The sequence below is a fragment of the Marmota flaviventris genome, chromosome 3 (assembly GCF_047511675.1).
Source record: "Marmota flaviventris isolate mMarFla1 chromosome 3, mMarFla1.hap1, whole genome shotgun sequence".
NCBI classification, from domain to species: domain Eukaryota; kingdom Metazoa; phylum Chordata; class Mammalia; order Rodentia; family Sciuridae; genus Marmota; species Marmota flaviventris.
Window position 1 is genome coordinate 96306507 of NC_092500.1, and position 51696 is coordinate 96358202.

A 51696-nucleotide genomic window follows, 5' to 3' on the forward strand; every position below is an offset into this window, starting at 1 on the left:
TATGTGTGTATATGTATGATTTTTAATTTTTTTTCTGGAAGAAATTTTTAATCAATTTTAATGGTCCTAAAAATATTAAGAAACACCTATCCAGAGATATTTTTCCTTCCTTCTTCCAGCATCAACAGCACTTTTCATGCACTGGGACAACCTGCACTGTAGGAGACAGGCTCTGTCACCCATCATGACATGCCCACACCTTCCCCAGCACCTCTCATCCAGCTGTGCTGAACATCTGCTGACATCATGCTAAACGCTGAGGGTTAGGAAGTGAAAAATGAATTCCCTGCCCTTGTGGAGCTCACAGTCTAGTGAGAAGAATGTGGTTAAACCCACAACTAGAACATTCTGTGAAAAATGGTCTGATGGAATGTGTGACGGAAATATTGACGAAGCCTGGGCAGTCAGGCCACCCTGTCAGCAATGATGGATGCACTGGGTCTTGAGGAATCAGGAGGAGGGAGCCAGATAGCAGAGGAAGGAAGGACCATCAGGAAAAAGGAATAGCATGTGGGCAAGCACTCCCCAAAGCATAGAGTAAATATGTTTTAAGTCAAGGATAGAGTGGGCTTGGGGAGAAAAGGCAGTGTGACAGCCATGTTGAAGACTCTGAATTTTATCCTGAACAGCATGAAGAAGCCAACAAAGGATTTAAAGCAGGGGAATGGCACGATCGTATTTTCCTTTTTGGAAAATCAGTTTTGCAATCGAGTGGTAAATGAATTAAAGCAGTGAATTACAAGAGCGTGTCATCTATGTTAAATAAATGCTTTTAAATGTCTTAACTAAGATCATAGCAAAGGGAATGGAAAGAAAAGGAACACGTAGAAATACTTGGGAATTCAAATCAATGAGATAAGGTTACTCACTAGATGGGAAGAATGAGGGAAAAGGAAGAATCATGAGTGACAGTTGGGTCTCTGGTGGCCTGTGCATCAGAGTGGTTAGTTCCTCAGAAAGGAGAGACGAAAGAAAGGGGAGGGAGAAGCCTAGTAGATTCAGGGTTCCTATGGGCCCAATTTGAGTCAAAAATGCAGATTCTAGATCCATTACAAGAAAGGTAGTCATTAATTCTATGAGTTTTAATTAAGTTACTCGTGCAGAATACAGAGATAAGATGAGCAGAAGGCCAAGAAAAATAGAGATGAAGGGAAAAAAGAAAGAAAGTATAGGCTAAGAACATTCCTTGGATTTGAGAAAGTGACTGTCTATTGATCCCTGTGAGAGAAATCACTCTGGAGACATGAAGGCAGAAGCACATAAGCTGGGTAAGTCAGAGGAGAGGGGGTCAGAAGGGAACCAGGAGCCCAGTGTCCTTCAATAGGGCAGGAGGAGTTTTCTCTGCCCAACTGTCCTCCAGTCACATCTTCCCAGGCACATGAAGTTCTAGGGCTCAGGGCCAAAGGACATACCCACCTGGAGCCTGCCCCTCCTTCCGGACTCCATTCTGACACTCCAGGACCCAAACGCCATGCACCTTGCTCACTCTTAGGCCCCTTCCCTGAGCGTGGCACACAGAAAGCACATCACAGCTCAGGTGTGTGTCTTCCTAGTCCAAGGGACAGTGGAGGAATAGTCCTCTGCAAGATGAGGAAAGGTGAAGACAAGCCTTGGAGGTGTGCACTGAGTCCCTTGTGATGAGGAATGGATCAGAGAAGCGAAGACTAAGGACGGCAGGCTATGAGCCAGAGGCCCAGTACCAACTCTCCCCTGAAAAACCACACACTTCCCCAGAACTCCATGGACGCTGAGCATTTTAAATTGGATCCTGATCTTCTAGATATATTCAGTCATATGGTGTGCACACCTCTCTGTTCTTACTCTGGGCCCCACAAATGTCAGGATAGGATCTGGTGGAGGCAGAAATAATAAGCCACATGTTCAAGAAGTTGGCCTACGAAGAGATGGCAAGAGGTAAAATATTAGAGTGAAAAAGAGTGGGCTAGCATGTTTATTTATTTTCTTTTGTTTAGGTATGGATGGCTGAAATGAACTTTAACTGAACAATTAATAATTGTCTGCATTTACCTTTTATCTCCCTAGAGGTTTTGACAAGTATTAAATACAATGAGAAATGCAGAATTTGAATTACTCAGGGGACAGAAGTTAGTAGAGTCTGTTCTGGTGTGCCATATTGAAGTGAATCTCATAGGCTGGTTTATGGAAAGAAGTCTGGATTTAAATATTACTGCCAGAATGGTTTTAACATTTCTTAAGAACAAGATAACTAAATGTCAGATTAATTAGTATAATTCATTTCACTCATAAAGCCAGTACAGACTTGATTTTTGCAATGCTAGCTAACTCAAGGACTATTGCAAAATCGTACCTAAATACTCAAAACAAATTTAATCTTGATTCACCTTAAAAATGATAAATACAGCCAGGTGTGGTGGCCCATGCCTGAAACCTCAGCAAGTGGGGAGACTGAGACTCAACAACTTAGTGAGACCCTCAGCAATTTAGCAAGACCTTGTCTTAAAATTAAAAATAAAAAGGACTGGGGCTATGGCTCCGTGGTAAAGCAACCTGGGTTCAATCCCCAGTACAAAAAGAAAAAATGAATATAAATATATACGTGCTCTATGTCAGCATTTTGTAAGATAGAGAAATGGTGAAATCAAATTTAAAACAGTAAGATTTCATAATGCCCAAAATTCTGTAAATTACAATGCTAAAGAGTTGGAATCATTCAAAAATTCCTAAGTAAGCTGAATTTAAGTTAAGTGTGAATTTATGCTAATACAGCAGGAGAACCAAAACCGACTCTTAATCATAAGATTAAGGGAGTGAAATAAGCAGTCCCAGCTCAGAACGCCCACTTTGCAAAAATACAAAAGTACGCATCTACCCATCCAGACAGGGTCATGCTGGGCACCACACAGCATGGTAAATGTGAGAAAGGTCAGGAGAAGTCATCCCTTGCCCTAAGTGGCCCTGACTTCCAAATGCACTCTCCATCCTGCCCTCCATCAGATGCACCCCACTTCCCATGAAGGGTTTTAAGGAGCAGAAGAAGGCTCCAGAATTTAAACAAGTTATAGCCCATTGAAAATAACTTTAGTAATCAATTAATCAAGTTTCCTAGCTAAATGACCAAAGTCTTTTTAGGCCAGATCACAAGGATAATAGCCTGAAATTTTCCTGTGGAAAATATGCCCTGAGTTCCAATAGTTTTGGGGGACCAACTAATCCCTAAATCTGGAAGAGACCAACAATCCATTCTTTCTCACCCTCTTGTTCAACTTATCTCCTGATATCATGAAGTCCCTCATTTGCATATATGTACGGTCATTCTTGAATCTGGGCTCACTTTGTAGACTCTGGTAGAGGGGCAGCTCACCAGCAGATCCAGTATGAACCTATCCTAAGAATGCGTGCATTGACATTTTAGGCTAGCCCCTGGTCCTCCCAGCCTGACAGCCACCACACCCATCCCAACATCAGGCTGGAGAGACTGTAGATAAAGGCAGGGAGGCTGTTGGAATATTTTTTTTACCAGTGAGGATGTGGAATAAGAGAGTAGAATCGGGGACAAGGAAACATTGGCAAGTGAGAGATGCAGGCAAGGTCAAATCCACATGAGTTGTCAGCTGATTGCTCCTAAGGCACGAGACAGGGTCATGAGAAAGGGCTGAGGATCTGAAAATCCTCCAGGCAGTGGTGCCCCATCTCTTCCACACCCCTGCAGAGCTCCTTCCATTCCCTCTGGATATGAAACTGATCCTCAGACTAGACTGTGAGCTGCAGGGAGACAGGAAACGAGTCTGGCGCATCTCCTATGCCCGCAGCACCTAGGAGGAGCATGTATACCCAGCAGTTATCAGTGCATGTCTTAATGTCACCCTCTGCCCCAGGAGCAGCCCCATGTGGCTCCTTTAGGAAAAGAAGACCAGGTGGGAAACCACCTTCCCTTGGGCTCTGTGTATCCCGATGCTGTGTATAAAGGGACTTGTGACCCACTCTGGACTGAAGATGAATCTTTAAAATGACTGGCTCCTCTCGGAATGCACTGCAAAATTCCCAAGCAATGGACACCCTAGTCCATTTCCCTCTGTTCCCCAGAACCCAGACCTTTTTAAAAATGTATTTAAATATTTTCTGCTGGGGTATTTTATCTATATTTTGGTGTATTCTGGCTATTTCTGAGAAAACAGATTTTTCTTTTCTTTATGAATCCTATTCAATATTGCCACCTTTCTCTTTCAAGGGCTTGCTGAGACTCTTTTTTTCCTTTCTTTCTGTGCCTAAAGGCCAGTGGGGTTCTGAAAAGGGACAGCAGTGGCTGAATCCAAGCCATTGTCTTCTAACCATTCGGCAGTTGGCGTTTATCACCTTGATGGATGAGCAAGTTATATGCCTGTGAGCCCCATTCTTGAGTGGCAACAGAGAGCACTCTAGTTTGTCTTCTCTGTCCTCATGTTTGGACCAATTTCTCCTGAGTATTTACTTAACCACTTAACCATTCTATTTGATTCTACCTAAGAGATTTAACACATATTTATTAAGCTGCTCTACACAAGGGACTCTGACAATTTCCTGTCCTTTCACAGCTCACCTTGCAGGATAACCAGGTCTTGCTGTTTCACTACCTAGAAGACCGCGGTTCAACTGTAAACATAAGGCTTTCCACTGTCTCAACTTCTTTCAAGTCTTTTTAAAAAATGTTTAGTGAGCTGGTACATTATTCATGATAAGAATGCTCCTTCATATCATAATAGTTATTTGTGTCAACCTCTCTGGGTCACATTACCCAGAAATTGGCCAAACATTATTGTGAGATGTCTCTGAAAGTGTTTTTGGAGATTATCATGTAAATCAGTGAACTTTGAATAAAGCAGATTGCCTTCCATAATGGGAGTGGGCCACATCCAATCAGTTGAAGTCTTGAGTAGAACAAAAGACTGGCCTCCCCTAGTAAAAGGGAATGCTCAGCTGACAGCCTTCCAGTTGGAACCACTGCCATGTCTCTTGCTTGGGTCTTTAGCCTAACAGACCACCCTGCTGATTTGGGGCTTGCCTGCCTCCCATAACCCCATGACCCAAGTCCTTAAAATAAATCTCTTTGTAAGCTGGGCATGGTAGCAGCACTCTGTAATTCCAGCAATTTGGGAGACGGAGGCGGGAAGACCACAAGTTTGAGGCCAGCCTTAATAACTTAGCAAGACCCTATCTCATAATAAAAAATAAAAGGGACTGGGAATATGGCTCAGTGGGAAAATGCCTCTGGGTTCAACCAATCCCAGGGCAGGCATTGGGGGTCCCACTTTCTCTACATATCTTGTTGGTTCTATGTCTCTGGAAATCCTGACAACTACATCCCCCAACCAGTATGCAGAGGTTTTCTTGTTGTTGTTGTTGTTTAGGGGGTATTAGGGGAAATACCCTCTTGCAGGGGATAACTTGAGTAGAGCAGGGAGTTTCTGCAGGTCCTAAGTAAAAATTTCTCAGGGGCAGGGGATGGAGGGATGGCCAAGAGGTTGGATCTTTGACTGAAGGGCTGGGGTACAACACACAGGAAAGCAACCCTGTAAGAAGTGAGGGAGGGACACAGACCTCTTAAGATGGTATCCTAAAAACAATCTATGGACCTCTGAAAAGGCACCGAGAATCAATGCAATTTGATCAGTTTAAAATGTTGAAATTTTATTTTCAGGATCCATTGTATGCTTTGGATGCTTTTTTCTGTGCAGTGTTTTCATCCAAGCCCTGAGGGGACTGGAAGATTGCTCATCATATTGGTGTTGACTTGACACTGGGATACACAGTATACACCCTGCTCTCCCACGGTTGATACCAGTCCTTATGGCTCGTGGAAGGAAGGCCGTTAAGCTTGCCTTCACTCACAGAGCTACCCAGGGTTGCCCCAGGTGATACAATGAATGGGCTTCTGCAAATACGTGTGATGTGTACCTTTGTGAATCCTTTATGTTTTGGAAACACATTAGAGGAACTGATTATTTCAAGGAAACTTTCCAAGTGTCTCATTTCTTAATGTCACAAGCCATTTTGATTGAAGTTCATAACCTCTCTCTAATGTATTAGCTTATGAAATTCCATTTTTTTTGCCTAAGAGTTTTAATTAAAGCAAGACAAAACTATACTTAATAACATTCATTTGCCTGAAAGAGTTATTGCAGGAATACTTATGGTATTACCAGAAGGCAGCTTAATGTCTCAAATCAAACTGATAGGCAATTTAATGAGGGATATCACTATGACCCATATTTTCCCACATTTTTTGAAAGAAAACATTCACACAGTGAAGGGAATCAGAATCTATTTTTATATCCCTAGAGTTATAAACATTTGTATCAAAATATTTACAATTATAGCATATGAAATAATCTATGAATGAAGAAGCCAAATACAGTACTAGAACAACCCACCAATGTAATGCAAATTACATGAGACATAAATGTCACAGAAAAAAAGTAAAAGACAAGGGAATACATGGTTTGCTCCAGTCATAGTTCAACTTTTTAACAAAATGAAAGATGTCTTTGGGGTAGATCTGATATGTAGGTATGATTCTGCACTTAAGACAGCCCTCTACAATTATGTGATAATCAAATCATAATTGAAAAGTTCATTATTCCACAGATTTTTTTTTTCTGGCCAATGTCTCTACTCTCAGTCCAGGTATAACATGGTGGTCTGCCTTCCACATTCCCTTAACTAGAATAAACATAGAGAAATATACTTAGTAATAGTCCCTTTACATAAATACCAGCAATTATGGCATAACAAATCCCTAAAAAAGGAAAGTTATATAAGAAATGGATGAGGAGAAAGCTAGAAGAAAGAAAGGGGGCAAGATGTCTCAGACTCTTCCTGGGGTAGATCTTCCTCTAAGGGCAATAAAGGAAAAGTCTTCCAAAAGAAAAAGAACTCCTCTAGGTAGAATCTGAGATGGCTTAAAGTAGCTGCTCTAGGGCAGAGCACTGCCTGCTGAACCAGGAATAACATACTACTTCTAAATCCTATATAGAAACGCTCCTGTGGCTGCAGATAGCTTGGTTACCATCTGACTGGGTACCCCAAGAGTTTTTGTTCTTTAAGAAAGTATCTTCCCATCACCTGTATTTTTATTTATCTCATGGGATTTTTATTTTCCTGGGAGCAGGCACTCTGTTCTTATTATGACTAAAATATAGTATGATTAATACTTTGCAATTATATAGCACCTTTCACCCAAGGACCTGTTGTTTGGTTTTGGTGTGTGTGTGTGTGTGTGTGTTTGTGTGTGTGTATGTGTGTGTGTGAATTTGCTCCCAGAATTGCTATGCCTCACCTGGGAAGTGGGATGGGCAGGGCCTCTGAGAGGTGACCATTCCAGCCAAAGCTAGAGTGACCCCTGACCTTGAAGCCCTGACCCCCCAGTATGGATAATTAGACAAAACTTCCTCCAGAGTTCATAATTTAGAAAAAGAATAACAGGAGTGTATTACATGAAATCATGCCCATTTCTCTCCTGTTAGGACTGCATTGAGGGGAATCCTAAAAACATAACCCTGGCATAGCACTGTGGCAAGAGTGTCCCTTGATCCCACAATCCGCATGGGGCTTTCACTACTGAATTGGTCATTGATTGCTCTAGAGAAACTCCAGAAGAGCTGCCTTCGCTTTAAATGAGAGCCTAGCAGAGTCTGTGGGAAGAGGTCTCCATGAGGGACAGAATGTAAGAGGTCTGGCCTGGGCTCTGCCCATCCCCCAGGCCTTCCATGGTGAAAAGCTTTTTTTCTTCCCCGCCCCGCCCCTGATTTAGCCAACCCACCAACTTGGCCCTATAAACTATCTCTCTTCTCTGCTATTGTCACAAATGCCACCCAATTCTATGGAGCTAAGCATCTCCACAAAAGAGGGACGATGGTTCTCGGGCCAAAGCCTTCCTGTAGGCACTTCATATGGTAAAGTGATAATTTGCTTTGGGTCAGAGGGCAGGGTGGTTTCCAGACTTAGACAGTCAGCACAGAGAGAGTATCTGCTCCAGCCAGAACTTGTACCGCTTTGGTGCAGTAGGTCTGCAAGATCTCCAGTGTGTGACCCAGATTCACCCTCAGAAGTGGAGCCAATAGAATGGCAGCTGATGGGACCTCAGGAGGTGCGTGTAACTGAGGCCAAGCTGGAGGCCAAGTCTGGTGGCTGGAGGGAGGCCCTCTGGCCCCTATCAGGGAGCATCAAAGTACAAGTCATTGACTTTCTCCCAAGGGCAGGGGCTAGACCATAGAGAATCTTCCCAGTAATGGTTTGAGCTTAGACCTCTCCCACCCTTCCTTCCCCTTCCCCATTCCCTCCCCTCTCTTGGTTTTTCCGGCCCAATGACTTCCACTTCCCTCCCAGATTCAACTGCTTCCTCCTCCCACCCCCCCCAGGTCCCCATACACTTGTTCAGCTTTATTTCTTTCTCAGGACAAGATAGAGAATGCCAATGATGAAGCTGAAGCAGAAGCAGATCCAGGTCAGGATGAAGCAGTAGCCGTGGTGGCTGTTCGAGAAAAAGTTCCTATTGCTATTGGCATAATGATGAGTGTAGATGGACACTCCGACCATAATGCACAGCCCTGCCGGAAGACAAAGTGTTGTTATTATTCTTGTTTTAACCAAGAAAAATGGGTTTTATAATTAATAATAAGGAAAGATTATATATAGGTAGATGTATCTATCTACCTATTATATATATATATATAATTATATATATATATATATATATATATATATATATATATATATATATATATATAATTTTTTTAATCCTATTTCCTTCATAGCAATGGAAAAGCAAACACTGGTTGTCTCTGAACAGTAGTGCTTTTGGTTTGCTGTGGACTAAGCTTGGTGATGGTGTTGATAAAATAGAGATGGGTGGGCTCTCACATCTACTCCAGTTTGTGAGGCTGCAAGTGTGAAGCAAAACATTGAATACTATCAATACCTGGCTTTCCTGTCTGAACCCCCCTGTCTAGGCAGACTGTTCAGAGGTACAAAAGGACATGGACTTCCATCAAACTGAGTGTACTCGGGATGAGAGAAGACTGAGAACTGCAATAATTGCTTGCATGGTTGCAGAAGTTGCATCTTCCTAGGATTCCCACCTTCCCACCTTCTTCAAAAGTCCCCTATGCAAGCACTACTGATAGGCATGCCCCAACTTCGGTAGCTGCCAGGAACACTAGTTTTTTGAACAGTATAGCAGATGAGGAGTGATCAATCTAAGCAATCCAAGGAGAAAAATGTAGAAGGCAATTTCATAGAGCCATATGTTAATCTGTTGAAGTATCCAGAAGAACCCACAGGAAGATTCACTTAAAAACGCTTCCCACATAAACCAGAGTCTGCCCCCAAGATACTCACAGCACACCAGCATGGTGGCGCCTGAGAGGAAGAACCGGTTTCCCTTCTCCATGGTGAAGAGCTGGAACACGAAGACCAGGAGGGAGATGACAGAGAAGATGATGGAGAGGATCATGAAGGCCTGCACAGCCTTGAGGGCATCTGCAGACACAGGGTGGGGAGAGCAAGGGCATTAGGCCACTCGAGACACTGGGCATTCCCCTGACCACACCCATTGTTGGCAGTGGATTGACATCTTTCTACATACCATCATTGCTATACATAAGTTCTTGGCCACAGTTACCCCCGGTACAGTTCTTCCAAAGACCTACGGATGATGTAATATCATCTGAAACCACCCAAACCTGAAACCAGAAAGAAGCAAAAAGGTGATTAAAAACTGATCCTCTACTTTAAAAAAAGAGAAAATAAAATAACAAATCAACTTACATCACAACCAAATCTTAATCAAGACACCCCCTCTGTAGCCATAAATACAGCTAAGCAGACTACCTCTTGGTGGAAATAAGGTCCAATTAAAGTTGCCTGAAGTTACAAAAGCTCCAAGAGATAAGAGAGAGAGAGAATGCATGAGCCAGAAAAAGGTCCTCTAGTCTCTTTGGACTTTACATTCCTTGTGGCTTGAAAAAAAATTAAATGTAAATAATTTCACTCATAGTAGTTTAACATTCTAAGGTTCTCAGAAACAAAAACCCTAGATGAGGAAACTGGTATTAAGTATGCACAATTTATCCACTCTCTCAAGATCGTCTTTTAAGGGTCTGGCTCACAAGAAACTCAAGGGTTAAGAAAAAAAAATGTCTGACTGAAGACAACTAAGAAACAGGGGGGGGCTCCTGGGAAAATAATAATGAATCTGGGTCGTCAATATGCCATTTTCACTTATACAGAAGGTTCCAACTTCAACTTTCACAACTTGCAAAGTAAATACAAAGTAAAATAATGCAGCAAGAGCTTTATTGTGGGGGCAGATAAAAACAGAAGAGGGACTAGAATATCTCCCCCCAATTCACCATGGTACCAGCATCCCTTCCTGCCCAGCCCAAGAAAAACAGTGACCCTTCTGAAATAGAAAACCAATGCAGAGGGCTGGGGTTGGAGCTCCATGGTAGAGTGATTGCCTAGCACATGTGAGGCACTGGGTTTGATCCTTAGCATCATATAAAAGTAAATAAATAAATAAAACAAAAGTATTGTGTCTGTCTACAACTAAAAAAGTATATATTTAAAAAAGAAAAGCAATGCAGAATCCTGTCTACAAGCACATAAAACATCCATATACTGGAAAAGCAAAACCAAGGATGTGCCTCCATAAGCTCTCCATAAGCTCCTGTGTGCCAAGCCCTATCTTAAGGCCCAGATATGAAACACATGGGCATCCCTTAACATGCTTTGAAGTTTATCAGACTTCTTATCCTGAGAGATGTAGGGGTTGGCATGCAGATGACAAAATCTGAAAGAGGCAGAATGAGTGGGGGGTTGGCTTACTACAGTTATGATTAAGTTAGCTTTGCTTATACTCACACCTACCAACATTTGCAAAGCTCTTCTCTGTAACTTTTAAAACCTAATTATTCCTTAACTGTAGCTGAGACTTAAACAGATTCTGGAACCATCATTCGCAGATTGATTGCCTTTGTGTGTAAATCCAACTGTCTTGTTTGAGACAAGCACAATAAAAGCAAATTTAGTGCTAAAAATGACCACTAGAGGGCAGAGTAGCCCAAGGTTCGGAGAGAGAGAAAAGACACCACCTTAGCTTGATAATTTTATGTGTGACCAAGTTAATTCAGGGTCACCATGTAAATGGTGCAAAATTCCATTTCACACGCTACTCTCTACCCAAAACTTGAATTCATCAGTCTGGCAAGAGTTCCTATCATCTCACTTCCATGCCCTCTTGCAATCAAGGTTCCCAGAAGGTTGGGAAGGTCTGCTCCAGCCAGATGGGTGTCCTGATCCTCAGAACAAAGCACATTCTTCCTAGGGACACACCTTTCCTAGCACTCCTGCCTCAAATGCATCCCTGGGTCCTTGCACTGTCCATTTTTCCCTGGAGAAACCCCACTCATCTCTCAGTTCTCCAATTGCATGGCACAGGGGGCCTCTGCTGAGAGGAAGGTTCCCCTAAAGCCCGAGGAAGCTCCTTGCATCCTCCTGCCTCCACACCAACAGCCCTGGCGGGATCACTCATGCAGCCTAGTGACTGGTGGCCTTTAGCTATTGAATTGTTTGAAGTGTGAGGGTGTGTTTATTTTATTTCTTCAACTAAGCTGGAAGTTCATAAAGGGCAGGCATTATGGCTTAAATTTCTTTTGTAGCACTTTATGTAAATATTCAAATAATTCCTCGATGAATGAATGAACAAAAGAACATGACTCACGTTGGCAATGGTGGAAACAAACAACATAATGACAGTGGCGATGTGGACCACAAAGATACCAGCCAGTAACACCAACATTTTGGCTTTTCTGGTGATTTGTGAGCGAAGAGAGTTCTGAAAAGAAAAAAACAAAAGGGACGAAAAGGTTACTGTCAGAGTCGATAAGAAAATTCAGTTTTTCCACGTGTGTGGGCTTCTCTGCTAAAATGGGGAAAAGCTGCCATAAACCATCACCGTTTCATCATAAATCCTGAAAACACCTTATCAACCTGGTTCCCAATATGCCTACTTTACCTGTTCATCCACTCATATGCACCCAAATGTAAGCATAATTCTGGGTTTTTTTCTCAGGAATTTATATACTCATTTCTCTAATACAGCCTGTTTCTAAAAATAGAATGTTTTATGACAACTGTTTACATTTCATTTTGTGTTTTAGAGACCAAAAGTAAGGCTTTGTTTGTTTTTGTTTTGGGAGATTGAGAGACTGTTTATTTTATTGGACATTTTGGATGTTTTGTTTTGTTGGTAGGCCTTTGAAATTTCCAGGTCTCCGTGCAACATCATCAGGTCAATTTCCATTTTCCACCAGAGAAGTGTTTGGGCTTCCATCAAACAGCTCATCTAGCAACTTTCATCAAAGTGATGCCTCCTGCAGACCAGCAGCTATTACTCAAAGTCCTTATATTGAATAGGCTACTAATCTGATCCCAGATGAGATATAAAATGGGAAGATACAACTTCTATTATTATAATGCCTTTTGGTATTCAATAATTATAACACCTAATTATAGTTTAATGGTCTGATCACCTACTGATTGAACATTTCAGGCTAGCATTGCCACCCCTGAGCTTTGGCCTGTGTGTACCTCGTGACAGGGGCACTGCTGTTCATCTGGGCCAGTGTTACATTTCCTACAGCTCAAGATGACAGCTCTGGGGCCTTTAAAAGTGTGCAGCTTGAGACAGCTCCAGATGTGCTTTCTACTCCTGCGTAACCTTTACACAAATTCCAATTCTTCGGAACTCAACACAGAAGACAGGCAAATGCATAAATCACGGGGTGGGAGACCTGGGATCTAATACAGATTAAGAATGTGCATGTGTTAACAAAAGCTTTCAGCCATAATCTCAGCAGAGAAGAAGGGAGCCCACTGGTCATAAAACCTAGGAACCAAAAGAGTGGGCAGGGTGCACATGGCGGTGGCTATTCTGATTTATGTCAGCTGCAGGGGTGCTTTGTCATGCCCAGGACAGTTATGATGCAGTGCAGGCTCAGAGGGACATCAAAAGGAAAGGGCTGGAGGTTATTCACACCCTAGGCAGGGAGGGTACGTGGATGTCCCCACCACAAGACAAGATGAGTGTGCACAGCCTGCAATTGCCCCACTTCTCTTTCTCACTCCACCTAATTTAATTGACGCTTTGAGGGTGCTTGTGCCACTTTCATGCCACACCAGGTATTTATTAGACAGCACTGATACTATCATTGTTCTAACACTTCAAATATCTTTTATCTCCTCTCACTTTCCTCATGAGGCATTCAAAATCTAGCATGATCTCATGTACACCAGGGTCCTCTGCATCCTCTGCAGGCAAAGGATGACAGGCAGACACTAGCTTCCATCACCCTCCCCAGCCATCCTCCCCAGCCCTCTCTAACAACCCTTTTCCCATCTGGGCACTCTCCTGCAACCGGGCTATTTTTTTAGGCATGCATTCAATTTAACTGGGAATGATAAAAAATAATGAAGTTTATCCTGCTGCCTCAAGGGAGAGCTTGGAGCCTTTGCGCCTGCTGTGAGTAATCTCTCCATTTGTTCAAATTCATTTTTGCTCTTCTCAGGTTCTTGCACACCTCCACAATTTTCTGCTTGACTTCCACAGTAAGAAGAGGGTTTTGAGGAGAAAGAATTAGAATCGTATAAAGTTATTTGACATGCCTCAGTTTCCTCGTGTATAAAGCAGATGCTGCAATGCCGATCATGCAGGGAAGAGTAATGATTAAATTAGATTGCATATGGGCTGGGGTTGTAGCTCAGTGGTAGAACGTTTGCCTTGCATGCATGAGGCAATGGGTTCGATCCTCAGCACCACATAAAAAGTAATAAAATAAAGATATTGTGTCCATCTACAACTAAAAAAAAATATTTTAAAAAATTAGATTGCATACCTAGCATGTGGTCTGGCACGTGGCCGGTACCGATAATGGGTTTGCTTTGGTTGTGGTCGTCATTATTATTGTTATTATTGTCATCATCATCCATACCTGAAGCTGAGTAGATGTTGCCAACCCAACTCGGTTGCATAACACCAGGTTGCCCCACATTAAGTGCAAGGAATAAAATATCAGCGAGCTGGTTCATGAAGCAGTGTGTATAAAGTCATTTTAGTCATCTTAGAAATTGACATTTTGCCTAACCTTGCTCCTGGAGTGGGGAGGCTACAGACACACCCTCAGGGATGACCAGGAGAAAGGTGACTCATCTCAGCCCATTCTCCTAATACCCACACGTTCATACCTCACTGGATCCTGACCTTGCCCTTCCTGGTTAAAAAAATAGGCTGATTGAGGGAAATCACAAATGTTATGTAATGAGGTCTTGTGTTTAATCCTCCTTGGGCTCTTTAAACAACTCTTTTATCCCTTTTGTTTGTAATTTTACAAATATCCTCCTCCTAAGAGTGAAAGTCATGAGTGGCCAAGAATGGAATATAATACACCAAGTGAGGCCACGTAAGGGAAACCATTGTGAGCTCCTTCCCTGACAGGTCCTTGGATTTCAGCAGCACTTTCTGTCTCCTTGGATGGCTCTGTAGCCCTCAGGTGGAGTCCACTCCCTTTCACTGCCGCTCAGTCTCCACTGGGAAGGCCCCTCTCACCCCACCTCCATGGTGTGCATCCTCCATATGCACAGGGCGGGTGAGTTCCTGGCCACTGGATCTCACTTTTGATCTAAGCCACATCCCCACCTGATTATTAGATTCTCTGCCTGTTGCAGCCAGAGGACTGGGTGGAGGAACCAAGTTAAGAGGCAACTGTCTTTCATCTTAGATTTCAGTGATGGTGCCGTGTCTTTTCACCATGGACCGGAGTCATGTGTCTTGGATTAGCAAGTGTTATTATTGCACAAAACAATTCTCCCTGCTTCTGACTGCTGTGTCCAGCCAGAAGTAGAGGCTGTGAAGCTGTAACTATTGCATAATGCATGTAACTTCATCTTTTCACTGCCCCGGATTTGTCAGGTTTTATCAGTATCATCCATTGTCAGCTTCGAGGGGCTTCCATTATTTTAATGGTCCTCTCCCAATACATTTGGAAACAAAATGAACTCTCTTCTTAAATTCCTGTTCTGGATTATTCCTATTACCCAATATCTATATTAGAGATCCTGCTCCTCACCCCCATCAGATAAACCCTCAATCCAGAGGAGGCAACCCTTGCAGTCTTTATGGGGGAAAAAAAGAATGGATGTCTGGGAATCCACCAAACAGAGGAGTAGAATGGGTATAAATAACAGAAGATCCTGCTCTTGAGACTTCTACACATCCATTAGAGTAACTTGAGGGGAGACTCATTCTCTGCTCCACTGTGGATCTTGCTTTATCCTATGGCACGAAAGACCATTTCTGAGCATGTAGGTCATTGGAGGTTATGCTACCCCTGCCCTCTCTGTATGTTTCACTAAAAGAATAACATATTTCTTCTCCATGCCTCTCTAAAATGCTTCTTGTGGCACTCTACAGTGGAAAGCATTCCATCACCAAGGTTGGGTAACTTGAACCAGGAAGCAGAGAACAATACCATTGGAACTCTGTGGTGCACAGGGGTCCCAGAGTGTGGCATTCATTGTTGGAGACTCTCACAACAAGGTTACTGGTGGCCCAGGCCACTGGAGGTGATGAATTTACACTGTTCTGAAGGGGTAAAACATGCACTGGCTCCATGGGGGATGCCAGGAACACATTTCTGCACCCGCAGGAATGTGAACAGAGCAGAATCCTCACCTACCTGCTGTGCTTACACAGTGATGATCTGGGAAAATGAGAAGGTATAGGAGGTACACAAGTTGCCTCTGAAAAGAAGCAACTATTAGGAGAAATGGGTTCGAGGCTTGGAGCCTCCCACAGGTCTTGGTCATCCCTTTTCTAGTCTTCTTTTCTAGAAAGAAAGATTTGAACACCCCATACGGGCCCTTGGAATCCTAAGACTTTGATTTCCCCTTCCACACTGACAACTGTTTTTCCTTTTCTTCCCACATAACCTGAATCACATGACAGCTCCTATCTCTAATGCAGGCCCCCCCAACCATTAGCTATTCTGTATCTGTGTTAATTTCTATTTGCTCATAGAAAATGTATTATGGTTAGCAGACTCGACCCTGAGGATCACAGTTGCTGGTGAGCCTAGCTATAAATGACCAACTGGTGTCGGGGAGGGGAGGAGTGGATGGAGATGACACAGTCTCCATCCACTTAAATCTTTATTGGCTTCTTGCTTCCCTTTTACATTTACTTCCCACAAAGAAAGAAAGAATACAAGACAGACAGAGACGGAGGGTGAGAGAAGAGAAGAAGAGAGGACAGAACAGAGTAAAAATAAATAAATAAATAACCCTGAGATTGCCTTGCTTTGCTTCTTTACCTTTTTTCAGGTAGCCTAATAAGGTGCTCTGAGCATGAGAAATTAATTAGGACCCTATGAGTGAATTTCCTTTGATGACCTGTAACTAATTCTGCAGAGACTGAGAAATTATCTTCTCAGAAACAATAGAGAAATTCAGATGTGCTTAGTTTGGCTACAAGATGGCTAAACTAGGGATCAGATAACTTCCTGTTGTGGAGTCTGTGTGTTTATTGAACAGCCAGAGGAGTCTGGAGGAAGCAGTTCTCTAAGGGTGGCCTAAGCCACCATAATTGGGAGCAATGAAACAGAATAAAGCAACCAAAAAACCCACTTCTTCACCATAGGAAGTGGTGGAAATCCTGGCACTTGAGTCACTGAGGAATCGTTCTCAGGCTGCGGACTCAGAACCAGGAGCTAGGAACTCTGTGAACAGTGGGGGAGTCCCACAGCGCTCAACTTTCCATGATTCATGTGAAAGTGGGTGAGATTCTCCTGAATGAAGGCCAAAGCGGAGACATTCTCTACAGGAAGACAAGATGGCGCAAGAGCCTTCCTGAGCAGCACTTGCTGGACCAGGTGGGCTAGCTGAAGCCAGTTCGGGCATTTCCCTGGCAGCCTAAGATAGCTCAGGCTTTACTAGGGGGGGAAAGAGAGCAAAAATGGCCAGTTGCCAAGTTCCCTCTTTCCCCTTCACCTTCACATTCAGGTCTTGAGTTTCTACCTCCTGACTGTTCACTCCCATTGCCAGAGTCCAGCTCAGGCCCTAGTCTGGACCCCTCCCCTGATTCTCTCTCAACTCCCGGACCCCATCCATCCTCTATGCTGTCTCTGGATTATTGAACCATGCCTCTCTACTCAAAAACCTCCGAGTCCTCCCCTCCCACCTGCCTCCCACACACATGCCATCAACACAAATCACCAGGAAAGATTTGAACACCCCATACGGGCCCTTGGAATCCTAGGACTTTGATTTCCAAAACTAAAAGTTCTGCTTTTATGTCCTTCTGCCAGTAATTCTTAAAATTTTTTTCCACCAAATGCAAACCTTGCCTCCTCTAAGAAGCCTTCCCAGATACAGGGGTCAGAAGTAGTCTCCCCATTATGCTATGACCCTTACACAGCCCTTTAGCAAAGCCACTGATGACAGCCTGCCTGGTAACAAAGTTATTTACAGACGTGTTTGGCTTCCTTGCCACAAAGAGTCCAAGTCCCTGAGAGTCTTGTTTATGACAGGTACCAAATAAATATTGCTCAATTAAATAAATTAATTGAGAAAGGAAATATTTTCTTCTGTATGGAAAAATAAGCCACGTTGAAGTGACTGAAGACTTTGTAACAGACGCAGAATTCAAGAAGGAAGATGTTTTCTTTTTGAATATGCATTCACTTTATTATTTTAAAAAATGACTTAATATATTATAATGACTATGTATTGAACATTTCATTATATGTAAATTTTATGTTATATATTCACATCCACTATTTTTTTTCACTGTGGAAACATGCATCTATTTCTTGAGTACCTTTGGCATTTAGATATATATATACATATGTATGTGTTGCATTTTGTTCAAGAAGAGCTAAAAAATGAATGCAAAGAGAAGATCTTAAATTTCTAAACATTAATCTGGCTGCATATTTAAATTTTCTACCTACTTTTTTGGATTATAGAAACTCCAGACTAAAGGAGGCTTTACAGTTCCTTCCCAACACATGAAGCTCATCTACAAAACTGCACCAAAGAACTATCTGAACCATGCTTCAACTGCTCTAGTCACGGGAAGCTCACTGCCTACCAAGGCCCCATTAGGAGAGTCCAGACAGTGCACCAGAGTCTGCTTTGAACAACCACCAGCCATCTTAGCTCCACCCATGAGGTTGGACTAGATGGATGCTTCCTCTTTCTACCATGGCCACCTTTGCAGTGCATTCAGAGAAATCTGCAGCGCTGTCAGAGAATTCACCAGAGGACCTCAGTTAGATCCTAAAATCTCAGATGACTCTACTGCTAGAGCAGTTCAGCAATTTTTACATTGGGTGATGTTTTTCCAACTGTGAAAGGCTCATCCTTCTGGATAACTGCAAATTTTGAAAAAAGCTTCTCACACCATCTGATCAAAGACCTGGCACTCCCTGGAGGCAAGGCAAAGATGAAAGGCAAGCTGCTCCTGGTCATGTGACCTCCATGAGTCAGCCTCTGGCTCTATCCTCCTCTGGGCAACACCCCAGCAAAGCTGCGGTTGCCTCCTCTCCTGAGGACACAGCCTAGGGTGCCCCAATAGCCCCTCTACCCTTACAAGTCAGGACCACTTTGCTTTTGATGTGCTTGTTTCCCATTGAGGATCATTTTGGTTGGCAAAATCCACGTCCGTGGAACACAAAAGCATAAAAGGGAAATACTCTCTTTTGGAAGCAGCCAGAGGATGTATCTGGAGGAGGAAGAGGCTGGGATTAAAGGCAGCTGAGTGGATGAGACCTTGGATGAGCTTTTCTGGCTGTTGTTTTATTTCAAGTATACTTTTCCATTCTCAATATTGTCCTTACGTAGGCGTGGGAGGGGGGCATTAATTTCTACGTGAGAAACATGGAGAAACAGGATCCTGAAGGATCATTCCCTCCTGTCTCTCCATGTCTGATGTTGGTGTGGAAAGAAAGAACTTCAGGTTGCCCTTCACTCTATGCTCATCATACTAAGGGCTGACGCTCAGAGGACAGAGCAGCTTTTATACCCAGGAGAGACATTGGCGACCAAGCAGCAAAAGAAACAGGGACCTAAAGCGTCCAGGGAAAACACCTATTTTTCTTCTAGGTCCTGGGGGAAGGAAACTACATCTACATTGCAAATGTGGGCTATCATAAATAAAGGTGACTATAGAAAAATAGTGTTTATCCAGCCTCGGTGTAGAATAGTATGGACTCTCACATAGTTAGGGATCAGGTCAAGGGCAGGGCAAACATGTTATCAGGAAGGAAAGGAAAGGAAAATAAAGGAAAGGAAAGACAGGAAGAAAGAGGGGAGAGGTAGGTCAAGCAAACAAGCACTTACTGGAGAACCAGATGCTCATAGAAATTCTGCCTCTGCCAAATGGCTGATATTGGAAAATTTGCATAACCTCTCTGGTCAGTGGCTCATAGAGAGGCAGAGTGTCAAATGATACAGAGCATAGGTTCTGGCTTTGAATCCTGCCTCCACCAGTTCCCAACTGTCCGCTCTAGACCTCATAGGGTTAACTCATGCCTGACAGAGAGCAAGGGCAATATGGTATTTGGTTATTATATTAATTCCTTCATATATAATGAGAGACTTGGGCCAGTGAAATGGGCTTTAAGCGTCTCTGGCAGAATCTGAGGGACAACGTCTATGTCAGAGGCAAACAACCAGCATGAATATTATTTTTGCAGATGCTCCCCAAGAGAGTAACCTCTCCTTCTCTCTTACTTCCGCTTCTCCTCCTTTGTGTCCAGCGGAGGGGGTGGATCTGGGCAACATCTGCAAGGCTGAGGCCAGACCAGGGCTGTGAAGCCTAGCTCAGCCCACACCCCAAGCCCACACCCCAAGCCCGCAGCTGGTCAAGGGATGGGGCGAGTCCCCTGGGTAAGGACAGAAGCTTCTGACAAAGGAGAAGTATTCCCGCTGCCAGAGTGTCTTCAAGGGAGAAGTTGCCAAAATCATAACTCCGGTTTGGGAAGAAAGTCAAGGTGTGGCCCCGCCCGGCAGCGCTTGGGTGGGTCTGACAGCAGATGGCAGCAACAGCCTTCAGCCTGGAAGGGGGCAGGGAGCCTGGAGGGCCGCCACTCAGGCAGAGGAGCACCCCAAGTGCATTGGGTGGGCTGCAGGCTTTGTTTCTATTTTTTAGAGCAGTTGATTATTTAGAGGTTTCGAGGCATTGGGTCATTCAGTCCAACCCCTTGACCAAGAAAGAAATGCACATCCCCTAGTAAAGCACAGTCAGGCCAGAGGCCACCATCTTGCATCTTCCAGCCAGGGCTCTTCCACTCTAGCATGATTTTCCTTCTCCTGTCTTTTGTCTTAGCATTTGGCAGTTACTCATCACTCTGTTCCTCCCACCACCTCTGAGTTACTCAGACAGTCGTCACAGCCCCTCAAAACAGTACCAATGGTATAAACAAAGGGTCTTTCAAAGGCCACTGCTTCTTCCTGTCATATTTCTGAGAAGGCCCACCCAGCAGAGCCAGTCCAGAGGCCACTAAAGGCCTGAAACAGATTCCCTCTTTGCAAACCCTGGGAGAAGCTTCCAATATTCCATCCCGGGCCCCACCCTCTGCATAGGAGTCCCCTCCCTATGGAAGCTCAGAGAGCATCTTTCAGCAAAGAGAAAGCTCTGGGGCTCAGCTTCAGAATTCTTTTGAGATCAGTGGGAATACTCCATCTTACCCCAAACTCATTGTTTCAGGGAAGAAAGTCTCTCTCTAATTCCCCTTCTCCAGCCCTCTGGGGAGGGGCTTTGATTATTTGAAACAAGAGGTCTAAGAATCAAGGGTCTCACTTTGCTCCTAGTTCTGATCTTACCTCTGAAAGATGGAGGAACAGTAGGAGAGGTCACCGCCTTGTCGCACAAACACTTAATGAAAACACAAATGGCACCAAGCATGTATTGACCAAACCAAAAAAAAAAAAAAAATTAGATGTGGCTGAGCAACAAACGAAGCTTCACAGGAACAAGTATCAGAATTTTGACCTAATGATGATGTCCTGGGACATTGAGGGTGGGTGGCCCCCAAACAAGAGGAGAAGGAGTTAGGAGTGGAAATGTTCTCAACATGTTGTCCTTGCTCTTTGGCTCTCTTCCTGGTCCTTGTCCACCCATCTTTCTGTCCCTTCTACACCTTTCCATTTGCCTTCTCCCCCAACACCCACCCTCCCTCCCTCGGGTCCTCCGGGAACCTTCCCTTTCCTCCTCTTAATTTGCTTTTCCTTGGCTCCACACCTTTAGGGCCACACCCTCATGCTGCAGGATCTCCATCCTTGAGAATTGGGTGGAGTTTCTTTCCCAGGGAGAGCTCAGTTTCTCCCTGAGCCCAATTTCATTCCTGACAAATTCCTTGCTATTGTCAGTGTCTTAACAGGCTTAGCTGGCAGAGAACCCTACATTTCATAAATCAAACCTCTCCTTCCCTTCCAAGTGCTGGGTGATGTTCTCTGCTGCCTAAAGGTAAGTCCTGGAAGTAAGCAATCTCTAGGGGGATGGGGCACAGGATGCCATCTGTGTCCTCATGTCAGCTGGGAGCCAAGCATTCTCTGCAAATGCCCATTTCAGTGCAAGATTTTGCCTCATTCCACTTTTCTACCAATTTCTAACCAGCTTTTACTGTGAACTCAAGGGATTTCTCAAAATAAGAATGGTAGGATCTTAGAATTTCAGAGTTTCGGAGGCCTTGAAGGCCATCAAGTTTAATTTCCTCAAGCAAGGAAACTGAGTGATTTTCCCCTGGCCATACTGCAGAGTCCCGACAAGACAACAGCCCCTATGTCTTCCTATCAGCATCTCATATCTCATACTACCTATCTCATATCTCACAGCCATAGTCAAATTCCATGCCAAAAGGATTCTCTTCCTTTTTGAAGGAAGAATTCATGAAATTGACTCAAGAAATACATCAACTGCCACAGCCACATAAGGCCAAGCCACAACCAGAGAGGAGTTCCTTTAGGTTCCAGAGAAATGCCCTCCCTATGACAGGGAAGAAAATATTGACCCCAATATTTTGTTTAAAAGGAAGAGAGAAGAAGCAATCCCCAAGAATGTTTGTATTTCTAGGCAGCATCAGTGAATCTTCCAGTTAAATTGAGAAAAACTGCTTCACCAATCAGCACCAGGGATTGAAGTTTTGGGGATGTGTGTTTTAGGGGTGAGGTGTTGCAAATTCAAATAAACTCCTAATTGTATGTGGCCTTCCTTAATTACTGAATGGCAAGCATAGTCCCAGAAATTTGGGATCAACTGGGCTGAACTGAGAAGAGTCCTGAAAAAGAAAGGTTTATGCTCAGAAAATTCCAGTCCTACACTCGTTAAAGATTATGAGCTCTTCTCAAGGGATTGATACACCGACTTCCAGCAATTAGACAGGCTACCTTTGATTGGCAGCTTATTCCTTTAGTTAGCATGACAGGTGGTTAACCGTGTACAAGCATGGACCACATGCACTGTGGGCCAGATTATGGGACAATCTCCAAAACACCAAGTTAAATAAGTGTTTCTCATATTGGATTGATTTAACCATGACCCACTAGGTGGCAATACGAGGTGTGTCCCTCTGAGTATGTGCATCTGAGTCTCAAATTTCTCTGAGCTTTTGTGTTAAGGCTGCAGAGTATAGAGATGTGGGAATTTAAAGAAGGAACCATATTCATGTGTCTAAAAAATGAAATACCTCAGAGTCCAACTCTATGGATATGCTTGACTATGTGCCTATTCTAAAACTTCATAAATGCTCCTTTCTAAAACATAGGAGGAATAAAGAAAGAAAAGTAAAAGAGATATTGCAATACAGATCCACCAAGCTGTCTTAATTAAATATTTACTAAGAGTTTAGTGTCTAAAAGATGAGGAGCATTGGGTGGGGCAACAACAAATCCCGTATAGATATTTTCTGGGTTGTTTCAGCCCTGCAGAACCAGGAACTTACAGGGAAGCTGATTTTGTTCAATTTAAGGAAACCTGATAGTTTGGAGCTACCCCTCTAAGGGGGATGAGCAGGAGACACAACTCTGAGGTACTGAGCTCCTCCTGGATGGGGATTTTTTAGGAGCTGTAAAATGTCCAAAATTAGACTCACAAATATGGTGGAAGAACGAATGAGATGATCTTCCAGATCCCTCCCAAATTCAGAATTCTAGGAATAAAATGAAGCATGTATTGGAACTAATTTGCTTTGTGCCCTTTTCCGTGGCCACTTTTCATGTACATACCCCATCAGGCTCCAGCGAGTCTAGAGAAAAGCAGTTTTGCTTCCTGCATAAACCATCCTGGGCCTGTGTGTTCTTTCTCCAGAGCCCCCATGGGTCCAGCACTCCCCGAAAATCCCAAGAGCCACCAGAATGAGCCAAGAGGGTCTGCATTCCCAGCCAGATCTCTATGAAGCCCATTCAAGGCTGGGAAATGATTAGGCCTAATTGGTCTCCAGAAGAAAGCACCGAGGATTGAGCAAACCAGTCAGTCCTTTCCAAGGTTTGCAAAAGGAATGTCTTTCCTCTCCTCAGAGGGCCGCCCAGGATTCCTGGGAGGTAGCCAGGTTCTGAGGAAGTGATCTGCTCGGGGCTGGTCCCTTGATGGCATTATGCCAACTCCCAAAACAGTTTAGTACCCCTGAACAATGTGAAATCTGGGGGCCCTTCTCACCAGGGCAGTAGCCCGGATGTCCAGGAGCCCTGGATGGCTCTCCACCCCCGCCCCATTCTTTAGAGTCTGGGTGGAATTGGATCCACCTCTGAGGGTGGGAGGCCACAGGGGGAAAATAGCCCTCCCGTTTTTGGGTTGTCTGAAGACCTACAGCTGAAGTCCCAGAAACCTCTCCCAACTGAGGCGCTCGCCGCCTCCTTGCAGGAAAAGTAGACAGCAGGAATCTGAGTCGCCTTAGGTTGCCTCAAACTCCAGCAAATAACAGACAGCATGTTTTTGCACTCCTAAAGCCACAGAGTGATGTGAAATGCTTCACAAATAACAAGGATCATGATGTTTACACCCTCTGGATTGTCGGTGTTTCCCATTTGCTGACTGGTTAGAGTTTGCTTATTAGTTTTAACCTACACAAAACTGACGGCAAGTCTGTATTATTTTCATAAACTACCAGGGCCGTGGATTTAATCTGGCTCTTCTCGAGCACGTCCATGTAATCTGGAAGTCATAAACATTTGAAGCAAACGTGGGAGTTCCCTGCATCTTGAGAAGTTGCCCTAGCGTTTGCTTAACCACCCCCTCGGGGGCAGTTTTACAAGGAGTTTTGCCTGCTCAACTTGCAGGCTGATTACATTTAAATCTCCCAACCAACAGGCGAACTGCATTTCTGAAGGAAAAGCCTAACTTCACCAGACAAGCTGAATCCTGTCATTCTCATCTTGTTTACGTGGGGAGAAAAAAATATATATACCAGTATCTATGTCAAAACGGCCACACCCCTGTCAACACTCAACCCAAATGTTAACCCAACAAAACAAAAGCAAACAGCAAAGGTGCCTTTCTTCTCCCCAGATGCACTTCATGCTTCGCGTTTGCATTTGTACAACCACATTCTGCCAAAGAGTGAAAAGATAAACATTCCAAAAATGATCACTGCCTTCCCTGCCACAAAATTCTACACCCGCTTAGGAATTTCTGTTGTGAGCTTTTACTTTGCACTGAAATGCAGCTGTTCCTGGGGTGGAAGTTCCAAGCCACTCAATAGTTTCTTATAGGAACAAAGTTCCCCTGCCCCTCCCGCTCCTCCAAGCCCTGTTTCCCTTCTGCCTCCACATCTGGACCAGAAGAGGAGTCTGGAATCCACATCAGGCTCCTGATTCCACCAAACGAACCCTCCCACGTTTTTTTTTTGTTTTTGTTTTTGTTTTTTTTTTTTGTTTTTGTTTTTTTTTGAAACACCGTTTGCCTCTCTCTCGCCCTCTCTGTTTCCCTAACGGTTTTCTTTAAACAAACCAATTCTCCTTTTCCCCACCCCGACAGGGGCGGAGGGAGGAAAAAAAAAAATTTAAACAGAAGTGAATAGACAAGGAAAAGGGCAGTAAAAGAGCAAAAATAAACTGAAAACCACACATCTATACACCCTCACCCCGAAAGACCAGCAAACAACCCACAAGCCAAGAAACAACTCAAATCCTGAAGCGATTTGAATCAAAACAGAGGAGTTGAAAACATCTGGCAAGTTCCATTTCAGAGGTATGTATTGTTTCCTCCATAAAGAATATGCTATCCAGATCTGTTCCAAAGTCCCTGCTCCCTCCACATCTTTAGAGTTGGAACGCAGTTAATTCAAGAAATGAGTACAGACCCGTCCTGTTGATTTCCCCCTGATCCCTCCACAAAACACATTCTTAACTTTAAGGGAAAGGTTGTCTCAGCATCCACTTGACTAAATGTTTCAAGGACTTGATTCTGAGAGAACCATGGAAAAGTAGCAAAGGAAAATAGTAAAAGCAATGCTTAGATGAACTCTCAGAAGGAGCACAGTGAAAAGGAGACAGAACGCAGAGCTTCCCCAGAGCTGGGAGCTGTCCTACCTTGAGAGTCCCAGCGACAGAGGCAGACGCCCTGAGTGGCAGGAGCTGGCAGCAGCCTTGGTCCGCTCTTCTGGAGGTATGTGACCACAGTGAGGGGAGGGACTGCCTCCCGAGGTTATAAGTTTCCTCCGCTGGTGTGCTGGGGTGTGTGATGGGCGGTTTCTTTTCCCTGTGTTTTAAAGGAGTTTCTATGAATCAGTCTAGCTTTAAAAAAAAAAAAAAAAATGTTGGTAAGCTACGCCCTGCTAAGTTGGCAGTCAGTCAAAAGTGACTGGGAGTGAGCCATCAATTCAAAGAACCCTGTTGTAGGCTCCCTCTGACTCAGACACACAGACCACAGTGGAAAAAGGAGTGACATTGCTTCAAATGAGTAATAGGAGTCACACAAATAGATCTGTTTACTGAAGCCCATTCCTCCTCACCAGAAAGAGACTTCGGTTACTATGGACATAAGACAAAACACAGGTTCTAGTGGAGAGGGGGAGGAAGGGGAAAGAGGAGGGAAAGGAGAACCCCTGTTAATTAAAATCCCAGCTAATCATCAAATGAGATTCCTGTTCTTCCTTCTCCATCAAATGCATCAGCTGCTGCTCATTGCCAGGAAGGATCAGATTTATTTCTGACTCCCTTGACATACCCTGTGGTATGAGACCCGGGAAGCAGAAAAGAGGACCAACCAAGTGCCTTGGTAACCTGCCTCTGAATGAAGGAGCACTGATTGACAATAGACAATCCCTGCTCTTTAATTATGCACTCTGAATGCCTGTGTGGACTCTTGGAGGAAGTCTTCTAGACTTTGCTCTCTGATCTCCATATAATAATTACCTGGACCTTGTTCCACAATTGACTTTCTTGAACCCAGCTATTGGCGTGATCATCACTGCCTGCCACCTTCCTGCACCACTCCTCTCTAACTTAATCCTGGAGCTGGGAGGAGACTTTGAAGGCATCTCATCCCACAGTCTAGGCATTCATCTGAGAGGATCACAGCCTGGATGCCCAAGTTCAAGCCCAGCTCTCCACTTAGGAGCTGTGTGACTTTGAGCAAATCACTTACCCTCTCCATGCCTGTTTCCTCATGCATCAAATCGAGATAGTGGATAGCCATCTCATAAGTTATGGTGAGAAATATATACATAGAGTTTATAATAATACATTCGCTAGATGCGCAATCAGTGTTGGCTACGATGATTATTTTACTGAAGAAAATGCTCAGGCCCAGAGAAAGGTGAAGTGATTTCTTCAAGGACATACAGTAAGTTGGCAGTAGCAGCTTGGATTTGAGTCTGCCAAACCCAAGCAATTCTACTGTACATAAGTATGTTCATACAGTTATTTATTTCATTCATTCAGCTGATACATACTGCATATCAACCTGCCCTGAACCCTGTTCAGAAGATCAGATCACAGAAGTGAACAAGATCCCTGCCCTCTTAGAACTTAAATGCCATAAAAGGATAGGGAATGAACTGATGATGTTGCAATAAAAGGTTGATAAAATTAGATGGTAAAATTGTGGGTGAATGTTAGTTGCTTCTGGTTACATTTCTGTTGTTTGTTGTTGCTTTTAAAATTTTTCTGCAATAAACATGTTGCTTTGGTTTTTAGGAGAAAATATGTTCACATAGAAGAGACTATTTCTAAAGTGGATGATGAGACCCACACACACAGCCTCTCCACAAGTCCCTAAGAACTGAATTCTATCTCTGTACAGGTAACAAAGTCTAGATTTTTCACTAAAAACTGATGATGTGACAAAGATGGCATCAGTTTCTCATATATTTCTTCACCTCCCCCCTCTCCCATCACTCATTTGATAATAAAAATGCCTGGCTGGGAGGAGCCACTCCCAGCACTGGCAGAGTCCCTGAGGTCTAGCAGCCCCACCCTAAGAGAGGAGAGGGCTCTGCTGGTGAGCCAAGGGAACCCTCTTTACGTGGTATTTGTCTCACCTGTGCTCAGGATTGCCTTTGCCCTCCAAGGCCTTCTGCCTGTTTGGAACTCTCTTTTCCCACCAATGGGTAGGGGACAGCTGGGCTCCAGAGGTGGAGGCTTCACTCAGCTGCTGGGGAGCTGTGGTGTGGCTTGCATTTTTTAAAGGGAAACCTGGAGCTAGGAAAGATGGGGAGGGAGATGTTCTCCTTCCCACTGTCCTCTCAGGTTAACAAAGGAAAAAAGCAGAAACTTTTCTTAAAGTCCTTGAGTAGAGGAGTCATTTGATTCTTCTGGATTCTCACACTGGATTCCAGAGATTGCGGATGGAGGGAAGGGCTCTGAAAGCAGGAGTTCTAGTTTTTCCTCTCCTACTGCCTGGCAGTGGTAGGGAGCAAGGGACCTGCCCTCCTGCATTTCTGCCATAAAGTGAGTAGATGTCGTTGCCTTCAAATGCACCTAATAAATCTCAGTTTCCTGTGCACTTTTGGTGATGTTTAGGTTTGGAGAGAAAATGTTAAAAGTGTTGAACTCTTAAAATGTGCACACTCAGTGGTACTATATAAAGCCAAATACTTGGTATGATTTGGTTTTTCTTTTTCTTTCTTTTATTTCTTTTTTCTTTTTTTTTTTTTTTTTTTTTTTTTTTTTTTGTACAGGAGATTGAACTAGAGGCACTTTACCACTCAGCCTTTTCATGTTTTATATTTTGAGACAAGGTCTTGCTGAGTTACTTAGGGCCTCTCTAAGTTGCTGAGGCTTGGTGTGAATATTTTTAAAAGATTGATGCCCGTCCAGGATTTCTAAAGTCTCATAATTAACTCTTGGAATACCACTGAGCTTATTTTATAAGTTGCCAAGTCTGGGAAAGAAATCGGATCTGCTCTGGCTGAAGCTGCATTTTATTGTGCCTCTGGATATGATTAAAGCACTAAGCCTGATTCTTTCCATGGTGGTGAGCAGACAATTTTTAAGACTTGGGGTGGTAATGTGTTCAGGGTCTACAACCCCGTGGAGCTGGGCAGTACAGCTCACTCTGGGATCCGTGCCTCTCCAAACAGTCAAGAGTAACCTGCCTTTCTGTTCTGCTCCCGTGCTCTCCTCCTTTGGAAGGCAGATGCCACGCATTCATTTTCCACATGGGCAGAGAGCCGAGCAAAGTTTCACTCGACCCGTCAAAGCCATATATTCTTAGGAAGGAATGTCCCCTCTTGCCCAGTGAAACAGTGCTACTCTGGCACAGGAATATGTCCCTCCTTCTGTAGCAACAAGTATCCACTTCTGGCCGGATGCCATTTGGGGTAGATTTTCCAGTCTGAACAAGTGTAAACACTTTTAATGAATATATGAATTTGAGGGCTTTTAATGACTTGATACAAGAAGTCTCCTAAGGTAGGTCTGGCTCCCTAACACCCACAGAGAGCCAGCAAGAGCTTGAACTTGCTTTTGTTCAAACTCAGCCAGAAAGCCTCCCGATTGGTGCAGCAGGTTCCCCAAAGCCATTATTAGTGCAGGGATGTCAGGATCAGTACTAGCAAACACTGTTTGAAAGGTAAATATAATGCAAGAAGAAAGTTATACAGTTTCTCCCAAAGTCCAGTGAATCTGTGTTCCTTGCCACTCCTCTGAAATTCCAGAGTTGAGCAGAAATTCTGTATTCCTTCCGCCCTTTCCCCTCCTTTCCCTTCTTTCTACAGCACTCATCTCTTTCTTTGTTTTCCCGTCAAGCTGTTTTCTTTCTTAAACTCCCCTCAGTAAATGTAATTTTAATACAGTTTCACAAAATGGGAAGTGTCTAAAAACCCCCTTCATTCCCCCCGTTTCTTATCTCTGAGCTAGTCTGTGCTGAAACTGCTTTGGAAATAAAATACTGATGAAATTCCAAGAGCACCCAAGAACCCCAGCCCAGTGGCCTGACACCTTCCAGCTGAGCAGAGATGGTCTCACTGATGACGTAATGCCTATAGGTAAAACAGAGAGATGGAGCTATTAACAATGACAACCTAAAATCAGCAGGATGGAGAAATCCCTGCCACGGGGACAGTTGCCAGATCTATGCTAAATGTGTATGGATGGTTAACTTGGATGAAAGGAAAAACTTCTGACCTGTGTCCACTGGCAATATGGCTTCAAAGCCAGAGAAGAACAACAAGCACACAAAGAAGCAGCAGTTGTCACCAAAATAAAAAGTGAAAATATTAGGTCTTTCCCCAGATAACTGCAGTACTAGAAGGTGGGTATTAAAGAAATATTGAATAAACGGCTTTTCTTTTGCACTTTGCATCTCATGTTACCAAGAGCATTGTTCCTACTGCTTCATGGGCCATTTCAGGTAAACAACTGGATATTCAAAAGTGAGTAAAGATTGACCATCTCTCCCTATGCATGCAGGGGCAGAAGATCCAGGAAGCAGATGCTGGCTACATAGCAGGTGCTCAACTAAAAAATAGGATGTTTAATCAAAAAGTATCTAATACCCAAGTCAAAGATTCTCATGTTCTCCTTCAAGATCTTTCCCTCAAACTCAGATGCTGGGCAGAGCACCCCTCTAACTAAGGCCCCATAGCTGTGGGGAAAGCAGTTAGTGTACATCTTTACATTTGCCCAAGGAAAATTGTAGTGCCAGGGAGCTTAAAGCCAAGCAAACCAGCACAGGGACCTTACAAACATTCCTACTGGGACCACATGGGCAGCAAAGAACACAAGACCCGGGAACTTGCTAGATGTGATCTCTGCAACCTACTTAACATTTTGAAAGATTGTTTCTTGGCAAAAATAAATACTAAGGTGAGTGACTTAATTTATTCTGCCTCACAGGAAATTGGGATATTCTTTCTGGTTAAATTATAGGATATTTGGTTAATTTTTAAGCGTTATGGGGCAAAACAAGACCTCTTTCAAGATATGCATACACATAAGTTGGCATTTGCAATTTCATGCACACCTGTACCCAGTCCAGCCAGCCCCTTGCAAGGGTGACATGTGTGGAGGTGTCTCGGCACTCTGCAGCCTGACAGAGCTCATGGCCAGAACTCATAGCCACACAGCCCACAGGGCTGGATAAACGCTGGTGAGCACACAGACGTCCCTTCTCTAGACCATGCTGATCATCCCCCATTGGTGAACACACTATATCTGCAGCCAATGACAGCACCGTCCAGCGAGTTTCTGTTTCATCTTTCCAGTTGTGATTTCAGTCTAGTCATGCTTGCCTATGACCACATTCCGTCATCTTAATTAGAGACAGGGGTTTCTAAAACTCCTCTGCCACTCATTTGTGATTATTTGTAGGGAATTACATCCACAGAGGCTCAAAACAACTGTTATATCCTTGCCAATCCTTACTCTTAAGGGAGACTTTATCTTGAAATTCTGGGGACATCTTAACCTACCTCTTTACTGACCATTTCCATTTGAAGATCTAGGGCATCCTGACCTCCATAATGCCCTTCCTTTGGTTTGTATAACTGGGCAGGACTTGCCTGTTATTGAGACGAAGCAACTATATGCTCACTGGATGTGGGAAGTTCACCCCTACCATTCTGCAAATCTCTGAAACTATACCCTGGGATGCATGACAAAAATAAATCTCTCTTTTATTATTTTATTTCTGATTATAGAAACAGATACCTGGATATAAAATCAATCTAAATGTCCATCAATGGATGAACAAATTTAAAATTCAATACACACACACACACACACACACACGAATACTATTCAGTCTTTAAAAAGAAGTCCTGTAATTTGCAGTAACATGGATGAACCTGGAGGACATAATGCTATGTGAAGTAAACCATACACAGAAAGACAAATACAGTACTGCAAGATCTCACTCATGTGTGGAACTAGTTGAACTCATACAATAAGTAAGCAGAATGGTGGCTACCAGAGCCTAGAGATGGGGTGAAGAGATGTTGGTCAAAAGGAACAAAGTTTCAGTTAAACAGGATAAATAAGTTCAAGAGCTCTATTGTACAGCACGGTCTCTATAGTTAGTAATGTATTGTATGCTTGAAAACTGCTAATAGAGTAGATCAAAATGTTCTCATCACAAAAAAATAAGTACATATGGTTATGGACATGTTAATAAATTGATTTAACCATTTAACAATGCATATATACATCAAAGTATCACATTATACACCATAAAGACACATCACTTTTATTTGACAAGTATTTGAACAAAACTCTAACAATGCATGCAAATGTAAATAGAAAGTTTAAATAATCCAAGACCTGCCAGGCATAATGGTACATGCCTATAATCCCAGCATATTGGGAAGCTGAGGCAGGAAGATGGCAAGTTCAAAGCCAGCCTCAGCAATTTAGTGAGGACTTAAGCAACTCAGCAAGACCCTATCTCTAAGTAAAATATATATATTTTTTAAAAAGGACTGGGGAGATGGTTCAGTGGTTAAGAGTCCGGGGGTTCAATCCCTGGTACCAAATCATCATCATCATCATCATCATCATCACCATAATTATCACCATCATTATCACCATCATTCAAAACCTGATCTCTGAAATAATTATTATAAATATCCTCTCTTCTGTATGTATGCATATACATCTATAAAAGTTTACCAAGATGATATATATGGCTGCATTGACATTAGCTATTACTATACAAAAGAAGGTCACAAGTGTCCCCAAAGTTAAGCCTCTTAATATCCCAATAAATATAGACCTACATCATTTGTAATGACTATAGGTTCTCCCTTTAAGTGCATATACTATAAAGTATTTAGACAATTCTCTATTTAATGGATAATATATACTTATGTTGCTTGTTTTTTACCACTCTAAACAACACTGTGGAGAAACTCTTTGTACCTAACATATCTGTACATGTAATGACATGTTCATCAACTCATTAACTGTTCTATCATTTATTGGACAAGCATATTGTACTGATTTCATCACTCAGTAGTGTTTAATCTTAGAAAACTTACTTGCATACTTTAGATTTCAGTTTCTTCCAAGAGGTTGTTTCTCATTATATTGAGTGTTCCTTCTAGAATTAACATTTTATGGTCAGTTTTCCTATTCTAAAAACCCATGGGAAGCATTATAAATGGATGCCAATCAGCTCTCTCTGAACATCTTCCTTTTTGTCTCAGGAACAATGATTGACAGTTCACCTTGTTACCCTTCTGATCTTTCATCTGGGAACATGAAGCCACATAGGACTGCCTAACCCTAAAGATATAAGTCCAGTTGGTTGCCAGGAATCTGAGATTTAAATTATCCTTTAGTTCTAGCTAAATCTCCATGGACTGCTCCATTAGTGTTCTCAATTTGAGCACACCCACTTCCCAAAATTCCAGACTTATGGCATCATTGTATCCTCATTTAATGCCTTAGTCCCCAAGGCTCAGGATGTGACCTAGTCCATTCCACAGGCTGGAGCCCACACTGAAACTCGGATGTACTAGCGATTTGTCCCCACTGAGCATGGAGTTCCTAGTATCCTGATACAATGGGGTACCTGCCACAACCTGGGTGTGATGAAGCAGACAAGTCTCAGCTGGTGGGGTCCTTGCCAAGGAATTTCCAGCCTCAGCGCAAAAGCAATAACATTGCTAGCTGATGGCGATGGGGCAGCTGCACAGATTCCTCAGCCCAATGCTGGTTGATTAATGGGCGAGGCAGGGAGTGCCTCACTGGGGACCCGTTCTTGGACTGTCCTTGCCCTTCAAGGGAACAGCCCTTGGAGCAGCCCTGAGAATTCAGGTCCAGATTAGTGTAAGCTCCAGAAGGGAAGCCTGCTAAAAATAACAATAACAATGATAGCAACAATGGTAAAAACAACTGACATTTGCGTGGCACCTTATGGACACATATTTCTTGTATGTCAACTTTTTTTAATACTTTTATTTTATTTATTTATTGTTTTCTTTATGTGGTGCTGTGGATCAAACCCAGGGCCTTGAACATGCTAGGCGAACACTCTACTTCTGAGCCACTACCCCAGCATCCCCTCTTTTTTAAAATTTTATTGCAAAGGTAAGGTTGAGACTCAGAAAAAAATAACCACTTTACTAAGACCACAGAACTATTAAGGAACAGCATGTAGGTTCTCAATTTTTTTAACTCTTTGCTGTAACTTTTCTTTCTATATTAATTGCCTTTTTGTAGTTCCGGGGGAATGATAAAGGGCCTGCCACAGACCCAGGATGATCCAAACAGATAGAGGACTTCCAGGTGTATGCGGTGGTCTTGAATTTATGCGGTGGTCTTCTCCAGCTGGGTGCCATCCAAATCAGAGGTCCATAGCTCCTCACGGGTGGTTTATGACCCCAAGAGATCTCTGCACCCTTATTCTCTGAACAAGGAATTCACCCCACCCAAATGATGCCCTGAAAGTGGCCCCTGGGTTCCTTATCCCAGGCTTGTCTTTGTGGATAAAGGACCTGATTTTAGGATAGAGCTACATTATCTTCTCCAAAATAAAACATAAATAATGATTCGAATAATGACTTTTCAAATGTGGGCAAAGCACTTCAGATTCTATTGAGATAGTGGAGCTCCAGTTGCTGAGAGGCTGCCACGCTGTGGGATATCTGTACCAGGAGAGAGGAATGGAAGGTCTCGAATAATAAAGAGAGCAGAACCCCACATTCGCAGAGGAGGGGGGACTGAATGGAGGGGGGCACCCATCTGTAAACATCCTGAAAGAGCAACCCAGTGCAGGGGTGGGGGGGGTGAGGGGACAGCCACATCATCTAGGCTGCAGGAAAGCAAGGCTTCCTGAGCACAGGAGTCCCTCTTTATTCAGTCAAGCATCCCAAACAACTAGAACAGAGCCTAGCACACGGTAAGTGTCCCCAAAATACGTGTTGAATGACTGAAGCAAAACCTCACCTAGGTTTGAAATAAGAATGTAGGGCACTCTCAAGAAGAGGGCAGAGTGATTAACAACACAGAATGTTTTCACCATAACTAATCCACCATACAATAATAATACCTGAAAGAAAGCAGATCATCCACCACAATAGCAATAAGTAAACAATCAAAAAAATCAATCAATAAGCTTAGGTTCATCTTACAAATATTGCAACACCTAACATGAATGTCAAAAGGGCAGGACCTGGGAAGGGTGTGGACAGCAGCAGGAGCTCCAGCATCTGCTGCGCTCTCACAGGGCACACTCACACTGAGCATTTCAAGAGGACGCAGGCAAAACCTGACTGCAAGAAAGGACTCTGTCCTGGGAGCGAGCAAGACACCTGGATTTTCAAAATGCCATGAATTAAAAGTATTAAGAGGGAATCAGATCCCAGAACTAAAGATGAAGCTAAGACTCTGCTCAGTAAATCCAAAACCCAATTCCTGGCCTGCTCTTCACACCTTCACTTCTGCTGTATTCCTTCAGCAGAGCATTTCCTGACACCCTGCTCCCCAAGAGCGGTTGGGTGCAGGTCCCAAATTTCCCTGTGCTATCTTCCAGCAAACGTCCTGACTAAGTTCTGAGCACCTTCACAGCAAGGTTCTGTATCTTATTCCTTCCTGAGTCTTAGCTCCTAACAAAATATCTTAGATATAGTAGATACTCAATAAATAACTGTCTAAAAATTAAGTGAATTAATGGCTCCATCATCTACCCAATAAGTCTAGACTCCTCCCTTTGGTTTGCTCATGTCCAGAGTTACCACATACTATGTAGTCTATCTCTTCATCCCTACCTCAGGATGTTTGCTGGGATCTTCTTCCTTTGTATACACTGTCACACTGGGCTCCTAACATTGGTCTCCTTGCCTCTGAGCTGTCTTTATTTCAATCCATCCTCCCTAACAGAAGTGGTCAACTTGCAGCCCACACACATCCCTTGCTTGGTCCTGATGGTACTCAAAAAACTAAACATTTTTAATTAGTTTCTTACATGTTTAATTCAGGAGATTTTGCATCACATTTTGCTTTTCCAAAGTTTCTTTAAAAATCAAAGGGACTGAAGCCAGCCACAGTGGCACACACCTGTAATTTCAGTGACTCGGGAAGCTGAGGCAGGAGGATCACAAGTTTGAGGCCAGCCTGGGCAACTTTTTGAGACCCTTAGCAACTTAGCAAGACCCTCTCTCAAAATAAAAAATAAGAAGGGCTGGAATGTAGCTCAGTGGGAAAGAACCCCTGGGTTCAATCCCCAGTACCCCGCGCCCCCCTAAAAAAAATCATAGAACTAGCAACAAAGGGACTTCATTCCCACATTGCTGCAGTCAACTGGGAGGAGCTGGGGAGCTGGGCACTTTCAGCAGAGATAGCCCTCTGTCTCACCTGGCCTGCGTCCCTCCTGTGCCTTATGGGCTGGCCCCCTAATGACAGAGGCTCCTACTCTGTTCTATCATCAGAGTTTATCTATAGGAAATCAGTTTCCATCTATAGGAAACACAGATCTGGTCAAATCAGATCACATGACTGCTATCTAACTATGCTAGGGAAATAAAATCATGCAAAACCTATCATTCACTGGCCCCAGACACCTTCCCATCTCTGAGGTCTTGGTCAAGTTCTGTGTAGTGGCCGAAAGAATGAGCTGGAATCAGACTTCTTAGGTGAAAATCCTCTCCAAGCCTTCATTTCCTCATCTATAAAATGGAGATGATACTTGTTGATACCTCATGGGTTTTGGGGAGGAGCAAATTAATAATACATATCAAGGACTTAACAAGTGACACTGTGGTCATTGTCCCTGCCCTTCTCTCCCTGAGGAAATTCTTCCTCCATTGCCAGTTCAAATGTCACATTCTCTGTGAAGCTGGCCCCATCCCTCCACCCTGCCCAAACCAGAATGATTAGTCACTCCCCATGAGCCAGAGTGCTCTGTCCATACCTCCGGGATGGCTCCCCACACATACCATCTCACCTTCAGATCCACTGTGCCCATCCTTCTGTCCACCACTTGCTCCCCACAGGTCAGATGGGCATCTTGGAACATCCAGTAGGTACTTCAAGTGGTTTTTAAATGGGTTGGGCTGGATGTCAAAGCAAAAACAGCCAGGGAGTCAAACAATTTGTTTCTCTGAAGTTCTACTCACCAAATACTGTCATGTGATGTCATTTGCCACCTGAGTACAGGGTCAATAAATTAAGAAGTAAAAAAGATAAATTCAGAGCATTCAGACCAAACCAGGCACTTCATTGAATGACTTCAGATTCTCTGAATCTGGTTTTATCAACTACAATAGGGGGATAATAATTCTGTACCCACTGGAATATATGAGAATATAAAGAGAGTAACATCAATGAAAACATCTTATAAACTAAAAATTTTTTAAAAATTAAAAAAAAAAAATCTTTCCCAGGATGGCCTCCACCCACCGGCAGACACCCACTAGAGTCAGGCTTGGCCCAGACCCACCTGCTGACCTGTGCGGGAGCCAGGGCCCAGGGTAGGCCTGGGTCCAACCAGCCACTGACAGAGCCCCACTGGAGCTCAGGCCTGGCCCAGACCCACCTCACTAACCTGTGCAGGAGCCAGGGCCCAGAGTAAGCTTGGATCCACCCACTCCCACCACCACCTGGGAGTCCAGGTCTAACCCACTTCCATCTTGAGACACTGTAGCCATCCCCATAGCTTCCCCTATGCAGTAGCCTCTACCTTGGGATGACAGGGCCTAGAAGCAGTGCATCTTGGAGCACACATCCTAAACCAGTGTAAGGCCCACCTTTCAGCCCCATTCCCAAAAGATGTTGCATCCATTTGGGGCACCTCTACTGCCATCTCAAGTTATCTCCTGCCATTGCTGCCACCTCCTATAGTTGCAGTAGCATCCATCCCAGGACACTGGCTGGGTCTGGAAGCCCAACACCAAGGTGAGGTACAGATAATCTGCACAGATACTATAAGATTATAGGGTAGAAATTATAATACCTCAGATCCACACTGCAAGAAAGGAAATCACATAGACAACATGAAAAAAACAAGGAAGGAAAGTGCCCCTATACTACAATAACAGAACTCATGGGCAGCGCAGTAGATGAAATGTCAGAGAAGGAGTTCAGAGTGTTCATAATTAAAATGATCTCTGAATTAAAGAATGACCTAAATGAGCAAATACAGGCAAAAAATCGATCACTCTGACAAAGAGATAAGAGAGTATATACAGGTAGCAAAAGATTCCTTCAAGAAAGAGATAGAGATTCTGAAAAAAAAAAAATCAGAAATCCTTGAAATGAAGGAGACAATAAACCAAATAAAAAAAAAAAACTCAATATAAAGCATCACCAACAGACTAGGTCACTTGGAAGACAGAATGTGATAATGAAGGCAAAGTATAAAACCTGGAAAATAAAGTTGAACACACAGTGAAGATGGTAAGGAACCATGAGCAGAACACCCAAGAATTATGGGACAGCATCAAAAGACCAAATCTAATAGTTATTGGGATAGAGGAAGGCACAGAGTTTCAAACCAAAGAAATGCACAATCTTTTCAATGAGATAATATCAGAAAATTTCCCGAACATGAAGAATGAATTGGAAAATTAAATACAAGAGGCTTACAAGACACCAAATGTACAAAATTACAACAGATCTACACCAATGCACATTATAATGAAAATGCCTAGCATACAGAATAAGAATAGAATCTTAAAGGTCACAAGAGAGAGGAATCAGATCACATATAGGGGGAGACCAATTTATATCTCAGCAGATTTTTCAACCCAGACCCTCAAAGCCAGGAGATCCTGGAATAGCGTATACCAAGCTCTGAAAGAAAATGGATGCCAACCAAGAATCTTATGTCCAACAAAATTAAGCTTTAGATTTTATGATGAAATAAAAACCTTCCATGATAAACAAATTTAAAAGAATTTACAACTAGAAAGCCCGCACTACAGAACATCCTTGGCAAAATATTCCATGAAGAGGAATTGAAAAACAACAATGAAAATCAGCAAAGGGAGGTATTACACTAAAGGAAAAACTAATCAAAGGAGAAACCAAATCAAGATAAATACCAAAAATAAATAAAAATGGCTGGGAATACAAATCATGTCTCAATAATAACCCTGAATGTTAATGGCTTAAACTCACCAATCAAAAGACATAGACTGGAAGATTGAATTTAAAAAAAAAAACACCCAACAATATGCTGCCTCCAAGAGACTCATCTCATAGGAAAAGACATCCACAGATTGAAGGTGAAAAATTGGGAAAATCATACCATTCACATGGACTGTAGAAGCAAGCAGGGGTTTTCATCCTCATATCAAATAAAGTAGACTCCAAGCCAAAGTCAATCAACAGGGATAAAGAAGGATATTTCATACTGCTTAAGGATTAGAAAGACAACAATAATAAACATATTTGCCCCAAACAATGGAGTGCCTATATTCATCAAACAAATTTTCAAGTTCAAGAGTCAAATGGACCACAACACAATAATTCTGGGTGACTTTAACACACCTCTTTCACCACTACATAGATCTTCCAAACAAAAGCTGAACTAAGAAACTATAGAGCTGAATAATACAATCAATAACTTAGACTTCATTGACATATATAGAATATTTCATTCTTCAACAAGTGAATACACTTTCTTTTCAGCAGCACATGGATCCTTCTCTAAAATAGACCAATATTAGGTCACAAAGAAACTCTTAGCACATATAAATAGTAGAGATACTACACTGCATTCTATCAGATCATAATGGAATGAAATTAGAAATCAATTATAAAATAAAAAATAAATGCTATTCCAACACCTGGAGATTAAATAATATGCTACTGAATGAACAATGGATTGCAAAAGACATAGAGGAGGAGATTTAAAAATTCTTAGAAGTGAATGAGAATGCAGATACAACATATCGAAATCTTTGGAACACTATGAAGGCAATGCTAAGAGGAAAGTTCATTGCATGGAGTTTATTTCTTAAAAGAAGAAAAAGTCAACAAATAAATGACTTAACATTACATCTCAAAGTCCTAGAAAAAGAAGAACAAATCAACACCAAAAGCAGTAGAAGACAAGAGATAATTAAAATTAGAGCTGAAATCAATGAAATTGAAACAATTGAAAAAAATTGACATAATGAAAAATTGGTTCTTTGAAAAAATAAATAAAATTGATAGACCCTTAGCCATGCTAATGAAGAAAAGGAGAGAGAAAACTCAAAATAATAACATACATGATGAAAAATGAAATATCCAACAGTACACTACAGAAATACAGAAGATAATTAGAAATTATTTTTGAAAACTTTTACTCCAATAAAATAGAAAATATCAAAGGCATAGACAAATTTCTAGAGTGATATGATTTGCCCAAATTGAATCAGGATAATATACACAATTTAAATAGATCAATTTCAAGTGATGAAATAGAAGATGTCATCAGAAGCCTACCAACCAAGAAAAGCCCAGGACAGGATGGATTCACAGCTGAGTTCTACAAGACCTTTAAAGAACAACTAATACCAATACTCTTCAATTTATTTCAGGAAATAGAAGAAGAGGTAGCACTTCCAAACTCATTCTATGAGACCCATATCACCCTGATTCCAAAACCAGACAAAGACACATCAAAGAAAGAAAACTTCAGACCAATATCTCTAATGAACATAGATGCTAAAATTCTGGCAAATCGAATACAAAAAGAAAATATACCACAATCAAGTGGGGTTCATCCCAGGGGTATAAAGTTGGTCCAACATACAGAAATCAATAAATGTAATTCATCACATCAATAGACTTAAAGATAAGAACCATATGATCATCTCAATAGATGCAGAAAAAGCATTCAACAAAATACAGCATACCTTCATGTTCAAAAGATTAGAAAAACTAGGGATAACAGGAACATACATCAACATCGTAAAAGCTATCTATGCTAAGCCTCAGGCCAACATCATTCTAAATGGAGAAAAACTGAAGGCATTCCCTCTAAAAACTGAAACAAGACAGGGATGCCCTCTTTCACCACTTCTATTTAACATATTTCTTGAAACACTGGCCAGAGCAATGAGACAGACGAAAGAAATTAAAGGGATACAGATAGGAAAAGAAGAACACAAATTAGCACTATTTGCCAACAATATGATTCTATACCTAGAAGACCCAAAAAATTCCACCAGAAAACATCTGGAACTAGTAAGTGAATTCAGCAAAGTAGCAGGATACAAAATCAACACCCCAAAATAAAAGACATTTCTGTATATCAGTGACAAATCCTCTAAAAGGAAAAGGAGAAAAACTACCCCATTTATAATAGCCTCAAAAATAAATTAATTAATTAATTAAATACTTGGGAATCAACTTAACGAAAAGAGGTGAAAGACCTCTAAAATGAAAACTATAGAATGCTAAAGAAAGAAATTAAAGAAGACCTTAGAAGATGGAAAGATCTAGCTTGTTCTTAGATAGGCAGGATTAATACTGTCAAAATGACCTACTACCAAAAGCACTATACAGATTTCATGCAATTCCAATCAAAATCCCAATGACATTCCTCATATAAATAGAAAAAGTAGTCATGACATTCATTTGGAAAAATAAGAGACCCAGAATAGCCAAAGCAATCCTTAGCAAGAACAGTGAAGCAGGTGGCATTACTATACCAGATCTTAAAGTATACTTCAGAGCAATAGTAACAAAAACAACATGGTATTGGCACCAAAATAGACTTGGAGACCAATGGTACACAATAGAGGGCACAGAGACTAAACACATAATTACAGCTTTCTTATATTAGACAAAGGCACCAAAAACATACATTGGAGAAAGTATTGCCTCTTCAACAAATGGTGCTGGGAAAACTGAAAATCCATATGCAACAAAATGAAATTAAACCCCTATCTCTCACCATGCACAAAACTCAATTCAAAGTGGATCAAGGACCTAGGAATTAAACCACAGACACTGCATCTATTACAAGAAAAAGTCGGCCTAAACCTCAATCATGTCAGATTAGGCCCCAACTTCCTTAATAAGACTACTATAGCACAAGAATTAATACCAAGATTCAACAAATGGGATGGATTCAAACTAAAAAGCTTCTTTTCAGCAAAAGAAACAGTCAGTGAAGTGAATAGAGAGCCTACAATTTGGGAACAAATTTTTACCACACGCATGTCAAATAGAGTACTAATCTCTAGGATATATAAAGAACGCAAAAATCTTAACACCAAAAAAAAAAAAATAACCCAATCAATAAATGGGCCAAGGAACTAAACAGGCACTTCTCAGAAGATGATATACAATCAATCAACAAATATATGAAAAAAAAATTCAACATCTCTAGCAATTAGAGAAATGCAAATCAAAACTACTCTAAGATTTCATCTCACTCCAGTCAGAATGGCAGCTATTAAGAATACAAACAACAATAAGTGTTGGCGAGGATGTAGGGGAAAAGGCACACTCATACATTGCTGGTGCAGCCAATATGGAAAGCAGTATGGAGGATCCTTGGAAAACTGGGAATGGAACCACCATTTGACCCAGCTATCCCACTCTTCAGTCTATACCCAAAGGACTTAAAAACAGCCACATCAATGCTTATTGCAGCACAATTCACAATAGCTAAACTGTGGGACCAACCTAGATGCCCTTCGGTAGATGAATGGATAAAGAACTGGCAATATTTAATAGTGGTAAAAATGGAAAATATGAAAACATTTATACGTAAAGTCTTTTTTTAATCAGTTTCATTTTTATAATTCAATTAAAATATCTATTAAACAAACAGACTCCTAACTTATATCTAAGCTGAATTCTAAAGGATTTTCTGCAATTTTTCTAAGTTTTGAATGCATTTTTCTACAGAAATCATTTTTTACATGATGGTAAATTACTAAATCAGTCCACAAAATTCACTGGATTATAAATATATTAGAGCTGAGCAGGACCTATTTTTGTTTTTTAAATACAATGTTTCACACTATAGTCTGTATGACTACACACATTCACATCATCCATGTCGTTCTTACTTTTGTGATTTCCTTTTAGACTTTATTAAAAACAACAAAACAAAAAAGTTCCTGTGATTTGCACTTTCACACAATCCTTCAATTTCTTGTACAACTACCAAAATTACTATAAAAAATAAATATACTGGGGCTGGGGTGGTGGCTCCGTGGTAGAGTGCTCTCGCCTAGCATGCGTGGGGCACTGGGTTCCATCTTCAGCACCACATAAAAAAAAAAATAACGATATTGTTTCCGCCTAAAACTAAAAAATAAATTTAAAAAATAAATAAATATACTATTGCACTAGGTTGTGGTTCTGATTGTGAACACTGAAAACTGAATGAACTGAACGAAAAGTTGCCAAAATTAATCTAACAGAGGTTATTTAAGACACTATAGCCAGATTTACCTCTATAAAATGGACCAGGTAATATCTGTCACCAGAGAGGATAAATGCTCCTTTCACTGAGCTCATTTGGCTTGGTTCCATTTCCCTAAAGTATTTTCAGTATCTCAATAGAAACATGTGTATCATTTCAGAATTGTGCCAAGTGTCCCAGCTGGCTGCCATGAGCATGCCTGTGAGCCTGGAGTGGAGGCCTGAGCTCTGCTTATGTGTGGTTGGGAGCAGGCACCCTGGGGGCTGAGTCAGGGAGGACAGGGGCCCCACACCCCATCTGGCTGTCTTGCGGCCATAGGCCTGGGGATCCTCTCTGGTACCCCAACAGTGTATTGACGAGCAAGCAGCATACTAAGTCCTAGAGCAGGAGGGAATTTGGGTTTTGGTAAAGAACCAAGCCAGGAAACCTAAGCTATCCCTTAGGGAATATCTAAGGTAATATCTAAAAAATTCTTTGCTTTACGGAAGCAGATTTAAACTTCAGCGCTGAGCCCCCTTTGGTCTCTCCAGTGGAAACTGGCCCTGGTTCCTAGAAGGCTCCTGTGTTGGCTCACCCTGCATCTGAACAGCACCACACTTCCATCCACCAAGTCCATCCACCAGCTATTGTAGTTGCCTCTTCCCTTCCTCCTCACCCTAGAGTCCTCCCGAGCCTGGGCCCCCCAAGGGCACTGACCTGAGGTTTCTTTTGGGCCTTTTTCATGGATGACTATTAGTTTTGTTTTGTTAGGGGGGAAAAAAAAGTCATTGGAAGACTTTTTCTTTTGTTTGATCTTGCTTTGAGGCATTTTAGTAGCCAGTGAGCTGGATGTGCTTGTGTCTATAGCCATCATGGACACCTGCTGGTGGGGAAAAGGCCCCTCAGAGGTATGCACAGGGGCTGCCTGTGCTTGGTGGGGACTTCAACAGATCTGATCACTTCAGCTCTCAAACCACTGTGTCTTGCTCCTTCATGGTCCCTGTTCTGCATCTCCCAATCCTCATTGTTTGATGTTTCAAACTATAACAGTCACCGTTCAATGCTTCTGCTCTGGAACTCTCGGTTCAGAGCAATTCTGAAACTTTAATATGAGTCTTCAAATAAATACAGAAAAGAAAAGCAACAACAAAGTGTGTGCCTTGGGAGTTTTGAAACTGATCTGCATAAAACCATACTGAACTCAAACACTGTGTATTTTTTTTTAATTTTTTTTTTTTTTGGTAGATGGACACAATACATTTATTTGTTTGTTCGTTTGTTTATTTATGTGGTGCTGAGAATTGAACCCAGTGCCTCACACATGCTAGGCAAGCACTCTACCAGTGAGCCACAACCCCAGCCCCAAACGCTGTGTATTTAATGAAAGGATAAACGTACCTTCGATGTGTCGATGTAGCCGATAAATGGTCCTAGTGTCTTGTTTTCTGAACTGTGTAGCACATATCAATGCACAACGTAAAGACAAAGGCCATTGGAGCAGTGAAACGTTGAGAAGACCTAGCCCCATGGTTTGGATCCTGTCTCAGCCTAAGACTGTGGGATGCCCACAGTCGCTTAAGCTCTCAGCACCCGCACGCAGGCAGGGACAGCTCCTCTCCACTGGCCTCAACCTCGGCCTGGCTGGGACCACTGCAGACTCCAGCCACTGACCAAGAGGCCCGCGCATAGGCCAGCGGTCCAGCGGCTCGAGGTGTGCGAGGTGTGCGAGGTGTGCTCCAGCAGGAGGAGCCTAGGCCTGGCCTTCTCACCGTGCCACGCGTCAGCGTTTCCCTGCTGGTGGCCCCATCGCCCTCCCAGCCTGGCTCTACCTCTACTTCTTTATGAGAGGATGACAATAAGATCTATCTAGAAGGTTGATAGGAAGATGACATGAGATGACACCCGTAGGGACCTTGAACAGTACCTGCCACTAAAGACTTGCTGTAACATCTGTAGACTATTAATTATAATCAAAAGGCATTAGGTATAAGAAAGAAATATCAATTTATTTTAAATGTCACATTGCTAATATTAAGATAAAGGCATAATATGTATTTCCTGATTGGGGATGAAGAGTGGCTTGGTGTTGAAAGCACTCTCCCCAAATCAAAATGCTCTGCAGTCCTGCCCCTTGGTCGCTCCAGGATCCCTGTAATTGCTTCCTCTCTGGTTTCCTTGACACCAGACACCTCTTCTAATTCTTCTCTGCGATTCTCAGAGCTGTTTTCTAAAACTACTGCATCTCTCCTCTATGGCAAGCAATTCAATGGCACCCCATTGTTTTTAGGATACCACTACCCACTTGGCCAGCATGCAAGACCCTTCCACTTTCTGACCTTCATATTCTTCCAATCCCACCTCTTACCCTTTCCTCATCTCCAATTCATGTCTTCTAGCCCATCCATATAGAACTCTGTGCCAAGTCTGAAACCTCCAAGTCTTCTGTTTCCTGCCCTGGTGAAATGTCATTCCTCCTGGTGTGGTCTTCTTGGCCTGACCTGGTCTTCTACACTCAGCTTGGACATCGACTTTCCCAGGAACACCCACTTAGTCCCTTTTGTCCCTCAATGGGTGCTCCCATGGCCTTTGAGAACATGTATCTTTAAGGTCATCACAAGAATATCCCAATATTCATTTACTTGTCTGTCTCTCTTTTTCTATTAGATGTTAAGATCTTGGAAAGCAGGGATGGTTGTGTGTCTCTGAATTCAAATTACCAACCATGCTTAAGCATTCCTAAGCAAGATTAGTGCTCTAGTATTGAATGAAATGTGTTTATAAGTGAAGGAAAGATGGTAAAAATGTATTTGTATTATATGAATGTACTACAAATAGGTGATCTCCCTACCCCATTCCCCTAGTAAATCACTCATCTCCAATCTTTAGAAACCCACTTTTACAGACATAAACCAGTCAAGACTTAAACAGTAGAGGACACTGAGGCCATAAGGCATGGTGTTCAAATGCACAGATATTGGTGTCAGGCAGAACCTGAGTCTGAATTTTGGCCCTACTTCTTACTAACTGTGAAGGGCATATTACATAACCTCCCCCAAGGCTAAGTCTCCTCCTCTGCAAAACAGATATGAGTACATGCATCATTAAATGTTTATGAGAAAAAGGTAAGATGATGCAGGTAAAGCCAAGTGCCTAGCATGTCATTCATGTTTAATAAACACTAAAAATAGATTCAGATTTAAGAAGTCCTAGTAAATGCCTTGCTGATCAGTGAATCAGCAAGTATTTGAAGGCCTGTTTATGAAACCTGTAGGAAGACAAAGAGAATCCTGGGTCACCATCTTGATAGAGAATCTAGACTGTGGATGGGAGGAACCATGTAGAAAACCAGAAGCATCCCAACTCTGTGCTGAAAGGGAGACCAGAGCTCGGAACTGGGCAGCCCAATGGACAAGGACGTCGACATTCAAGAACCTGTGGCCTTTGCAGCAGGTCCTGGCCTTCCCACCACCCAGAGGGTGTCAGCTTCTGTTGCACTCTCTGAACTTCTAATTTGCTCTGATATACTCAGTGTGCTTTGCCCCAGGCTTCATTTCCCAACCTTCTTTGGGGTTTCTGGCCTTCTTGACTCATGTACTGTAGATTACCTCAGGCCTTATTCAGGCCAGTTTTAAATGTCTGAAACTTCTCAGTTTCACAGTAGGCATTATCAGATTGTTATATGGCGTTCAGTGTTCACATGGGTGACCATCAAGGTCAATAAGAAAGGAGGAGAGAAAGTGCATGAGGAGTTCAGAAATACCAATACCCTCTCCCCAGGCCCATCCTAAGTAACACTTCAACTCCATGATGAACCAGAACATTCTGGAAGGAAGGTTTCCAGGAGCCTGTGGTCCCTTGGCGGATGCCTGTTTCAGATCTACTCTTCAGTGAGCACCACGTACCTTCTTCCTGCCTCTTGTAGACTCCCCTTCCCTGGAAGTCACCACAAGGACCTAAAAGTGCTCTGCCGTAGTGACCCCAGGTCAGAGTGTTCCATCCAACCACATCTCCAGTATCAGATGAACAAGATATGTCACTTAACCTCTCTCTGTCCCCCATTTAGTCACTTACCCCAGGCTGAGGGTTCCATGATGACCGAGGTCAGCACTCCTCTACTTAGGACAGCATTTCACAACAGCAAGGTGCCGTGACTTTATTTCACATTGTTGTGGTATCATGATCATGATAATAATGGGTATGACTTACTGAGCACTTAATATGTGCCTACAACAAGTTTTACAAAAAGGTAACGTTCTCAATTTAGAAATGCGGAAACTGAGGCTCAGAGAAGTAGGTAGGTGTCAGGTCATAGGGTTAGGAAGTGGTCAATCAGGCCTGGAACCCTATCCCTCTGGCTGAAGGCAAAGCCACTGCCCCCCTCTATCCTGGCCACCCCCATGAGCACTGCTAGAACGAGGAGCAGCCCCCACTTGTATTGCCCTGCAGCCTAGGTGCAGTGATGGGGACCACTAGACATCCACAGGCATTTCTAGATGCTGACATATCTGCCCAAATGTAGAATTAGACAAAATGTTTTTCCTTAAAATGTGAAACACATGGGACATAGAAAATATTCATTGCACTATACAGAATTTCATGGTTATATCAATTTGATCTCTCTTATTCTCTTCTTCTAAATAGATAAAGCTTTTTCCACTTTCAAACATTTAGATTTAACCTCACTCCTGCATGAATTTTCTCTGTCTCTTCACTGATCTGCCTCTGTGTTAGAGTATTGTCCCTGATGGGCCGTATAATTTGTGCATCGTCAGCCTCCCATATCTGCACGCTCTGCATCTGCACATTTAACCAATGGAGATTGAAAATATTTGGAGGAAAAAATTGTGTCCATCCTGTATACAGAGAACTTTTTCTTAATCCTAAACAATATGGTAAACCAATTATTTATATAGCATTGACATTGAATTAAATGTTGTAAGTAATCTAAGGGATGATTCAAAGTGTACGGGAGATGGGTGCAGTAGCACACACCTGTAATCCCAGCTACTTGAGAGACTGAAGTTTGAGGCCAGTCTAGGCAACTTAGGGAGATCTTGTCTCAGAATAAAATTTAAAAGTCTGAGGATATAGCTTAGTGGTACAGAGCCTGCCTAGCATGTGCCAGGGCCTGGTTCAATCCTCAGGATGGTGCAAAAAAAAAAAAAAAAGGTATATGGGAGGATGTGAGTGGATTACATGCAAACACTATGACATTTTGTATAAGGGACTTGAACATCCCAGATTTCAGTATTTGAGGAGATCCTGGTACCACTCCCCCTGGGATGCTGAGAGGCGACTGGACTTGCTTCTTACACATTATTCCTCACATCACCTTCTCAGTGAGAACTTTGCTGGTTGCCTCCCCCAGCACTCCCTCTATGCTTTTGTTGCTTGATTTTCCTCCCTAATGACCCAGCATATTGCATATTTCCTTCTTTATCCTGGCCATCACCAGCCTCATGTATAACCACATAAGTCCCTGGAGTGCAGGCATTTCTTTGATTCTTTCTTCATGGCTCAATTCCCCAGAGCAGACCATGGTAGGTGCTTAGTACTTATTGGTTGAATGCTAGGCATGGTTTGTATCCAGTTTACTTTAGCTGAGTAGTTCCCTCTCCTTAACTAAACTATAAAGTCTTTGCTATAGTTCAGATCTGGAATGTCCCCCAAAGACCTCTATGTTCAAGGCTTTTTCCCCTAATGGCACTTTTGGGAGGTGGTGGAAATTTTAAGAGGCCTAGTGAGAGCTCCTTATGTAATTGGGGGGTGTGCCCTTTTAGTGGGACCCCAGCCCCTTCCACTTTTTTTTTGCTCCCAAGCCACAAAATGAATAATTTTGCTCTGCAATACACCATGATGCACTGCCTCAGCACAGGCCCAAAGCAACAGGGCCAACCAATCATGGACGAAAACCTCCAAAACTGTGAGCCAAAAATAAACCTTCTCTTTATAAGTTCATTATCTTTGGTATTTTGTTATAGTAATGCAAAGCTGACTGACATAATCCTCAAAAACAGTAAACAGATCTTATGTATCTTCTATATCACCACAACACCTTGGGAGATACCACACACATACTAATTATTTTTAAATCCACTTATTTGATAGAGTAGCAAATTAAGCAAAACTAGGACCATGAGCCATATACCAAAGGATGTGGATCTTTCATAACTATGAACTGACCTATGACTTGGAGAATTTTAATTGGCATGTCAAGCAGTAGTGAAGAACACTTTATAATAAAAATTAATTTTTCTTTCATTCTTCAAGACTAATGTTGATGACCCTTTGAGAAGGCATAACTTCTCAAACTATTTCTCTCTTCTTTTAGCCTTCAGAGCCCCTTGGTGCCTTCCATACCCATCACTCTGACAGTTCCCTATGCTGAGCGGAATTGAGAATATTCTACAAATCCTTTTACCTGACAGAGTGAGGTGAGGATGCACATTCTCCAGAGCATAGCAGGAGTGACTGGCTCAGGCAGCAGGGAGGTTTTGCCCACAGACTCACTTTCCCAGGCTGGGGTGGGCATTGTGCCATCTGTACTGAACACAGGCCCTGCCAAGGGGAGATCTTAGATTTCCATGGCTGCCTCACCTGATAGTATGTGCGTGCACATGTGTGCACACGTGTGGTGAGCCAGCTCTGCCTGATTCACCTCCCTCCTGAGATGAGCTGGCTCCTCGGAGATACCAGGTGTTGAAATCTGCTGGACTGACCAACTTTGACCCTACAAGAATTCTCAGGGTGCCGAGTCAGGGGATTAGCCCCATCTGCAACCACCCAAATCAGGCCGCAAGTTACAGTGGTTAGACAATGAAATCATCTTTTCTTCTGGTTTTGGTGGTTACTATTTTTAACTGCATTGAATAGCCAGGAAGAACCTGTGGGGAAGGTAGCCAGAGCAGCAAAGACCAATTTCCTGGCTCAGGAGCCCACAGCTCTGGGATAGTTTCCTGTTTGCCAGAGGAGAGCTGTATTAGTATGCTGGGGGAGGGCTGTTATTCCCTTATGATTTTAAGGTTTTGCAACACTTAAAGGAAAAGAAAGAAGAAATCAGTTATGCCCAGGCTCAGCCCTCATAGCAATTATTTTTCTTCTGGGGTGGAAGGAGGGTGGTGAAGAGGAGGGAGTAAAGGAGGGAGCGCAGAATGGGAAAAAAAGCTTTAGTGGAACAGGATGTACTTAAAATTCTCTGTGTCTGTTAACCATCCAAAAACTGGCCTCTCCATGGGTGTAGGAGGCCACTGCAAACTCATACATATTTATAGTATTTGGCAGATTTGTCGAGCACAGCTCTAACAATGTATTTTAAATAAAACTAAATGAAATGCATTCCCATCCCATGAAAAAGGATTTAAACTTTTTTTAAAAAAATAATAAAATGTGGTGTGGAGATATGGTGCTGGCTGAAGCATTGTGGGTAATCACAGTGTATGAAGCAGAAGTGAATCTGAGCGGAGGCCAGATGACCCAGACCAGAATGCAACATTCTGGAAAACAAGCCAGCTTCTCCAACCAGCCTGACTGTTCCCAGATCTTGGAGCTTGGGGGACAGGGTGCAGCTCCAGGATCCCTCCAGTCCTTCAACCCCAAATGTTTCCCAACTTTTTGGAACCTGAGGGCTTTTTGGATCTTTTTGGCTTTTCCATGAATCCTACACAAAGTAAGTAACTCATTGTCTACCAAGTCCTCTGAAAATTGGGGATTAGTAGAGGTCAAGTTTTCTGGAATCAGTGCAGAGGTCACAAGGCCAATCTGGTTTTCTGTTTCCTCTGATCTCCCAATTATATTGCAGAAATTTCTGTGTCTGAAACCTAAAATATATTTTGTTAATTTTCTAGATAAAGAACTAATTGAAGTTCATTAGCCTATGTATATGTCTATAGGTACAACTTCTTCACCACTTTCATCAGGCCCTGGTTTCTTCAAGTATAAAATAAGGACATTGAACTAAGTTCAAAAATTTCAAGTTGCACCTGGCATGTAATCCCAGCCACTACGGAGGCTGAGGCAGGAGGATCAAGAGTTCAAAGCCAGCTTCAGCAAAAGCGAGGTGCTAAGCAATTCAGTGAGACCCTGTCTCTAAAATAAAATTCAAAATAGGGCTGGGGATGTGGCTCAGTGGTCGAGTGCCCCTGAGTTCAATCCCTGATACAAAAAAAAAAACCTTCCAAGTTGCAACAAAAATACATTCAGTATCACTCCTCGATTCCCATAGCCATTTCTTAACCAAAACCAGTTAATTATTTGTCCACTTTTTTTTAGGATCCTTTTCACCATTCCAAAGATAGCCACACTAGTTCAGCTTTCATTTCTCAATATTAGACTATTGGAACTGTCTTCATATGGGTTTCTTTGGTTTCAGTTGTTTTTATGCTGATCGATACTGTGAGCAGCTGCTTCAAGAATCGGTTCATATCTGATTCAGACCCTGTGTGTAGCTCCTTACCATCCCACTCCACTGTCCTTCAACTTCATCACCTGCTGCAGCACCTAGATCCCTATGGATCCAATTATGTTCATTCTTTGCCTAGTTCTTCACTTACCTGAAGATCCTCGTCTCTTTGCCTTAACTATAGCATTTCTATATGGCTTCCCCTCCTCTCTGAAGTAGTCTTTGTCCATCCTCCTCCAGAACTCAGCCTGAAGCCAATCACAAAAAACCAAAGGCCAAATGTTCTCTCTGGTATGCTGATACTAACCCCCAATAAGGGTGGGAGGAGAATAGACATTCATTAGATTAGACAAAGGGGAATGAAGGGAAGGGAGGAGGGATGGGAATAGGAAAGACAGTAGAATGGATTGGATACAGGTTTCCTGTGTTCATATATGAATACACGACCAGTGTAACTCCACATCACGTCAACCACAAAAATGGGAAGATAGACTCCAGG

The 51696-nt window shown here is 42.6% G+C and overlaps 1 protein-coding gene across 2 annotated transcripts; it reads right to left on the reverse strand.

Annotated features, from left to right (window-relative positions):
- Window positions 1-6263: 6263 nt before the first annotated feature.
- Window positions 6264-36500, reverse strand: Emp1 (epithelial membrane protein 1). 2 transcript variants are annotated; one of them, XM_071610130.1, is made up of 5 exons: window positions 36392-36500; window positions 11738-11851; window positions 9602-9698; window positions 9355-9495; window positions 6264-8564 (listed from the first exon to the last, which is right to left on the reverse strand). In XM_071610130.1, exons 1-5 carry the CDS (start codon window positions 36461-36463, stop codon window positions 8398-8400), a joined length of 591 nt encoding a protein of 196 aa, XP_071466231.1. In that variant the 5' UTR covers window positions 36464-36500; the 3' UTR covers window positions 6264-8397. The 2 variants fall into 2 exon arrangements, with proteins under 2 accessions (XP_071466231.1, XP_027811796.1); XM_027955995.2 differs by lacking the exon at window positions 36392-36500 and adding an exon at window positions 25597-25765.
- Window positions 36501-51696: the final 15196 nt, after the last annotated feature.

Coding starts and splice junctions, on each gene's coding strand:
- Emp1 (XM_071610130.1), bottom strand. CDS start 36,463: ATGTTCCAAGATGCCCATCTGACCTGTGGGGAGCAAGTGGTGGACAGA. Junction 11,852..36,391: donor TGGGCACAGTGGATCTGAAG/GTGAGATGGTAT, acceptor TTTTCTTTTCAG/AACTCTCTTCGCTCACAAAT. Junction 8,565..9,354: donor CGCCACCATGCTGGTGTGCT/GTGAGTATCTTG, acceptor GTCTTCCGGCAG/GGCTGTGCATTATGGTCGGA.